This window comes from Blennius ocellaris, assembly GCF_963422515.1.
Source record: "Blennius ocellaris genome assembly, chromosome: 16".
Classification (NCBI taxonomy): Eukaryota; Metazoa; Chordata; class Actinopteri; order Blenniiformes; family Blenniidae; genus Blennius; species Blennius ocellaris.
Window position 1 is genome coordinate 21,910,759 of NC_137665.1, and position 72,089 is coordinate 21,982,847.

The following is a 72,089-nucleotide window of genomic DNA, read 5'->3' on the forward strand; positions in this document are numbered from 1 at the left end:
CTAGATAGTTCTACCAGAGACTTCTACTGGAGATAGTTCTAGATAGTTCTACCAGATACTTCTACTGGAGATAGTTCTACCAGAGACTTCTACTGGAGATAGTTCTACCAGAGAGACTTCTACTGGAGATAGTTCTACCAGAGACTTCTACTGGAGATAGTTCTAGATAGTTCTACCAGATACTTCTACTGGAGATAGTTCTACCAGATACTTCTACTGGAGATAGTTCTACCAGAGACTTCTACTGGAGATAGTCCTACCAGAGACTTCTATTGGAGATAGTTCTACCAGAGACTTCTATTGGAGATAGTTCTACCAGAGACTTCTACTGGAGATAGTTCTACCAGAGACTTCTATTGGAGATAGTTCTACCAGAGACATCTACTGGAGATAGTTCTACCAGAGACGTCTACTGGAGATAGTTCTAGATAGTTCTACCAGAGACTTCTACTGGAGATAGTTCTAGATAGTTCTACCAGAGACGTCTACTGGAGATAGTTCTACCAGAGACTTCTACTGGAGATAGTTCTACCAGAGACTTCTACTGGAGATAGTTCTACCAGAGACGTCTACTGGAGATAGTTCTACCAGAGACTTCTACTGGAGATAGTTCTACCAGAGACTTCTACTGGAGATAGTTCTAGATAGTTCTACCAGATAGTTCTACTGGAGATAGTTCTAGATAGTTCTACCAGATACTTCTACTGGAGATAGTTCTACCAGAGACTTCTACTGGAGATAGTTCTACCAGATACTTCTACTGGATATAGTTCTACCAGAGACTTCTACTGGAGATAGTTCTACCAGATACTTCTACTGGAGATAGTTCTACCATATGCTTCTACTGGAGATAGTTCTACCAGACACTTCTACTGGAGATAGTTCTACCAGATACTTCTACTGGAGATAGTTCTACCAGACACTTCTACTGGAGATAGTTCTACCAGATACTTCTACTGGAGATAGTTCTACCAGAGACTTCTACTGGAGATAGTTCTACCAGAGACTTCTACTGGAGATAGTTCTACCAGAGACTTCTATTGGAGATAGTTCTACCAGAGACCTCTACTGGAGATAGTTCTACTAGAGACGTCTACTGGAGATAGTTCTAGATAGTTCTAACAGAGACTTCTATTGGAGATAGTTCTACCAGAGACGTCTACTGGAGATAGTTCTACCAGAGACGTCTACTGGAGATAGTTCTACCAGAGACTTCTACTGGAGATAGTTCTACCAGAGACTTCTATTGGAGATAGTTCTACCAGAGACGTCTACTGGAGATAGTTCTACCAGATACTTCTACTGGAGATAGTTCTAGATAGTTCTACCAGCTACTTCTACTGGAGATAGTTCTAGATAGTTCTACCAGAGACTTCTACTGGAGATAGTTCTACCAGAGACGTCTACTGGAGATTGTTCTACCAGAGACTTCTACTGGAGGTAGTTCTAGATAGTTCTACCAGAGACGTCTACTGGAGATAGTTCTACCAGAGACTTCTACTGGAGGTAGTTCTAGATAGTTCTACCAGAGACTTCTACTGGAGATAGTTCTACCAGAGACTTCTACTGGAGATAGTTCTACCAGATACTTCTACTGGAGATAGTTCTACCAGATGCTTCTACTGGAGATAGTTCTACCAGACACTTCTACTGGAGATAGTTCTACCAGATACTTCTACTGGAGATAGTTCTACCAGACACTTCTACTGGAGATAGTTCTACCAGATACTTCTACTGGAGATAGTTCTACCAGAGACTTCTACTGGAGATAGTTCTACCAGACACTTCTACTGGAGATAGTTCTACCAGATACTTCTACTGGAGATAGTTCTACCAGAGACTTCTACTGGAGATAGTTCTACCAGAGACTTCTACTGGAGATAGTTCTACCAGAGACTTCTATTGGAGATAGTTCTACCAGAGACATCTACTGGAGATAGTTCTACTAGAGACGTCTACTGGAGATAGTTCTAGATAGTTCTAACAGAGACTTCTATTGGAGATAGTTCTACCAGAGACGTCTACTGGAGATAGTTCTACCAGAGACGTCTACTGGAGATAGTTCTACCAGAGACTTCTACTGGAGATAGTTCTACCAGAGACTTCTATTGGAGATAGTTCTACCAGAGACGTCTACTGGAGATAGTTCTACCAGATACTTCTACTGGAGATAGTTCTAGATAGTTCTACCAGCTACTTCTACTGGAGATAGTTCTAGATAGTTCTACCAGAGACTTCTACTGGAGATAGTTCTACCAGAGACGTCTACTGGAGATTGTTCTACCAGAGACTTCTACTGGAGGTAGTTCTAGATAGTTCTACCAGAGACGTCTACTGGAGATAGTTCTACCAGAGACTTCTACTGGAGGTAGTTCTAGATAGTTCTACCAGAGACTTCTACTGGAGATAGTTCTACCAGAGACTTCTACTGGAGATAGTTCTACCAGATACTTCTACTGGAGATAGTTCTACCAGAGACTTCTACTGGAGATAGTTCTACCAGATACTTCTACTGGAGATAGTTCTACCAGATACTTCTACTGGAGATAGTTCTAGATAGTTCTTCCAGAGACTTCTACTGGAGATAGTTCTACCAGATACTTCTACTCGAGGCACTTCTACCACAGACACTTGTAATATTTCACTGATCAGAGAAGGATACAGGTGTCAATATTGGCTCCGACCAGGTACCCGGTGACATCAAAGTTCAGTTTGATGAACTTTCCCTGTGAACACAGACCAGACGGCCAGCATGAGACTCATTTGTCACATTTTGCTCAAGCCCAATCAAACACGTACGAAACGAGACGAGTTGTCGTTCTTGATGGTCTTGGCGTTGCCGAAGGCCTCCAGGATGGGGTTGGCCTGCAGCAGCTGCTTCTCCAGCTCCCCCTGAGGAGAGGACAGCACCTTCAGGACCGCACCAAGCCTACGTGGCTTCAGGCACCATATTGAAAAGCACTCACGTAAGCAAGGGAGCCGCTCTGCTGCTGCTGAGGCTGCTGAGGCTGCTGAGGCTGCTGCTGCAAGAGGCCAGACACCATTAGTTTGACTGCAGCCTCCCGCCACTGGGGGGCGTCAGAGAGCTGGGAGGGAGCAGGAGGAGTTAGCTTCATGTGCTACGAGCTTCGTCTCTAGCGTCCACTTAGCGTCATGCTAAATACTCACGGCCTCTACTGATCATCCTTTTAGCACCATTTAGCTTCCTCATAGCCTCACTTAGCATTCATTTATCATTCCTTTATCATTCCTTTATCATTCCTTTATCATTCCTTTATTATTCCTTCATCATTCCTTTATTATTCCTTTATTTTTCCTTTATTATTCCTTTATTATTCCTTTATCGTTCCTTTATTATTCCTTTATTATTCCTTTATTATTCCTTCATCATTCCTTTATTATTCCTTTATTATTCCTTTATTATTCCTTTATCGTTCCTTTATTATTCCTTTATTATTCCTTTATTATTCCTTTATCGTTCCTTTATTATTCCTTTATTATTCCTTTATTATTCCTTTATCGTTCCTTTATTATTCCTTTATTATTCCTTTATTATTCCTTTATTATTCCTTTATTATTCCTTTATTATTCCTTTATCGTTCCTTTATTATTCCTTTATTATTCCTTTATTATTCCTTCATCATTCCTTTATTATTCCTTTATCGTTCCTTTATTATTCCTTTATTATTCCTTCATCATTCCTTTATTATTCCTTTATTATTCCTTTATCGTTCCTTTATTATTCCTTTATCATTCCTTTATCATTCCTTTATTGTTCCTTTATCGTTCCTTTATCATTCCTTTATCATTCCTTTATTGTTCCTTTATCGTTCCTTTATTATTCCTTTATCATTCCTTTATTGTTCCTTTATCGTTCCTTTATCATTCCTTTATCATTCCTTTATCATTCCTTTATTGTTCCTTTATTATTCCTTTATTATTCCTTTATCATTCCTTTATCATTCCTTTATCATTCCTTTATCATTCCATTATCATTCCTTTATCGTTAATTTATCGTTCCTTTTTCATTCCTTTATCATTCCTTTATCATTCCTTTATCATTCCATTATCGTTCCTTTATCATTCCATTATCATTCCTTTATCGTTCCTTTATCATTCCATTATCGTTCCTTTATCATTCCTTTATCGTTCCTTTATCATTTCTTTATCGTTCCTTTATCGTTCCTTTATCATTCCTTTATCGTTCCTTTATCATTCCATTATCGTTCCTTTATCATTCCATTATCGTTCCTTTATCATTCCATTATCATTCCTTTATCATTCCTTTATCATTCCTTAATCATTCCATTATCATTTCTTTATCATTCCTTTATCATTCCTTAATCATTCCTTTGTCATTCCTTTATCATTCCTTTATCATCCCTTTATCATTCCTTTATCATTCCTTTATCATTTCTTTATCATTTCATTATCATTCCTTTATCATTCCTTAATCATTCCATTATCATTCCTTTATCATTCCTTTATCATTCCTTAATCATTCCTTTGTCATTCCTTTATCATTCCTTTATCATTCCTTTATCATTTCTTTATCATTTCATTATCATTCCTTTATCATTCCTTAATCATTCCATTATCATTCCTTTATCATTCCTTTATCATTCCATTATCATTCCTTTATCATTTCATTATCATTCCTTTATCATTCCTTTAGCGTCCATGTCCCTCCCCAGGTAGGAGACCTGCTGTGTTGGTTCCCTCAGACCTGAGTCAGGAGGTTCTCTGAGCTGCAGTGTGTCCTCTGGTGTGTCTCACCGGGACGGCGTCCTTCTTCCCCTTGTGTGAGGATGCGACCACAGCCAGGTACTGGATCACCTTCTTGGTGTTCTCCGTCTTCCCGGCCCCAGATTCTCCCCTGAGGAACGAGAGGAAACCTTCAAATAGAACATTTTGAATCACATCCATCATCCAGATCGATGGACGTGTTCTTCAGCAAAATGAACACGTTTAATCAAAGTGTCTGCCAACCGTCTGGGATTATTTAATCTGAGGGTGAACCCACCTCTTCTACCTGACCTGCAAATACAACCTCACTGGAGTTTTACTGTTAAACCATCACAATGACTGGAAGCACACAGAAACTGCTTTTCTGCTGACATTCGTTGGGTTTCGCTTGTGAAAAACCTTTTTTTAATATAATTTCCTTTCTTTTATCTTTGATTTTAATAAAAACTTGATTATTAAATGGATTTTCTTTTATGTTTGTCTTGTTTTAGTTTTGATCAATAATCTCAAATTTCATTTTAATGTCCTGTAGACCTGAACCCTCCTGTAGACCTGAACCCCCCTGTAGACCTGAACCCTCCTGTAGACCTGAACCCCCCTGTAGACCTGAACCCTCCTGTAGACCTGAACCCCCCTGTAGACCTGAACCCTCCTGTAGACCTGAACCCCCCTGTAGACCTGAACCCTCCTGTAGACCTGAACCCCCCTGTAGACCTGAACCCTCCTGTAGACCTGAACCTTCCTGTAGACCTGAACCTTCCTGTAGACCTGAACCCCCCTGTAGACCTGAACCCTCCTGTAGACCTGAACCCCCCTGTAGACCTGAACCCTCCTGTAGACCTGAACCCCCCTGTAGACCTGAACCCTCCTGTAGACCTGAACCCTCCTGTAGACCTGAACCTTCCTGAACCCTCCTGTAGACCTGTACCTTCCTGAACCCGCCTGTAGACCTGAACCCTCCTGTAGACCTGAACCCTCCTGTAGACCTGAACCCTCCTGTAGACCTGTACCTTCCTGTAGACCTGAACCTTCCTGTAGACCTGAACCTTCCTGTAGACCTGAACCCTCCTGTAGACCTGAACCCTCCTGTAGACCTGAACCTTCCTGTAGACCTGAACCTTCCTGTAGACCTGAACCCTCCTGTAGACCTGAACCCTCCTGTAGACCTGAACCTTCCTGAACCCTCCTGTAGACCTGAACCCTCCTGTAGACCTGAACCCTCCTGTAGACCTGAACCTTCCTGTAGACCTGAACCCTCCTGTAGACCTGAACCCTCCTGTAGACCTGAACCTTCCTGAACCCTCCTGTAGACCTGAACCCTCCTGTAGACCTGAACCCTCCTGTAGACTTGAACCTTCCTGAACCCTCCTGTAGACCAGACCAGTTTTCCACAGAACCTTTTCCAGAGGATTCATTTGGTCTGAGAGAGAAACATCATGATGGAAGAAGTTCAAGGGTTGTGACTCACGTGCAGAGAATCGACTGATCTTCCCGGTCTGGAGAGAGAGAGAGAGAGAGAGAGAGAGAGAGAGAGAGAGAGAGAGAGAGAGAGAGAGAGAGAGAGAGAGAGAGAGAGAGAGAGAGAGGGGGGGGGGGGGGGGGGGGGGGTTAATGAGACCCCAAACATGAAGATGTGATTCTGAGGAGGATTAGTCTCCGTCACTCAGATTAAAGATATTATTTAGCTTTGTTAGTGATGCAGTAGCTGTTAGCATGGAGCCACATGATATCAACAAAACCATGTGGAAGTGGAAACAACACAACTGACCAGGTGAGGTGGGGATGGAAAAAAAAAGAAAATCGTTGATTTGAGGCTGAGATTTGTACAAAACACACACACACACACACACACACACACACACACACACACACACACACACACACACACACACACACACACACACACACACACACACACACACACACACACACACACACACACACACAGTTACCCTGCATCATGTTCCTGTAGGCGTTGTCAGTGATGGAGTAGATGTGTGGAGGAACCTCGTGGCGTTTCTTGCCCTTGTACATCTCAATGATCTTCTGAGAGTAGATGGGTAGCATCTTGTAGGGGTTCACCACCACGCAGAACAGCCCCGAGTACGTCTGAGGAACACAGTCACAGTACGGACATCACTGCACCTCTGGTTCTCACTGCAATACAGGGGAAAAGTAACTAATACTTTGGGTTTCGAAAGGGTTTTTCTACTTTCCCTTGAGTATTTTTAGTTTACTAGTTTCTCTTTAAAAAGCAATGGAGATAATTCATATAGAGCATCTTCCTCCTCTAACATCAGATTATAGAGCACCGTCCTCCTCTTATCCAGATTATAGAGCATCTTCCTCCTCTAACATCAGATTATAGAGCATCTTCCTCCTCTAACATCAGATTATAGAGCATCTTCCTCCTCTAACATCAGATTATAGAGAATCTTCCTCCTCTTATCCAGATTATAGAGCATCTTCCTCCTCTAACATCAGATTATAGAGCACCGTCCACCTCTTATCCAGATTATAGAGCATCTTCCTCCTCTTATCCAGATTAGAGCACATCCTACAGTTAGTTGCAGTCCTCATTGAGGGCGACAATCATAATTGTTATTGAGAATGATCTCATTATAAATGGAGGATTATGGACTCCAGGCCTGAATGAAGGGGAGTTGAACTGCCTCCTTTGGTGTGAAGCCGTCCTGCTGACCGTGTCCTTCACTGTCCAGCCAGAGGTCAGATATTAATCTGATCACTTCCTCCCACACGCTGCAGCTCTTTAAATGTATCGGTGTTGCTCCAGGTTTAATTTGGCTCCCGACGCTCTGCCTGCTCATATAAGGACCGGAGGACCGGCGGCCCTCGACCTGCTCTGATCTTCATGGCCGTCTGAGCGCAGATGCTGAGTCGGCACGTTATTTTCAACATCCAGCCCTTATTAGTCTGTGAAAACAGGACATGAGCTGGACGTCCTCACCTGGAGGACAGACGAAGCAGGTTGACAGCAGGTCACCTGATCAGTGCAGCTCTGCAGTCGTAGAGCTCTCTAACCTGTCAGTCAGTCTGTCAGTGCTCGTCTCTGTGTGTCCCTACGTCTCTGTGTGTCCCTACCGTCTCTGTGTGTCCCTACCGTCTCTGTGTGTCCCTACCGTCTCTGTGTACCTACCGTCTCTGTGTGTCCTTACCGTCTCTGTGTGTCCCTACCGTCTCTGTGTGTCCCTACCGTCTCTGTGTACCTACCGTCTCTGTGTGTCCTTACCGTCTCTCTGTGTCCCTACCGTCTCTGTGTCCCTACCGTCTCTGTGTGTCCATACCGTCTCTGTGTGTCCCTACCATCTCTGTGTGTCCCTACTGACTCTGTGTGTCCCTACCGTCTCTGTGTGTCCCTACCATCTCTGTGTGTCCCAACCGACTCTGTGTGTCCCTACCGACTCTGTGTGTCCCTACCGTCTCTGTGTGTCCCTACCATCTCTGTGTGTCCCAACCGACTCTGTGTGTCCCTACCGTCTCTGTGTGTCCCTACCATCTCTGTGTGTCCCGACCGTCTCTGTGTGTCCCTACCGTCTCTGTGTGTCCCTACCGACTCTGTGTGTCCCTACCGTCTCTGTGTGTCCCTACCGACTCTGTGTGTCCCTACCGTCTCTGTGTGTCCCTACCGTCTTCTACTGTCCCATGTGTTCATATGTCTGTATGTCAGATGACCTCTCCTGCTGCACTAATATCTACCTATGGGCATCAATATAGTTACCTTGACCTTGACCTTGACCTTGACCTTGACCTTGACCTTGACCTTGACCTTGACTCCTGAAGTCCAGAGAGTCCACAGATCAAATGTTCTGTTCAACAATCTGGTTTATTGGCCTGCAAATTGTTCAATAGGACAATTTTAATTGTTCTCTGGGTTTAATTTCACTTATTTCACATCGACCACAGAAACGTTTTGGGACTTTAGGTAGATGCTCCAAAATCTAACCTTAATCGGAGTAAATTGCTCTATAATCTGGATTAGAGGAGGAAGATGCTGTATAATCTGATGTCAGAGGAGGAAGATGCTCTATAATCTGATGTCAGAGGAGAAAGACGCTCTATAATCTGATGTTAGAGGAAGATGCTCTATAATCTGAAGTTAGAGGAAGATGCTCTATAATCTGATGTTAGAGGAAGATGCTCTATAATCTGAAGTTAGAGGAGGACGTTGCTCTATAATCTAACGTTAGAGGAGGACGACGCTCTACAATCTGATGCTAGAGGAGGAAGATGCTCTATAATCTGATGTTAGAGGAGGAGGCTGCTCTATAATCTGATGTTAGAGGAGGAAGATGTTCTATAATCTAACGGTAGGGGTAGAAGATGCTCTCTAATCTGGATTAGAGGAAGAAGTAGCTCTATAATCTGGATTAGAGGATGACGATGCTCTATAATCTGATGTTAGAGGAGGAAGATGCTGTATAATCTGATGTTAGAGGGGGAAGATGCTCTATAATCTGATGCTAGAGGAGGAATATGCTCTATAATCTGGATTAGAAGAAGAGGATGCTCTATAATCTGGATTAGAGGAGGACGATGCTCTATTATCTGATGTTAGAGGAGGAAGATGCTCTATAATCTGATGTTAGAGGAGGAAAATGCTTTATAATCTTATGTTAGAGGATGAAGATGCTGTATAATCTGATGTTAGAGGAGGGAGATGCTCTATAATCTTATGTTAGAGGAGGAAGGTGCTCTATAATCTGGATTATAGGAGGGAGATGCTCTATAATCTGGATTAGAGGAGGCAGATGCTCTATAATCTGATGTTAGAGGAGGAAGATGCTCTATAATCTGATGTTAGATGAGGAAGATGCTCTATGATCTGGATGAGAGGAGGAAGATGCTCTATAATCTGATGTTAGAGGAGGAAGATGCTCTATGATCTGGATTAGAGGAGGAAGATGCTCTATGAAGAGCTCCAGAAGGTGCTGCAGCGGTCTTACGTAGATGAGGCTGGAGAAGTATCTCTCCCGCAGGTTGTGCAGGACGGAGGCCTCGTTCAGGAAGGTGAGCGCCGCCATGTCCTCCACCTTGCTGAACTTGGGCGGGTTCATCTTCTGGATGTCGTCCTTGTTGACCGAGGCCTTCTGGCCGTTGGAGAGTTCCACCAGCACCTTCAGCGGGACACATCACATCCCTGCTGCGGCCATCCGGAGTGGTTTCAGGGTGTGTGTGGCGGCGCGGCGCCCTACCTGCTCGCCCTTCTCCTCCACCACGCTGGCCTGCTCGAAGCCCTGCCTCTCCGACGGGATCCACACCATCTTCTTGGCGGCCCAGTCGGCCTGAGCCAGCCCGCTGTTCCGGAAGTCGTTCTCCAGGAACAGGTACTTCCCGTCGTCTGGGGCCGGCTCCGCCATGTCGGGGGGGTCGGGGTCGGCGGGGGCGGGGTCAGCAGCAGGGATGCAGTGGGCGGGGGGAGGGGCTGGTCCAGAGAGGGGGCGGCGGCAGTCTTGACGGGTCCGTCCCTTAAGGTGAAGCTTCAGTCTGCGAACAGACAGACGTCACATCTACGACACGCAGACAAACAAACAAACAAACAAGCAAACAAACAAACAAACAAACAAACAAACAAACAAACAAGCAAGCAAACAAACAAACAAACAAACAAACAAACAAACAAACAAACACACCCCTTCCAGCTCGCTTCTCTTCTTTTGTCTCGTTTTCTTTGAGGAACAAAGTTGGTTTCAGCTTTTTATTTTTTTTACTTCTTTTCGGGTTCTGGACGTTTCCGTGGTTTGGGATTCTGATGTTTATCGGACATTTAAAATTAAACAAACCAAATGTTGTTTGCAATTTCTGCAGCTTGTTTTTTTTTCCAAATCAACGTTTTTTGCTACATTTTGCATTTATCTTGCATCTTTATAGGATTATTGTGTATTTCTTTCTTGCATTGATTAGTGGTGTATTTGTTGTCCCTTTAGCATTATTGTGTGGCCATATGTGATCTTCTCCATCCTTTTACATCATCATGTGCTCAGTCTTTGTCTTTCTGGGGTGATTTTGTTGCCGTGAAGTCGCATGTGGATCGTGTTCCTTTAACGTTGTTTCTCTTCTCCATGACTTCAGGGTCATTTCAGTTGATCCACGTCGCCACTTGATGTTTTTTTTGCATTTGCATTTGCATTTATCCTGCATGTTTTCTTTGTACTTGAAGCTCAGAAATCTTCATAACATCATCAGTTTTCTTCAGAAAGTCTCAGCAGGCATCAACAACAGGAAACCTGAGCTCAGTGTGTAAAAACTAACAGATCCTGAACAACAGATCCTGAACTGGGCTCTAAAGCTCTTCATGCTCCTAAACTGACACACAGAAAACCTGCAGCACCTCTCTTCTGCACGACAACACTCAACTGTGAGTTTAAATTCAGGTTTCATCTCGACAACAACTCGGGCGACAGCTGCCAGAGCAGAGACTGTCCAGGTTTACACACCGGGTGAGGATGTTCTCACACGTTACTCCTCACAGATGATGAGCAAAGTGATGAAAGTCAGTCTGGGTCTGGTCCTGCTTCTGGACGGCTTTTCTACCTCTTCTCCCTTCAGCTCCAGAACTCCACAACTCCAGAACTCCAGAACTCCAGAGCTCCAGAGCTCCAGAACTCCAGAGCTCCAGAACTCCAGAACTCCAGAGCTTCAGCGCTCCAGAACTCCAGAGCTCCAGAACTCCAGAGCTTCAGCGCTCCAGAACTCCAGAGCTCCAGAACTCCAGAACTCCAGAACTCCAGAACTCCAGAGCTCCAGAGCTCCAGAACTCCAGAACTCCAGAGCTCCAGAGCTCCAGAGCTCCAGAACTCCAGAACTCCAGAACTCCAGAGCTCCAGAACTCCAGAACTCCAGAGCTCCAGAGCTCCAGAACTCCAGAGCTCTAGAGCTCCAGAGCTCCAGAACTCCAGAACTCCAGAGCTTCAGAGCTCCAGAGCTTCAGAACTCCAGAGCTCCAGAGCTCCAGAGCTCCGGAGCTCCAGAACTCCAGAGCTCCATAGCTCCAGAACTCCAGAGCTCCAGAACTCCAGAACTCCAGAGCTCCAGAACTCCAGAACTCCAGAGCTCCAGAACTCCAGAACTCCAGAACTCCAGAGCTCCAGAGCTCCAGAACTCCAGAGCTCTAGAGCTCCAGAGCTCCAGAACTCCAGAACTCCAGAGCTTCAGAACTCCAGAGCTCCAGAGCTCCAGAGCTCCAGAGCTCCAGAGCTCCAGAACTCCAGAACTCCAGAGCTCCGGAGCTCCAGAACTCCAGAGCTCCATAGCTCCAGAACTCCAGAGCTCCAGAACTCCAGAACTCCAGAGCTCCAGAACTCCAGAACTCCAGAGCTCCAGAACTCCAGAACTCCAGAGCTCCAGAACTCCAGAACTCCAGAGCTCTAGAGCTCCAGAGCTCCAGAACTCCAGAGCTCCATAGCTCCAGAACTCCAGAGCTCCAGAACTCCAGAACTCCAGAGCTCCAGAACTCCAGAACTCCAGAGCTCCAGAACTCCAGAACTCCAGAACTCCAGAGCTCCAGAGCTCCAGAACTCCAGAGCTCTAGAGCTCCAGAGCTCCAGAACTCCAGAACTCCAGAGCTTCAGAACTCCAGAGCTCCAGAGCTCCAGAGCTCCAGAGCTCCAGAGCTCCAGAACTCCAGAACTCCAGAGCTCCGGAGCTCCAGAACTCCAGAGCTCCATAGCTCCAGAACTCCAGAGCTCCAGAACTCCAGAACTCCAGAGCTCCAGAACTCCAGAACTCCAGAGCTCCAGAACTCCAGAACTCCAGAGCTCTAGAGCTCCAGAGCTCCAGAACTCCAGAGCTCCATAGCTCCAGAACTCCAGAGCTCCAGAACTCCAGAACTCCAGAGCTCCAGAACTCCAGAACTCCAGAGCTCCAGAACTCCAGAACTCCAGAACTCCAGAGCTCCAGAGCTCCAGAGCGCCCTCCCTCCATCTGCATGGTGCCACTCACTCCTTTCTGCCGGGTTGAGCCTGGTCCTGCAGGTCAGCGCTGGACTTCCACCTGCCGCTGAGCAGGAGGCAGCAGGAGCAGAGGAGCAGCAGGCCGACGATGAGAATCAAAGCGGGGAGCTGCCATGCTGGAATGCCCATGTTTGGCCAAGCCCCCGGCGCTCCTCAGACCTCGGGAGCCCAAAGAGGGATGCTGGCGCTCAGGGGGCGGACTACCTTATAAGGCGGTGGCTCCCGCGTGTCCAGCCAAGCTTACCGTTTACACCAAAACGCCGGCAGGTCCCCGGCTACGTCCATGTGTGGCTCGGGTCACCGCCATGCTCTGCAGGGGTCACTTCACTTTGGATGAGGCAAACAGCCACATGACCCCCCCGCGGTGCGACTCCCTCCACCTCACTCACTACATCCTGAGCTTCAGGAGCAGACACGAGGACAAGGAGCTGCTCCTCCTTCACACACAGATTGAAGCAGCGGAGACTCACCGTGCAGAGCTGCAGGACTCATGGCAGGTGGACGAAGGATGATGAAGATGATGCGTCCTTCCTCCTGCGTGGTATTTAAAGCCCGCCGCTCCACCTGTGGGAGGAGCTCCAGCCAATTGGCCCCGCCCACACAGAGCCAAATATCCAATCGGAGGAGCCCCAGTGAATTAGCCCTGCCCTATCAAAGCTAGGCCGTTCCAATCAGAAGAGGCTCAGCTGGGTAGCTCCGCCCCCTCAGCGGCAGACATGGTTTTTGATGCGGGAGGCGAGAGTAATCTGAGTAACAGAGTAGATTTTTTAAATTTGTTTTAATATTTATTTGATTCAGACTTAAAGTGAAAGAATCAGAGCTGCTCACAGAAACTATTATCCACTCTGAAGCTGCAAAAGTAATCTGATTACATGATTAATGTCATGATGACAACATTTTCTGTGTGTGTGTGTGTGTGTGTGTGTGTGTGTGTGTGTGTTCAAAATGCTTTAAAAGTGCTTTTTTGTACTTGATAGCATGTCAGAACTTTGTTTTTACTTTTAATTGAGGAAAGAACTCCAGTCAGAGTCAGTCCTTTTACCAAAGTATTTTTAAATACAGTGTTTAAAAATCCTCCTGTGCAGCATTTTAAAATGGTTACATTTATTTATAGCGCAGCATTCAGACACAAGGAACGTCACAGTGATTTACAAGGAAACTAAATAAATAAAATAAGCGTTGCTGTGCAGCCTCCGTCAGAACATTAAAAATAGTTTACGCATTTAAATAAATCAGCATTTTGGCATATGGTTAAAATAGGAAATAGCATGTTTTAATAATTCGAAATATTGTGGGTATTATTTTTTTTTATGATTTTGTGTGACTGAACACAGAAAGAGTGCAAAAAAAAGGTTTGACATGTTGTTGGGAATGTGAACTGGATAAAGGGGGACATTTTTGCATAAGTGTTGTTGTTGTTTTTTTACACAGATGTCAAATTTCTCACTTTACTACATGCAGTGTCTCGTGAGCGGGACTGTGAACATATGACCCCCACCACGCTGACCGGCTTGCGTCGTTTCCATGGTGACGGAGTAAACAATCGGGCACTCCGCTGGGAGAATCTAGTTTTGTTTCCTCAAGGTAAACACTTTTTCCAGACTTTAAATGACGTCATTTGATCTTTATTAAGCTGCCTGCTCGCTGGCAGGTGTGACCCGTCCCAGAGCTGCTGATGTCGGCCCCGCAGCGTCCGGACTCCCCCCGGGCCCTCCAGCACTCCTTCACCGTGTTCCAGGGCTCGTCCCCGGAGGACGTGTCCCACGCCCGCCAGTTCTGGAGCTCCATGTCGCTGCGGCCGCCGCTCGAGTCGCGCCTGGTGTCGGCGGACATCCACCAGAGGCTGCCGGTGTCTCGGCCCGGGGTCCGCGGCCGCAGGCCGTCTCCGGCCCCGGTGGCCGCTCTGGAGCTGCAGGGGGAGCGGAGGAGGTACGAGGCCATGGCCGACCGGAGGAAGGAGATCCTGGCTCTGCTCGGGAGGCAGAGGGAGCGGAGGATCCGGAAGGAGCAGCCGAGAGAAGCCGTGAGACCGAGGAGGAGGAAGGAGGAGGAGGAGGAGGAGGAGGAGGAGGAGGAGGAGGAGGAGGAGATGGTCAGACAGCTGCAGTAAATCTGCAAATTACTATTATTAGTAAATAATGGAAACGTGAGATTACAAACAAAAACACTGTTTGAAAATACTATCTGTAAAAAAAAATACTGTTTGAAAAAATGATAGCTAGATAGATGGGAGGGAGGCTACAGGGTTAGGGTTAGGGTTAGGGTTAGGGTTAGGGTTGACCCTAACCCCCATGCTTGTGGGATAGACAGTAGATATTCTATGGGGTCAACATGTGGGACAGGACAGTGGTCTCACGCTGCAGCAGCTCGCTGAATAAAAACTCCAAATGCATGAAAACAAGCAGTTTTTCTTCCACACTCCTGCGCAGCTTGTCCGTATGGGGTTAAAGAAACCTGTCGGCTCGTAATGAGATGAGCTACGAGGAGCTCTTCCTGTCAAACCCAGTTATGTTGGACTGTTACCAAGTTTAGCAGCAGGCGGCTTCACAGCATCATGTAAGGTGAAGTGAAGCCAGATTCCAGATGTCCAGGGGAGACGGCCCGACCATAATAGGATAAGAGGAGACTGCTGACTGTTGACTTTAGCTAATTTGGTTAAAGTTTTCAAAGCGGACGAAGCACACAGAAGGCCCCTGCTCCAGAAACCCTCCTGAACCCTGATTGTGTGTGTAATTCGCCCTAAAGTGGCTTTAAACGGGATCCTCTGTCCTAAACATCTTCATGCAACACCCACTGTTCCTACGTCAGGCGTTCCTGACCTGTGGAAAACACATGATGGACAGGTGTGGGACTGTAGCAGGGAAACACATCAGGACACAAAACAACCCGGAAACACGTGAAGAATACTCACAGAGTCAAAAACAACTACGAAGACACAACAACAACTAACAAAAAAGACCACAAACTCATACAAAAACCACAAGACTACGATGGATAAACAACAACAAAAAGAACACGCACAAAAAAAGACTACAAAGTGATGTGACGCAACAACGGAGCAAACATAATGATTCAAAACAAAACACTTCCAAAAACCTCAAAACAACATAAAAAAGACCAACAACAAAGAAATTACACAACATCTACAAAGACATTCACAACAATTACAAAGAGAAACGAACTACAGTAAACAGACACAAACAACACCAATAATACAAATAAACACAAGTTAAAACAATATAGACAGAAAACAAACAAAAAGAGAATATAAACAACTACAAACACAATACAAACAACACAATGAAACGATACAAATAAAAGTAGAAATTCAAAACAACCACAGTCACAGAAAACAACAGACACACAAAGAAACAAGGGAAACTTAAACATGGAGACTCGAAGCTTCATGATCTGATTGTTGTAATGATAAAGACCTGCCACAAGAGGGCGACAAAGGCTCATTCAATTACCAGAAGGTCTCTGAGGCGTCTGCTCTGGTGAGAGTCGTTACTGAACGGAGGAAGATGCTCTATAATCTGATGTTAGAGGAGGAAGATGCTCTATAATCTGATGTTAGAGGGGGAAGATGCTCTGTAATCTGGATTCGAGCAGGAAGATGCTCTATAATCTTATGTTACAGGAGGAAGATGCTCGATAATCTGGTGTTAGAGGAGGAAGATGCTATTTGCTCTGGATTCGAGAAGGGAGATGGTCTACAATCTGCTGTTTGAGGAGGAAGATGCTCTATAATCTGATGTTAGAGGAGGAATATGCTCTATAATCTGATGTTAGAGGAGGAAGATGCTCTATAATCTGGTGTTAGAGGAGGACGATGCTCTATAATCTGATGTTAGGGGAGGAAGATGCTCTATACTCTGGATTAGAGGAGGGAGATGCTCTATAATCTGATGTTATAGGAGGAAGATGCTCTATAATCTGGTGTTACAGGAGGAAGATGCTCTATAATCTGGTGTTAGAGGAGGACGATGCTCTATAATCTGATGTTAGAGGAGGAAGATGCTCTATAATCTGATGTTACAGGAGGAAGATGCTCTATAATCTGGTGTTAGAGGAGGAAGATGCTCTATAATCTGGTGTTACAGGAGGAAGATGCTCTATAATGTGGAAGCTATTAGACCTTCCATGAGTGTGAGCTGGTCTCACCACCTCAGTGTTCCTCCAGCATCGCAGTGAAGCTCCTGCAGCTGAAGGTGTAATAACAGGGTCCTGTGGTGTTCAGTGGGTGAAGCTCCTGCAGCTGAAGGTGTAATAACAGGGTCCTGTGGTGTTCAGTGGGTGAAGCTCCTGCAGCTGAAGGTGTAATAACAGGGTCCTGTGGTGTTCAGTGGGTGAAGCTCCTGCACCTGAAGGTGTAATAACAGGGTCCTGTGGTGTTCAGTGGGTGAAGCTCCTGCAGCTGAAGGTGTAATAACGGGATCCTGTGGTGTTCAGTGGGTGAAGCTCCTGCAGCTGAAGGTGTAATAACAGGGTCCTGTGGTGTTCAGTGGGTGAAGCTCCTGCAGCTGAAGGTGTAATAACAGGGTCCTGTGGTGTTCAGTGGGTGAAGCTCCTGCAGCTGAAGGTGTAATAACAGGGTCCTGTGGTGTTCAGTGGGTGAAGCTCCTGCAGCTGAAGGTGTAGTAACAGGGTCCTGTGGTGTTCAGTGGGTGAAGCTCCTGCAGCTGAAGGTGTAGTAACAGGGTCCTGTGGTGTTCAGTGGGTGAAGCTCCTGCAGCTGAAGGTGTAATAACAGGGTCCTGTGGTGTTCAGTGGGTGAAGCTCCTGCACCTGAAGGTGTAATAACAGGGTCCTGTGGTGTTTAGTGGGTGAAGCTCCTGCAGCTGAAGGTGTAATAACAGGGTCCTGTGGTGTTCAGTGGGTGAAGCTCCTGCAGCTGAAGGTGTAATAACAGGGTCCTGTGGTGTTCAGTGGGTGAAGCTCCTGCAGCTGAAGGTGTAATAACAGGGTCCTGTGGTGTTCAGTGGGTGAAGCTCCTGCAGCTGAAGGTGTAATAACGGGATCCTGTGGTGTTCAGTGGGTGAAGCTCCTGCAGCTGAAGGTGTAATAACAGGGTCCTGTGGTGTTCAGTGGGTGAAGCTCCTGCAGCTGAAGGTGTAATAACAGGGTCCTGTGGTGTTCAGTGGGTGAAGCTCCTGCAGCTGAAGGTGTAGTAACAGGGTCCTGTGGTGTTCAGTGGGTGAAGCTCCTGCAGCTGAAGGTGTAGTAACAGGGTCCTGTGGTGTTCAGTGGGTGAAGCTCCTGCAGCTGAAGGTGTAATAACAGGGTCCTGTGGTGTTCAGTGGGTGAAGCTCCTGCAGCTGAAGGTGTAATAACAGGGTCCTGTGGTGTTCAGTGGGTGAAGCTCCTGCAGCTGAAGGTGTAATAACAGGGTCCTGTGGTGTTCAGTGGGTGAAGCTCCTGCAGCTGAAGGTGTAATAACAGGGTCCTGTGGTGTTCAGTGGGTGGAGCTCCTGCAGCTGAAGGTGTAATAACAGGGTCCTGTGGTGTTCAGTGGGTGGAGCTCCTGCAGCTGAAGGTGTAATAACAGGGTCCTGTGGTGTTCAGTGGGTGGAGCTCCTGCAGCTGAAGGTGTAATAACAGGGTCCTGTGGTGTTCAGTGGGTGAAGCTCCTGCAGCTGAAGGTGTAATAACAGGGTCCTGTGGTGTTCAGTGGGTGAAGCTCCTGCAGCTGAAGGTGTAATAACAGGGTCCTGTGGTGTTCAGTGGGTGAAGCTCCTGCAGCTGAAGGTGTAATAACAGGGTCCTGTGGTGTTCAGTGGGTGAAGCTCCTGCAGCTGAAGGTGTAGTAACAGGGTCCTGTGGTGTTCAGTGGGTGAAGCTCCTGCAGCTGAAGGTGTAGTAACAGGGTCCTGTGGTGTTCAGTGGGTGAAGCTCCTGCAGCTGAAGGTGTAGTAACAGGGTCCTGTGGTGTTCAGTGGGTGAAGCTCCTGCAGCTGAAGGTGTAATAACAGGGTCCTGTGGTGTTCAGTGGGTGAAGCTCCTGCAGCTGAAGGTGTAATAACAGGGTCCTGTGGTGTTCAGTGGGTGAAGCTCCTGCAGCTGAAGGTGTAATAACAGGGTCCTGTGGTGTTCAGTGGGTGAAGCTCCTGCAGCTGAAGGTGTAATAACAGGGTCCTGTGGTGTTCAGTGGGTGGAGCTCCTGCAGCTGAAGGTGTAATAACAGGGTCCTGTGGTGTTCAGTGGGTGGAGCTCCTGCAGCTGAAGGTGTAATAACAGGGTCCTGTGGTGTTCAGTGGGTGGAGCTCCTGCAGCTGAAGGTGTAATAACAGGGTCCTGTGGTGTTCAGTGGGTGAAGCTCCTGCAGCTGAAGGTGTAATAACAGGGTCCTGTGGTGTTCAGTGGGTGAAGCTCCTGCAGCTGAAGGTGTAATAACAGGGTCCTGTGGTGTTCAGTGGGTGAAGCTCCTGCAGCTGAAGGTGTAATAACAGGGTCCTGTGGTGTTCAGTGGGTGAAGCTCCTGCAGCTGAAGGTGTAATAACAGGGTCCTGTGGTGTTCAGTGGGTGAAGCTCCTGCAGCTGAAGGTGTAATAACAGGGTCCTGTGGTGTTCAGTGGGTGAAGCTCCTGCAGCTGAAGGTGTAGTAACAGGGTCCTGTGGTGTTCAGTGGGTGAAGCTCCTGCAGCTGAAGGTGTAGTAACGGGGTCCTGTGGTGTTCAGTGGGTGAAGCTCCTGCAGCTGAAGGTGTAATAACGGGGTCCTGTGGTGTTCAGTGGGTGACGCTCCTGCAGCTGAAGGTGTAATAACGGGGTCCTGTGGTGTTCAGTGGGTGAAGCTCCTGCAGCTGAAGGTGTAATAACGGGGTCCTGTGGTGTTCAGTGGGTGAAGCTCCTGCAGCTGAAGGTGTAATAACGGGATCCTGTGGTGTTCAGTGGGTGAAGCTCCTGCAGCTGAAGGTGTAATAACAGGGTCCTGTGGTGTTCAGTGGGTGAAGCTCCTGCAGCTGAAGGTGTAATAACAGGGTCCTGTGGTGTTCAGTGGGTGAAGCTCCTGCAGCTGAAGGTGTAGTAACAGGGTCCTGTGGTGTTCAGTGGGTGAAGCTCCTGCAGCTGAAGGTGTAGTAACAGGGTCCTGTGGTGTTCAGTGGGTGAAGCTCCTGCAGCTGAAGGTGTAATAACAGGGTCCTGTGGTGTTCAGTGGGTGAAGCTCCTGCAGCTGAAGGTGTAATAACAGGGTCCTGTGGTGTTCAGTGGGTGAAGCTCCTGCAGCTGAAGGTGTAATAACAGGGTCCTGTGGTGTTCAGTGGGTGAAGCTCCTGCAGCTGAAGGTGTAATAACAGGGTCCTGTGGTGTTCAGTGGGTGAAGCTCCTGCAGCTGAAGGTGTAATAACAGGGTCCTGTGGTGTTCAGTGGGTGAAGCTCCTGCAGCTGAAGGTGTAGTAACAGGGTCCTGTGGTGTTCAGTGGGTGAAGCTCCTGCAGCTGAAGGTGTAGTAACAGGGTCCTGTGGTGTTCAGTGGGTGAAGCTCCTGCAGCTGAAGGTGTAATAACAGGGTCCTGTGGTGTTCAGTGGGTGAAGCTCCTGCAGCTGAAGGTGTAATAACAGGGTCCTGTGGTGTTCAGTGGGTGAAGCTCCTGCAGCTGAAGGTGTAATAACGGGGTCCTGTGGTGTTCAGTGGGTGAAGCTCCTGCAGCTGAAGGTGTAATAACGGGATCCTGTGGTGTTCAGTGGGTGAAGCTCCTGCAGCTGAAGGTGTAATAACAGGGTCCTGTGGTGTTCAGTGGGTGAAGCTCCTGCAGCTGAAGGTGTAATAACAGGGTCCTGTGGTGTTCAGTGGGTGAAGCTCCTGCAGCTGAAGGTGTAATAACAGGGTCCTGTGGTGTTCAGTGGGTGAAGCTCCTGCAGCTGAAGGTGTAATAACAGGGTCCTGTGGTGTTCAGTGGGTGAAGCTCCTGCAGCTGAAGGTGTAGTAACAGGGTCCTGTGGTGTTCAGTGGGTGAAGCTCCTGCAGCTGAAGGTGTAGTAACAGGGTCCTGTGGTGTTCAGTGGGTGAAGCTCCTGCAGCTGAAGGTGTAATAACAGGGTCCTGTGGTGTTCAGTGGGTGAAGCTCCTGCAGCTGAAGGTGTAATAACAGGGTCCTGTGGTGTTCAGTGGGTGAAGCTCCTGCAGCTGAAGGTGTAATAACAGGGTCCTGTGGTGTTCAGTGGGTGAAGCTCCTGCAGCTGAAGGTGTAATAACGGGGTCCTGTGGTGTTCAGTGGGTGGAGCTCCTGCAGTCGGAGCGTCAGACAAGCTGCTCTGCAGGAACGTTTCACTCTGGTTGCATCAGGAGGAATGACTTTATTCACCTCTGGAGAACAGGACCTTTCAGAAAAACACCCAACCAGTGCAAAAGGTTTACAGTGCAGCTGAAGAAAGAAGAGGTCAGCTGAAATAGACACACACACACACACACACACACACACACACACACACACACACACACACACACACACACACACACACACACACACACACACACACACACACACACACACACACACACACACACACACAATGTGCATTCACTACACAAGCCTACTTTTACTCCACTGAGCCAAAACTAGTGTCCACTTGTTGTTATACATTTCCTGGACGCTACATCGACATCTTGTCTGGACATCGTATGGATGTCAATGAAAGGAATCTTAAAAAGTGCAACTCCACTGTAAATCAAATCCACATTCTCATGCACAAAATAACCTCTGAAATACTTGAACAGACATCAACAAACCAACAAGTGACACCAAACACACACAACCAACTAAAAGAGTTCAGTAAAGATAAACACACATTCACACATTCAGTGTTCCAGGATCAATGTCTCCGAAACGACACACTGTTTACGACATATCCACACTTTGAATTGAAACCTCTGTAACACAGACAACAAACTACAAACTGATGGAAACTTGTTGTTTTTTTCTTGTCGGCGGTGACGCTAAGGGACCGTCAACAAATTTCCCCTTTGGGAAGAATTTCTCTGTCAAAAAATGGATTTGATGTTTGATGTCAAGCAAACAACTTCACAATGGATGATGCTCCACGTCTGGCTCTACGACAACACTTGGATTCAAACATTTGACTTTTACATAATCTTGTTCAATTTTGATTGTTGGATATTTTAATATAATATCAATAACTTCTAATTTGATTTTATGATTATATCATCAATAACTTTTGATTTATTGATTGAAGTGTCACCAAAATCACATCACATATCAAGGACTACCCTATGTTTATACTACACCAATTGGATTCGGAAAATTAACTGCAATCGAATTTTAAGACATTTTTATTACAAATTCTATGATTATGTCGTCAATAACTTTTGATCTTCTTGTTGTAGTGTCGCCAGAATCACATATCAAACACACATCCACCAAATACCAGAAAAGTGAACTGTGTAAAGTGAATTCAGCCATTTTCTTCTAATCACATTCATAAAGTGTATATATGTATATATTCATCTTTCAAATTTGACCGTAACAACACAGTCCCACACATTTTTATTATTGGGAAATCCCACATTTACCAGGTTTCCCTGTTTGAAATTGAGCGGCGTTTAAAACGAGCGCTTCCACACTTCAACAGTGAGGACAGGAACTGCAGCTTCATTCAAATGAGAGAGTGAAAATTCACCCTCATGCACGAATAGAAATGAATTGAAATAGACTAATTTTACACATGAACATGACAAAAATGAAAACAACAAAAAAATTTAAGGAAACGCACAGGAAAAAAGAGCATTTTACCAATATTCTCAAGACCCCCCCCCCCCCCCCCCCCCAAAATGAAAGAAATCCTGCTTTAAGGGGGGGATCCTGTCTCTTTAAGGGAGGGGGGGGTTGATCCCCTGTAGTTCATACACACACACACACACACACACACACACACACACACACACACACCTGTCACACACGTGTGAGAACTTAAATTGCATTTTGGATTATGTTCACCACAGAATCATCATCATTACTGCTGTCGCCAATTTAATCCCAGCTGTTCACATCCACATCTCATTACATAAAACACACACACACACACACACACACACACACACACACACACACACACACACACACACACACACACACACACACACACACACACACACACACACACACACACACACACAGGGTGGAGATTAGACCACATTTGTTTAATTAGTGAAGCTGCTGTGGCTCAGTGGGTTCAGCAGGTTTTCATCCAAAGGTTGGAGGTTCGATCTCCTTCTGTCCACATGTCAGTGTCCTTGAGCACACTGATGGTGTGTGTGTGTGTGTGTGTGCGTGTGTGTGTGTGTGTGTGTGTGTGTGTGTGTGTGTGTGTGTGTGTGTGTGTGTGTGTGGGTGTGTGTGTGTGTGTTTGTGTGTGTTGCTCCAATGAGTCTTAAAATTGCTTGTTTAAAAGTCCCATATTTAGTATTCCATAGTAAAACAATTAAAAATGAACAAAGCATGATATCATGTTTCTTTATATTATAGGAAATGAAATACATATTTCATCCTAAATCTCTCAAAACTCTTTAAAGTGGTGACATTTCTCACAAAAACATGTGTTGTGACGAATTGAGGCTAGCAGGCTAAACTCTTAGCTTTTTCTTTGCATTTACAAAACGTTCTCCTTTGAAACCTTAATGTCTCATGGGGTTCATGATACTTTGTAATTTAATCATATCACCTTTACAAGTGATTTGCAATATAGCTACCTACATTAGCGAGCTGCAGCGCTTCAACAGACTTCGGCCAACTAGCAAGAAATTTGCAAATTAGGAAAACTATAAAAGTAGGATATTCCAGAAGGAATAATAGTTAAGAATTAAGAGTAAAAGTAAACAGGATGGAATTTTCACAATAAAAAAACTTAAAAAGCCACAAAATCAGATGTGGAAAGACAAAAAGACATTTTCACAAAAAAGACAAAGTCAAAAAGATGGGATTTGCTCATAAATTGTAGTTTTTATTAGTTTAAAGGTACAGTATGTCAGATTGAAGTAATGCCACACTTGTCCTGTGGTGTCAGTAGTGAGTAAGTTCCAGCTTTCCTCCTTCTCTCTCGTGTCACAATCTTTTTCTCGGATTGAATAAAGGAGGCTTTTTAGGTTGTTTTCAGCAAATGAATCACACGTTAATTGTACCTTTAAAGAAAATACTCTTACCTTTTCTATGAGTTGCCGTCTTTCTGTTAAAGCTAACGCTGCTAGCTACGAGCTAACTCAGCCAGTCATATTGGAGACTCGTTTTTTACTCGCACATACAATCAGCAGATGACATGTTCGCAAATGATTCACGCTCAACAACATAAAATATATTTAAAAAAACACTCGTCTGGATTTGTTTCACTCTTTACAGTGCAGCTGTTAGCAAACGGCTAACTGAGGCTAAAGACAACTTTACGTTAGCAAAACCAAGCGTTTGATTTTCTTTTGTGTTTCTACAGTTTGAGATATTCCAACTCACTCATTGAAGCTGTTATTGAAGAGTCAAGCTTGCTTAGTTGCTTTTTAGCATTAGCGTTTTAGCATTAGCACAAACATGTTCTTTTTCTTTACTGTATTAAAGCATCAGCAGCATCCCAGTTGTGTTCCCTGTTTGCGTGCTAAGTTTTGTTGTTCCCCTTATTTTGTAAATCATTTGACGTGACTGAACTTTTAACTGACTCAAACTAAAGTTTCACGTTAATATTTGGCAGCAGCGGCAACACTTTAGCTGTCTAACTAAGGAATTGTGAGAGTTACAGAGAGAATCAACAATTCTCTCATTTATACCATGAATAAATGCTAACATAGCTAACCGAGTGTTTAATGTGAAGAATTGATTATTTCCACTGAGCAAAACTTCTCTGACTCTTAATTATGATAGTTTTTCGTCAAGAATGAAGTTATAAAAATATATTAAAACTATTGCTCTTATGCGATTCGTTACACATTCATGATCTTGGTGTACTACCACCTTCTGCCTGTAGGAGTCACTGTGTGGCGGTAGAGTTTGAGGAGGATGAGGGTGAATCAGCTGAACACTACACGGAGCCACACAGACACTACGGAGGACCTCCATCCGTCTCTCAGCCTTGGAAGCTGGTAGCAGAACATTCCAGTCGGTTTGTTTCCCCTGTGGAGTCCGACCCTCAGACTGGACCTTGTGCTTCCATCAGACACCGAGTGGCTGGGCCGGACTTCCTGTGGCCACGCCCACATCCCCCCCCCCCCTCCTCCTCCTCCTCAGCACTGCTCCTCCCCCAGAGAGTCCGAGTTCTCTCCCAAGTGTATGGAGGCTGATGAGCCTCGCATGGGCCCACGCCCAGTTCCCGGTCCCGGTCCCGGTCCGGGCCCTCCGACCATGAGGCCGGCTCTGGTGCCGCCGGGGCCCGGGTAGACCTCCACGGTGCTGGAGATGGACTGCAGCGAGCGGTCCCTGAAGTAGTGGAAGGCCTCCTGGTCCAGGTAGCTGTGCTCCTCGCGGAGGCCCAACTCAAACAGCTTCCGCTTGTGGCGGAACTCGATGACCGTCTTGGTGTAGGAGTTGAGCGTGGTGACGGAGGCCGCCATGCAGCAGGTGAACGAGCCCCACGCCATGCTGCTCACACACACAGGAAACACTGCCTCTTACTCTGTAGCTCCCGCTTCATACATACAGACAAAACCAGAAATTAATCAATAAATAAATACAGACACAAAACATATAACATAATACATTAGAATAGAATAGAATAGAATAGAATAGAATAGAATAGAATAGAATAGAACACTCAATCAATCTCATGGGGAAATTCTTTCCATGCACAGTCTGAAAGTAGAGATGCTTCTCGTCCTTTATTCATAAATATTCTGAGCTGCTGCCACTCTGCTGCTCAGGCTGGATTATCATCCAGAACGTAGACAAGCTGAAGGTTCGGTTCAGTGAGGTGATAAATGGAGCCGCGGGGGTTTGTTTGTTTGACTTTTACACAAACTTAAGATAAATATACGCTCACTCGTCTGTCAAGTAGATTCCATCGTTTTTCCAGTCGTTTTTCCTTCAGCAGTGATGAAAGAATGAAGAGGAGGGTCTGCGTCGGCTCTGAGGGGAGAGTTCCCTCCTCCAGGACACAATGTTCCTCCCATGAGCTTTTCAATGAACTTTTGAAAGGGATTTTCAAGGACTTTTGTTCAGACAAAAGAGTCAAAATACGCCTGTGAAACTTTCAGAGTTTCAATCAGGATCAAGCAAGCGGCAACAAGATGGTCGTTGATCAGTGACGCTAAACAAACATGAGTCAAGATAGTTGATTATATGACTCGGATCAAGATCATCTTCCCGTTTTCAATTAGGTTAAAACAAGTTCAGTCACATGACCAGAAAAGGATCGACCCCTTCCATCGCAGAGGCAAAGACCAACAGTAGTCAAGTCAGACTCGTCCAATGAAAATCCTAAAGGTGCATGTTTACATCCCAGTGGTGATCGGAGCCGCTTTTCACGAAAGCTCCAATCCATCTCCATGGAAATGGGGAAAAACACAACTTTCTGGAAACACTCGGGAAATGCTGCTACAGTACCACAGCCGTCGTAACACCAGTGACACCAGTGACACCAGTGACACCATTAACACCAGTGACACCAGTGACACCAGTAACACCAGTGACACCATTAACACCAGTGACACCAGTAACACCATTAACACCAGTGACACCAGTGACACCAGTAACACCAGTGACACCATTAACACCAGTGACACCATTAACACCAGTGACACCAGTAACACCAGTGACACCAGTGACACCATTAACACCAGTGACACCAGTAAAAGCAGTAACACCAGTAACACCATTAACACCAGTGACACCATTAACACCAGTAACACCAGTAACACCAGTGACACCATTAACACCAGTGACACCATTAACACCAGTAACACCAGTAACACCATTAACACCAGTGACACCATTAACACCAGTAACACCATTAACACCAGTGACACCAGTAACACCAGTGACACCAGTAACACCATTAACACCAGTGACACCAGTAACACCAGTGACACCAGTAACACCATTAACACCAGTGACACCAGTAACACCAGTGACCCCAGTAACAACAGTAACACCAGTGACACCATTAACACCAGTGACACCAGTAACACCAGTGACACCAGTAACACCATTAACACCAGTGACACCAGTAACACCAGTGACACCAGTAACACCAGTGACACCAGTAACACCATTAACACCAGTGACACCAGTAACACCAGTGACCCCAGTAACAACAGTAACACCAGTGACACCAGTAACACCAGTAACACCATTAACACCAGTGACACCAGTAACACCAGTGACACCATTAACACCAGTGACACCAGTAACACCAGTGACCCCAGTAACAACAGTAACACCAGTGACACCAGTAACACCAGTGACACCAGTGACACCAGTAACACCATTAACACCAGTGACACCAGTAACACCAGTGACACCAGTAACACCATTAACACCAGTGACACCAGTAACACCAGTGACACCAGTGACCCCAGTCACAACAGTAAAACCAGTGACACCAGTAACACCATTAACACCAGTGACACCAGTGACACCAGTAACACCAGTGACACCAGTGACCCCAGTCACAACAGTAAAACCAGTGACACCAGTAACACCATTAACACCAGTGACACCAGTAATACTGTAACACCAGTGACACCAGTAACACTAGTGACACCAGTAACACCAGTAATACCAGTGACACCAGTAACACTAGTGACACCAGTAACACCAGTAATACCAGTGACACCAGTAACACTAGTGACACCAGTAACACCAGTAACACCAGTGACACCAGTAACACTAGTGACACCAGTAACACCAGTAATACCAGTGACACCAGTAGTACCAGTGACACCACAACATTTTGAAAATGATTTCTGTCTACACTGAAACAACAAACCTAAACTACCCAGTTGGATTGTTATTACAGTGACTGTCAAAATTAAAGCACCAAATCCCAGGAGAATAAGGACTGGGGGTCATAACACCATAGAGGAAACTTTGTTCTGAATGGCTCTACTGAGCATGTGCAGAACTATTTACTAGGGCCATACTGAGCATGTGCAGAAGTAGTTACTATGGCCATACTGAGCATGTGCAGAACTAGTTACTGTGGCCATACTGAGCATGTGCAGAACTAGTTACTATGGCCATACTGAGCATGTGCAAAACTAGTTACTATGGCCATACTGAGCATGTGCAGAACTAGTTACTATGGCTGTACTGAGCATGTGCAGAACTAGTTACTATGGCCATACTGAGCATGTGCAGAACTAGTTACTATGGCCCTACTGAGCATGTGCAGAACTAGTTACTATGGCTGTACTGAGCATGTGCAGAACTAGTTACTATGGCCATACTGAGCATGTGCAGAACTAGTTACTATGGCCATACTGAGCATCTGCAGAACTAGTTACTGCGGCTGTACTGAGCATGTGCAGAACGAGTTACTATGGCCATACTGAGCATGTGCAGAACTAGTTACTATGGCTGTACTGAGCATGTGCAGAACTAGCTACGATGGCCGTATTGAGCATGTGCAGAACTAGTTACTATGGCTGTACTGAACATGTGCAGAACTAGTTACCATGGCTGTACTGAGCATGTGCAGAACTAGTTACTATGGCCATACTGAGCATGTGCAGAACTAGTTACTATGGCCATACTGAGCATGTGCAGAACTAGTTACTATGGCCATACTGAGCATGTGCAGAACGAGTTACTATGGCCATACTGAGCATGTGCAGAACTAGTTACTATGGCCATACTGAGCATGTGCAGAACGAGTTACTATGGCCATACTGAGCATGTGCAGAACTAGTTACTATGGCCATACTGAGCATGTAACAGTGTTTCCCAGACAGTTTGTTTTTTCCGTCAGATGGATGGATGAGTGATCTACCAGTTTCATGAAAGAGGATGTAAATGTAACACGCTTCATGCTCATCAACAACCTTTAAAGACGACGAGGATAGTGAAGATAAAAAAGGACATGATACATTGATGAGATGAAGTGATGAAGCTGAGTGTGAGCAGTGGACTGACCAGAAGGACCAGCCGTAGTCCCAGCTGTGAGGTCTCCAGTCCTCTGGTCCCAGACTGACGGTGATCTGGAAGACCTGCGTGTACATCATGTGGGCCACCATGCCCAGAAGACCTGCGCGCGCACACACACACACACACACACACACACACACACACACACACACACACACACACACACACACACACACACACACACACACACACACACACACACACACACACACAGTAAATGAATAGGTAATAAATGTGTTGTTAATAAAGTGACTTGAGGTTCAGTTTTCCTCTTCACATTGTTCAGATGCTTGTTTGACCTTCAGGAAAATCAACAACAGATTATCAGATGTGATCATTTACGGAGAATCTCCTCATCACTCCATCACCTTATCACTCCTTCGCTTCATCACCTCATCACTCCTTCGCCTCATCACTCCATCACCTCATCATTCCATCACTACGCATCCAATTATCCAATTATCATTAGTAGTCATCAGGCACAATCAGGTGATCTCATGATGTGTGTGTGTGTGTGTGTGTGTGTGTGTGTGTGTGTGTGTGTGTGTGTGTGTGTGTGTGTGTGTGTGTGTGTGTGTGTGTGTGTGTGTGTGTGTGTGTGTGTGTGTGTGTGTGTGTGTGTGTGTTTCTAATTAGACTCTCTGTGTTGAGCTCCAACTGTGAAATAAACTGTATTGCTGCTGCGTCGACATGAGCTGCATGTAATGAAACGAGACTAGAACTTCAACAAAGTTTTTCCAAACCGCCCAAAACTGGCCTCAAAGTTGGAAACTAAACAAATAAATGAAACATTCACTTAAAACCACATTAAAGACAGCCTGAACCATGAATGAAGCCCTGCTTACACCAAGTGAAAATGCATGGTTTTTGTTTCAGGAAAGCTTTGCTTTTACACAGCAACATTTTCAAAAGGACGTCTGTTCACATAGAAACGACATGAACATTTAAAAGAATGATGTCGTGAGCATGTCAGGCCAGTAGGCAGTGCTGTTGTATGTTTGTGTAATGAAACACACACACAGCAGAGAATAATACCCTATAAACAATAACAATGGGGGAAAACCAAGGAGGCAACGAGAAGGAAACAAGGAGGCAACAATGAGTAGGCAACAACGAGGAAATGAGGAGGAAGTGAGGAGGAAATGTGGAGGATTGGAAAAGTAAATGAGGAGGAATTGAGGAGGAAACAAGGTAGAAATGAGGAGGAAACAAGGAGGAAATGAGGAGGATTGGAAAAGGAAACGAGGAGGCAATGAGGAGGAAATGAAGAGGCAACAACGAGGAAATGAGGAGGAAACGAGGAGGAAATGAGGAGTAAAATATGGAGGCAACAATGAGGAAATGAGGAGGAAACGAGAAGGAAATGAGGAGTAAAATATGGAGGCAACAACGAGGAAATGAGGAGGAAAGGAGGAGGAAATGAGGAAATATGGAGGATTGGAAAAGGAAATGAGGGCGAAACGAGGAGGAAATGAGGAGGAAACAAGGAAAAAACAAGGAGGAAACAAGGAGGAAATGAAGAGGATTGGAAAAGGAAACTAGGAGGAAATGAGGAAGAAACAAGGTAGAAAAGAGGAGGAAATGTAGAGAAAATGTAGAGGATTGGAAAAGGAAATGAGGAGGAATTGAGGAGGAAACAAGGAGGAAACTAGGAGGAAATGAGGAGGATTGGAAAAGGAAACAAGGAGGAAACAAGGAGGAAAGGAGCAGGTGAGCAGTAGAGGCAGCGTGCAGAGCTGCAGAATCAGCTTCTTGTGTAAGAGGTTTAAGAGGAGTTGGAGAAAAGTCAGTGGCAGGGATTCAGCCAAAGCTTCCAGGGGATAACCTCTGACTCTCAACCACCTCATAAATCTGCACCAGACTCTCCTCAACTCTCAAATCTCTCCTGTAACGTTCTCAAGTGAACAAAAACAAACCCTTCTGGCTCCTCCGCACACCCAACAGCTGATTGTTAACATTGACACTGCAGTGACTGAACTGGCAGGACCAACTGATGACCCCCAAACTGAAACCAGTCCAATGTCAGTCTGGAACCATTCGTAGACTGCTTCAGATCTGAAACTTTCTTAAAATACAACTTAAAACTATCCTCATACATAGACTTACAGCTCCAGATCTGTAATAGAACCATGTGGTGGACTGACTGAAACCTAAACACAAAACCAATCTGCCTGGAAGATTCAACAACAGGCCTGTACCGAATGAAAGTCCCTTGCAGACCTTTTGAAGCCATAAGAACAAGAAGAAAAAGCTTTTTCTACAAGACTGTTCCTACTTTTATAAGAAGCTGCCAAGCTCACAGGCCACGCCCCTTCACAGCAGGCCACGCCCCTCACAACTTCATTTCTCTGAACTGTTTCAGTAATAACAGAGAGTTTCTGCCATGTTGGTCCGGTTTTAACTGTAGGAGCAGCTTTGAGTGATGCGTTCAGGTGCATCACCTCACTCCGCCCTCCGACATTTAAAGGAGCTGAGTCGATGTTACAAGCTAAATATGATTAAAATATGACTGATAGTGATTAGAGAGCTGGGACGTGCATGCGCAGCACACGGCAGAGCAGAAGTTCCAGCAGTGCCGCTCCTACACTTTTCAGCAGCACGGTTGGAAATGTCCAACTGAATCTCTTATTCCAGGAGCTGGACGAAGGAAGTGACATCATCTTGTTCAGCAGGACTCCACACGGTCCAACTTCCTTCTGGCTCTTAAGGAGTATGAATCGGCCTTAACACGAGTCAGAAGCGAGCCTGGAATCCTTCCACAGCGAGCCTAGAATGGATTCCAGGTCCGGGTCTTACCGGAGAGCACGGTGAAGACGGCGGCGAAGGCGTTGAGTTTGAGACCGTCGATGACGTTGCTGGAGTGGAAGAGCTCCAGACACATGAGGCTGAATCCTACAACCAGCAGCAGGATGTAGAGAACCTCCGAGACCACTGACAGCCACAGCACGCCTGCACACACACACACACACACACACACACACACACACACACACACACACACACACACACACACACACACACACACACACACACACAATGAACACAGTGTAGTTTTCATGTAGGTCCACTAGTCAGGTGGCGGTTTTTTCTCCTTCTTATGGAACGAGGACGTTTCCTCCTGTTTGTTGGTTTTGGATTGAAAGCAGAACGTGTGGAGACGTAGATGAATGGATGAATTGATGAATGGATGAATGGATGAATGGATGAATGGACACGTGGTGGAGGTGACAGAGGAGCAGCTGTGTCTGAAACCCACAGTGAGTGTGTGAGGGACGCGAGGAGCAGATTAACATTTGGTACCCTTGCAGGAGGAGTAAGGTCAGCGCTCTGCTTCCAGATGGCGTTAACACCGCCAGCCTTCACAGACAGGCCACGCCCACTCAGTGCTACATCTCCCCCTTTAATCACAATAATACTGCCGGGACACTGAGTGTCGAAGGTTTGCTCATTACTCATAAAGACTTTGTAATCAGAGAGAAACTGTCAGTGTGAAGCAGCTTGTTACTCCATTACTTTCATCATTACTTTGTTCTAAAGAGTCTCTAAAGAGCATCTTCCTCCCACCGACTGCAGCACTGTCTACAGAAGTGATCTATATGAAACACTTTACCAGATGACGAGTTACTTTAGGAACAGATGAGGGGCTCGTCACTGAATGTTTGATGGGTTTGGAGGAAGCTGAGACAGTTTTGTCAAATTTGCTGGATTCGGTGTGTAAATGAGGACGTGAACGTCGGGCAGACTGCTGACCTCCATTCAGCTCCGATAACTTCCATCAATCAAAAGTGACGACTTCCAGGAAAAGACTGCGCTGGGTTCCAATCAATTAACAGCTGTCACATTAACTTTACCGCCTCTTCTATCAGTTTAACGGGATCCTGGAAACGGGGGAAGTGAATCCGCCTCTCGAACATCTGCAGGTGTGAAGAAGTAGAGATGCATCGACAGCGCTTTTTAAAAGGATGAGTACAAGTATGAGTACTAACCTATAGCCACTTGCAGATAAAGTACTTTTTAAATGCCATTCGGCCTAATTTATAGTGGAGTTCCAGCCGACAGTACGCACAGTGCAGAGCATGGACCCGTCAACACACAGTAGACTGAAGCTGGAGGGATAGAGCCTGCTGATAAAGATTATATCAGTCAGAACGTTTACACGTACACAGGTTTTTACAAAAATGGATATTCTCCCCCTACATTTACAAATAAATCTCTGTGCATTATCGGACCTGATACCCACTACTGGGATCGGTGCATCCCAGTCAAAAGTTACAATTATTGTTGTCTCTTTCTTGTGGAGGCTGAGCTTCTCACACTGAAAACAAGCTAGTTGCTCCTGATTAGCAAACAACTAGCTGACGAGTCTGTCGGCTGGTCGGTGGTGAGACGTTGAGGAAACAGCAGCTGATTGGGTTTAAAGGACCGGTATTGTACTAAATGGACTTTTCTGGTCTTTAAACATGATAAAAGTGCTATTTGGGGTTCATCTACATCCCCAAAGTGTTTTTTCATTGATTCCCTCCAGCTTGAGTTCACAGTGATCTTTCTCTGTTCTACCTGGTGGGGGAGCTCAACACCTTGATTCTATTTGATGACGTCTAGGGCTAGAGAAGCCCCGCCTCCAGGAAGATTGACATGAGGAGAAACCAAAACAAGACACGCCCACCAATGTGCCAAGGAGCCTCTTCTCTGCTCTCTCAGTCTCTGCTGCTTCACATTGAACTGCTGTTTTTGTTGTTCCACATCTGTTTTCACCTTCATGTCCACTGGACAAAATGTGTTTTCACCTTCATGTCCACTGGACAAAATGTGTTTTCACCTTCATGTCCACTGGAGAAAATGTGTTTTCACCATCATGTCCACTGGAGAAAATGTGTTTTCACCTTCATGTCCACTGGAGAAAATGTGTTTTCACCTTCATGTCCACTGGAGAAAATGTGTTTTCACCTTCATGTCCACTGGAGAAAATGTGTTTTCACCTTCATGTCCACTGGAGAAAATGTGTTTTCACCTTCATGTCCACTGGAGAAAATGTGTTTTCACCTTCATGTCCACTGGAGAAAATGTGTTTTCACCATCATGTCCACTGGAGAAAATGTGTTTTCACCTTCATGTCCACTGGAGAAAATGTGTTTTCACCATCATGTCCACTGGAGAAAATGTGTTTTCACCATCATGTCCACTGGAGAAAATGTGTTTTCACCTTCATGTCCACTGGAGAAAATGTGTTTTCACATCATGTCCACTGGAGAAAATGTGTTTTCACATCATGTCCACTGGAGAAAATGTGTTTTCACCATCATGTCCACTGGAGAAAATGTGTTTTCACCATCATGTCCACTGGAGAAAATGTGTTTTCACCATCATGTCCACTGGAGAAAATGTGTTTTCACCATCATGTCCACTGGAGAAAATGTGTTTTCACCATCATGTCCACTGGAGAAAATGTGTTTTCACCATCATGTCCACTGGAGAAAATGTGTTTTCACCTTCATGTCCACTGGAGAAAATGTGTTTTCACCTTCATGTCCACTGGAGAAAATGTGTTTTCACCTTCATGTCCACTGGAGAAAATGTGTTTTCACCATCATGTCCACTGGAGAAAATGTGTTTTCACCTTCATGTCCACTGGAGAAAATGTGTTTTCACCATCATGTCCACTGGAGAAAATGTGTTTTCACCATCATGTCCACTGGAGAAAATGTGTTTTCACCTTCATGTCCACTGGAGAAAATGTGTTTTCACATCATGTCCACTGGAGAAAATGTGTTTTCACATCATGTCCACTGGAGAAAATGTGTTTTCACCATCATGTCCACTGGAGAAAATGTGTTTTCACCATCATGTCCACTGGAGAAAATGTGTTTTCACCATCATGTCCACTGGAGAAAATGTGTTTTCACCATCATGTCCACTGGAGAAAATGTGTTTTCACCATCATGTCCACTGGAGAAAATGTGTTTTCACCTTCATGTCCACTGGAGAAAATGTGTTTTCACCTTCATGTCCACTGGAGAAAATGTGTTTTCACCTTCATGTCCACTGGAGAAAATGTGTTTTCACCATCATGTCCACTGGAGAAAATGTGTTTTCACCTTCATGTCCACTGGAGAAAATGTGTTTTCACCTTCATGTCCACTGGAGAAAATGTGTTTTCACCTTCATGTCCACTGGAGAAAATGTGTTTTCACCTTCATGTCCACTGGAGAAAATGTGTTTTCACCTTCATGTCCACTGGAGAAAATGTGTTTTCACCTTCATGTCCACTGGAGAAAATGTGTTTTCACCTTCATGTCCACTGGAGAAAATGTGTTTTCACCTTCATGTCCACTGGAGAAAATGTGTTTTCACCTTCATGTCCACTGGAGAAAATGTGTTTTCACCTTCATGTCCACTGGAGAAAATGTGTTTTCACCTTCATGTCCACTGGAGAAAATGTGTTTTCACCTTCATGTCCACTGGAGAAAATGTGTTTTCAGGTACCAGTATGGTTCCACACTATTTGTCTTCTGGAAGAAGAAGCACAGCGGAGAATGTGGCTGGACTTTTTCTTATTTTCCACAAACAATGTTTGTTTGTGAGCGACTCTTCACCAAAGAAGCTTCCAGAACTACGGTACTTTGAAACTGGACTTCCTCAGAAGCTCATTTTGAAACCTGCTGCTATTCCCATTAACATTACTACAACTACCAGGTGAGCTGCTGGCTACGTCACCCAGGGGGTGGAGGAGGCGGCTGTGGGCTGGGCTGCAGTCTCCGTGAGGGTGGAGGAGGTGGAGGAGCTGAGAACCAGCCGGTTCATGAGAGGTGACGTCAGCTCAATACAAGAAATACTAGAATTTTACTAGTTGTGAGTGTTTATACTGTGGCCCAATCCCAATTCTATTTATACCCCTACACCTACCCCTTAGCCCTCCACCTCCAACATGATGCTCTGGACTTATGAGCATCACCCTATGCTCATGTGATCCCACATGAGCATAGGGTGGACTGTGAAACGTGAAATATAGACATATATGGGTTCTCTAATAAGAGCTGCACACAGAGTGGTGGAGAAAACTGCTCCATAATGACTGGACATCCATCAGCCATCCATCATCTATCCCATCATCCATCCATCCATCCATCCATCCATCCATCCATCCATCCATCCGTCAATAAACTGTGAACAATGTATGGTTTTCTATCATCCCAATCGTTATACAGAAAAGGCGAATTTGAAAATCAATTAGAGGTCCAGACCCAAAAAGGAAATCATGGTAAAACCCACTGCATGGAGTCAATGTGTGGGAATTTCTTACCTCATAAGATCACCAGGTACCATTTAGTTGGTGCGGTTCCCTCCTCACGCGGAGAACCATTTATGTTTTGGTTGGCTCTCGATAATGATTAATAATTATCAAAGATAGTTATTAATAATGTTATTGAAATTTAATCTGATGTGTATCAGAACCTCGGAGCTCCACCTGTCTTAACAGGAAATGATAGCCAATTCAGTTCTATCAGTCTCATAAGATATACTAAACAGTTCATCAAGAATTTGAATTAATAGTTAAATTAATTAGAATTACCAGAATTAACAGTACGCATGATTCCAAAAATTATATTTATTTACAATGAAAACAAATAAACACAGATTCTAACTACCTATATACAGCTTGGTGTGTGTGTGTGTGTGTGTGTGTGTGTGTGTGTGTGTGTGTGTGTGTGTGTGTGTGTGTGTGTGTGTGTGTGTGTGTGTGTGTGTGTGTGTGTGTGTGTGTGTGTGTGTGTGTGTGTGTGTGTTTGTGTGTGTGTGTGTGTGTGTGTGTGTGTGGAGAGAGAGAGAGAGAGAGAGAGGTGGAGGGAGTGTGTGAGAGACGTGTGATGGAACTACAAAACAAGATGGCGGATCACAAGAAACTACATTCAAATGGAGGTTATCAGAGAACAGGAAGTCTGTCCTGGATCTCCACCATGTGCTGGAGAACAATGGAACATGGAAGCTAGTCTTTAGCGTCTGCTTCCTGTATGTCTCTGCTAAAGGACCATTTCTAGAATGAGTTGATGTGAATGAGACTTGTTTTGGCCCCTGGTTGCAGGCCTCTGGTGTAGCTGTATGCTAACACTGGGTGAGCTGCCTCCAACAACCCTTCTCCATTGAAGAACAGGAGCAAAAGCCTTTTGTGAGAGGAACTGCTCGGACGCAGCTCCTTCCTGGTGTTCACGGGGCAAGACTCGCTTGACGAGTCTCTTCCACAGGCTTTTGGTGAAGGTTGAGGATTTGAAGTTGTGAAATCCTGAGAGCTTCAACCAATCAGTGACTGGCTGAGTGCATGGGGGAAGAGTCTTTTCAGCAGAAAGTGGAGGAGGATTTGCACGGGCCTGCAGTGGCAAAAGGTTCCCCCCCACTGGGTGTGATGGTCAGTCACATTCCTGGGTCTGAATTCATATGTCATGACTGTGTATCATGACAAATGAAAATTCTGTTTCCCCAGAAATGAACAAACTTTCTGTAGTCTTATGAGATCCCTACAAGTGACACTGGAAACCATTGTCTGTGACACTGACCACTCCAATAAATCGATATATCATCTATGAACCTGGAATGTGATTACAGTGAATTCACCTCGTTTTGTTAACAGTGTTTGTAAGACGGTGAATCAACAGGAGAATTTCATTTTAAACCTCAGCTGTCCTCGAGCCAGAATTAAAAGTAATCCCATTACTTCTTCGTCTGAGGTCAAACAGTGGGAGAGAGCAGGAACAGAGACGTCTCCCTCTCTATGATTTCTTATTTTCTCCACAGTTCTCCCTCAACCCAGTGAACAGGTGGAGAGCGGCGGGGAGCATCTAATGACGGCCATTACTCACCTCTCTCCGAGGCTGGGGCCAGATCAATGAAGCTCCGACACTTCTCACCTGAGAGGAGTGGGGGAGGAGGAGGAGGAGGAGGAAGAGGGGGAGGGGGAGGAGGAGGAGGAGGAGGAGGTGAGAATGAATTCAGAAAAAGAGAGATAAAGGACAAAATGATCATTAGAGTGATTTGATCTCAGAGTTACGACCTGTTTGTCTTTATATTCACCGACTCTGAACCACTGAACCGCTTAGTTTGGTTTAATACACTCAGTGGAAAACATCGTCTGTCAACACACCTGCAACCATCGTCTGTCAACACTCCTGGAACCATCGTCTGTCAACACACCTGGAACCATCGTCTGTCAACACTCCTGGAACCATCGTCTGTCAACACTCCTGGAACCATCGTCTGTCAACACTCCTGCAACCATCGTCTGTCAACACTCCTGGAACCATCGTCTGTCAACACTCCTGGAACCATCGTCTGTCAACACTCCTGGAACCATCGTCTGTCAACACTCCTGCAACCATCGTCTGTCAACACACCTGGAACCATCGTCTGTCAACACTCCTGCAACCATCGTCTGTCAACACTCCTGCAACCATCGTCTGTCAACACTCCTGGAACCATCGTCTGTCAACACTCCTGCAACCATCGTCTGTCAACACTCCTGGAACCATCGTCTGTCAACACTCCTGCAACCATCGTCTGTCAACACTCCTGGAACCATCGTCTGTCAACACTCCTGGAACCATCGTCTGTCAACACACCTGGAACCATCGTCTGTCAACACTCCTGGAACCATCGTCTGTCAACACACCTGGAACCATCGTCTGTCAACACACCTGGAACCATCGTATGTCAACACACCTGGAACCATCGTCTGTCAACACTCCTGCAACCATCGTCTGTCAACACACCTGCAACCATCGTCTGTCAACACACCTGGAATCATCGTCTGTCAACACACCTGGAACCATCGTCTGTCAACACTCCTGCAACCATCGTCTGTCAACACTCCTGGAACCATCGTCTGTCAACACACCTGGAACCATCGTCTGTCAACACTCCTGGAACCATCGTCTGTCAACACTCCTGGAACCATCGTCTGTCAACACTCCTGGAACCATCGTCTGTCAACACTCCTGGAACCATCGTCTGTCAACACACCTGGAACCATCGTCTGTCAACACACCTGGAACCATCGTCTGTCAACACTCCTGGAACCATCGTCTGTCAACACACCTGGAACCATCGTCTGTCAACACTCCTGGAACCATCGTCTGTCAACACTCCTGCAACCATCGTCTGTCAACACACCTGGAACCATCGTCTGTCAACACTCCTGCAACCATCGTCTGTCAACACACCTGCAACCATCGTCTGTCAACACTCCTGCAACCATCGTCTGTCAACACTCCTGGAACCATCGTCTGTCAACACTCCTGGAACCATCGTCTGTCAACACTCCTGGAACCATCGTCTGTCAACACACCTGGAACCATCGTCTGTCAACACTCCTGGAACCATCGTCTGTCAACACACCTGGAACCATCGTCTGTCAACACTCCTGGAACCATCGTCTGTCAACACTCCTGGAACCATCGTCTGTCAACACTCCTGGAACCATCGTCTGTCAACACTCCTGGAACCATCGTCTGTCAACACTCCTGCAACCATCGTCTGTCAACACACCTGCAACCATCGTCTGTCAACACTCCTGGAACCATCGTCTGTCAACACACCTGGAACCATCGTCTGTCAACACACCTGCAACCATCGTCTGTCAACACTCCTGGAACCATCGTCTGTCAACACACCTGGAACCATCGTCTGTCAACACTCCTGCAACCATCGTCTGTCAACACTCCTGGAACCATCGTCTGTCAACACACCTGGAACCATCGTCTGTCAACACTCCTGCAACCATCGTCTGTCAACACTCCTGGAACCATCGTCTGTCAACACTCCTGGAACCATCGTCTGTCAACACACCTGCAACCATCGTCTGTCAACACTCCTGGAACCATCGTCTGTCAACACACCTGGAACCATCGTCTGTCAACACTCCTGCAACCATCGTCTGTCAACACTCCTGGAACCATCGTCTGTCAACACTCCTGCAACCATCGTCTGTCAACACACCTGCAACCATCGTCTGTCAACACTCCTGGAACCATCGTCTGTCAACACACCTGGAACCATCGTCTGTCAACACTCCTGCAACCATCGTCTGTCAACACTCCTGCAACCATCGTCTGTCAACACTCCTGCAACCATCGTCTGTCAACACTCCTGCAACCATCATCTGTCAACACTCCTGGAACCATCGTCTGTCAACACACCTGGAACCATCGTCTGTCAACACTCCTGCAACCATCGTCTGTCAACACTCCTGCAACCATCGTCTGTCAACACTCCTGCAACCATCGTCTGTCAACACTCCTGCAACCATCATCTGTCAACACTCCTGCAACCATCGTCTGCAGATGCTTGTACAACCAACCCTGCAAAGAGTTTCCACACGTTCACACTGACTGGATGTTGTTAAGCGCCTGTTAATTCTAGTTTAATTCTAGTTTAATTGTAGTTTAATTCTAGTTTAATTCTAGTTTAATTCTAGTTTAATTCTAAATTAATTCTAGTTTAAGTCTAGTTTAATTCTACTTTAATTCAAATTTCATTCTAGTTTAATTATAGTTTAGAAATATCTTTACACTACTTTGAAGGGATTCCGTTTTTGAAGGATTTGGGTTGGACTAGTTGTAAAAAGGTTCCTGAGAAGTTTTCGAGTGGTCATTAAGTCTTCAACTGGTTTTGACCACCAAGTTTTGGACTATTTCTGAAAAAAAAACATTTGAGTTTGGGGAGTTTTCCTTTAGATGCTTCTTCTATGAATAAATTACAGATGAGAAAGTGTTCTACTCTCTTCTCTCAATATTTAGAATTCAAGAAACCACACAGCCATTATTTCTTGGTCACACTGAAAGAGGAGAAAGACATTCTTCAACAGAGGGCTCCTATTCACCTTCATTTATCGGAGGCCACACAGATGATTTATATGATTTATAATAATGGAGGTTTACTTCTTGCATTAGTCACAGTTTATCCACAGTCACACCTGCAGACTACAGATGGTTATTTTTCCTGGTGTGCAGCCAGAGGATGCTGGAGTGGCTGAAGGTTTGTTTGATTTCTCTTCCCTCGGAGCTCAGCAGCAGCAATAAGTCACAAACTATCGAGTGACAGGAGGCTCCGCCCACAACCAGTACGTCAGAGCAGCACTGAGCACTAGGCCACTACTACACTGTCACTACACCGTCACTACACCGTCACTACACCATCACTACACCGTCGCTACACCACCACTACACCATCACTACACTGTCCCTACACTGTCCCTACACCATCACAAGACGATCACTACATCATCAATACATCATCACTACACCATCACTACACCGTCACTACCTGTCACTACACCGTCGCTACACCACCACTACACCATCACTACACTGTCCCTACACTGTCACTACACCATCACAAGACGATCACTACATCATCACTACACCATCACTACACCGTCACTACCTGTCACTACACCGTCGCTACACCATCACTACACTGTCCCTACACTGTCACTACACCGTCACTATACCGTCACTACACCGTCACTACATCATCATTACACCATCACTACACCATCACTACATCATCACTACACCGTCACTACACCGTCACTACACCGTCACTACACCATCACTACACCGTCACTACCTGTCACTATACCGTCACTACACCGTCACTACACCGTCGTTACACCGTCACTACATCATCATTACACCATCACTACACCATCACTACATCATCACTACACTGTCTCTACACCATCACTACACCATTACTACATCATCACTACACTGTCTCTACACCATCACTACACCATCACTACACCATCACTACATCATCACTACATCATCACTACACCATCACTACATCATCACTACACTGTCTCTACACCATCACTACACCATCACTACACCATCACTACATCATCACTACATCATCACTACACCATCACTACATCATCACTGCACTGTCTCTACATCATCACTACACCCTCACTACATCATCACTACACTGTCTCTACACCATCACTACACCATAACAACACCATCACTACATCATAACAACACCATCACTGCATCATCACTACATCATCACTACATCATCACTACATCATCATTACACTGTCTCTACACCATCACTACACCATCAGATCCACATGCTGCACAAGGTGTCTTTATTTTAGACTGACAAAATGTCTTTCTGCCACTGAATATTATGTTTTTGTCCATATTTCGATGAGAGACTGACGACATGTCAGCAAGGGGACGACCACCGTTTGGTTTTTTTCCACTTAAAGCACTGCTCAGTCTGATGTTTCTCCATGTGGACATTTATGAATGTCATTATCGGGGATCATGAGAAACTTCAGTCCAGATTCCTGGAGGAATTGATTTGGTTTTCGTCTGGACAACAACGCTTCATCGTTTACCTGAAAGTGCAGAAAGCTGCAGGTGGAGGCGGCTGAGTCACAACTGATTGGTTGTTTGGACGAAATGTTTCCTGACGGCGGCTGATTAACATGAATGCGAAATGTAATTAAAGAACGAGCCACACACACACACACACACACACACACACACACACACACACACACACACACACACACACACACACACACACACACACACACACACACACACACACACACACAGTTCCTGGAGTGTCAGCCACTAATAAAACAGATTTATTGTAAAGAGACTTCAGGTGGATTGAAACATCTTTTCTCCTATTTGTAGGATGTGATTCTAACATTGCTGAGCTGCGACTTAATAAAAGCAGCCGAGAACCAAGTTTCCCTTGAAACAGCCTGAAACTGGACTCAATCTCAAAAAATTAACTTAAATGAGTCATATGATGCAAAATTGACTTTTTAAAGGTTTTCCTCTTCCCAAGATGGGCATGTGTGGGCGGAGCCAGTCCAGCTCACACAGACACAGCAGATTTTGAATGCAGCTCCTAGGATCCAATATTCTAATGGAGGAGAATCAAGGAGGAGCTGGAAACTTTGAATACGAGGTTTCTGGACTGACCAGAGCAGGAGGAGGAGGTGAAGAAGGAGGAGAGGAGAACTTTAACACTGGAAGAACACAGAGATTCTAGTGGACAGACCACCAAGTTGGATTGTTATTACAGTGACTGTCAAAATAAAACCACCAAGTTGAATTGTTACCGAGCCCCCGAAAGGACATGGAGAAAAAAAAAGGAAGAGGGAAAAAAAAAAAAACTATCTCAGGATCTCGCAAAACTATATTATTATATATGCTCATTGTGTATGTGATCCCCTAAGTTTGTCCTTTCAGAGACACCGTACCCCCCACTGTTGTTGGGAGAAGCTAAAGCTAATGGAGGACGCCCACCCATACGAGAGTTTTATTGAGTTTTATTTTGAAATCGTCCTAAAACATAAAGACATTCAAGCAGTGCTTAGCGAAAGGACATGCTTTTGTGAGATCTCGCAAAAGTTATTGTGAGATCCCGAGATATATTTATTTCCTCTTCCTTTTTTCTTTCCTCCATGTCCCTTCGGGGGGCTCCAGAGATTGTTATTACGGTGACTGTCAAAATAAAACCACCAAGTTGGATTGTTATTACAGTGACTGTCAAAATAAATCCACCAAGTTGGATTATTATTACAGTGACTGCCAAAATAAAACCACCAAGATTCATTCATTCATTACGGAGTAAACTGGGCCTCAGTTGATGGGAAGTGTGGTTGAATTAAAGTGAAACACAAAATGAATTCTGCAGATAAACCCTCAGTTTCACGTGTCGTCTACTCGTCGCCGTCTAAACCTTAAAAAAGGCAAATAAATGTGGATGAAAAGTGTGCAAACAGTGTGAGAAAAAACGGAAGTTAAACTGCTGCGGAGCTTCAGTTCTCATTAGGCTGAGCTCCTTAGCCGCCTCCCTGCCAGCTTGCTGTGATGTAACGAGGGCAGTAAAGCCTCCAGCCCGTCCTGACACCACTTCTCCTTAGAGGAACCTTTTCCCTCCGCTGTGTCTGCAGGCTCTGCACCCAAAACTGTTCCTCTTCAAACTAATGAGGGACAATAAAATCCTGCTCTCATTCAGTGCAACGCTTTTCTCACATTTCATTGGATTTCATTAACTTTACGAGGCGGCGGAACACTTCCTGTCAACTCGGCCTGCTTTGAGGTCTTCCTGCTCAAGTGAAGGAAAGAAATTAATTAAGGAAGAAATAGTTTTGCTGTTCATCTTGTTATCGTCTCATAATAACCAAAGAGTATCTCCTATTTGCAGTTGATTTATGGATTTAACTTAGAAATATTCATATAAAACTTTTCACAGAAAATAGCCTTTATAGTGAAGATGACATTGCATTGTATATAATAATAATCTATAAAAGAGACTAAAGCCCATTTAGAGAAGTTTCAAACTAAGAATTGTGAAAAATGTGTTGGCTGCAAGAGTCATCATGTTTCAGGTGTGTCAGTCATCAGGTGTGTCAGTCGTCAGGTGTATCAGTCATCAGGTGTGTCAGTCGTCAGGTGTGTCAGTCGTCAGGTGTATCAGTCATCAGGTGTGTCAGTCATCAGGTGTGTCAGTCATCAGGTGTATCAGTCATCAGGTGTGTCAGTCGTCAGGTGTGTCAGTCGTCAGGTGTGTCAGTCATCAGGTGTATCAGTCGTCAGGTGTGTCAGTCATCAGATGTGTCAGTCATCAGGTGTGTCAGTCATCAGGTGTATCAGTCGTCAGGTGTGTCAGTCATCAGGTGTGTCAGTCGTCAGGTGTGTCAGTCATCAGGTGTATCAGTCGTCAGGTGTGTCAGTCATCAGGTGTGTCAGTCTTCAGGTGTGTCAGTCATCAGGTGTATCAGTCATCAGGTGTATCAGTCGTCAGGTGTGTCAGTCGTCAGATGTGTCGGTCGTCAGGTGTATCAGTCGTCAGGTTTCAGGTGTATCAGTCATCAGGTGTATCAGTCATCAGGTGTATCAGTCGTCAGGTGTGTCAGTCATCAGGTGTATCAGTCATCAGGTGTATCAGTCGTCAGGTGTGTCAGTCGTCAGGTGTGTCGGTCGTCAGGTGTGTCAGTCGTCAGGTGTAGGTCGTCAGGTGTATCAGTCGTCAGGTGTGTCAGTCATCAGGTGTATCAGTCGTCAGGTGTGTCAGTCATCAGGTGTGTCAATCATCAGGTGTGTCAGTCGTCAGGTGTCAGTCATCAGGTGTATCAGTCGTCAGGTGTGTCAGTCATCAGGTGTGTCAGTCGTCAGGTGTGTCAGTCATCAGGTGTGTCAGTCGTCAGGTGTATCAGTCATCAGGTGTGTCAGTCATCAGGTGTATCAGTCATCAGGTGTATCAGTCGTCAGGTGTATCAGTCGTCAGGTGTGTCAGTCATCAGGTGTATCAGTCGTCAGGTGTGTCAGTCATCAGGTGTGTCAGTCGTCAGGTGTGTCAGTCGTCAGGTGTATCAGTCGTCAGGTGTGTCAGTCATCAGGTGTGTCAGTCGTCAGGTGTGTCAGTCATCAGGTGTGTCAGTCATCAGGTGTATCAGTCGTCAGGTGTGTCAGTCATCAGGTGTGTCAGTCGTCAGGTGTGTCAGTCATCAGGTGTATCAGTCATCAGGTGTGTCAGTCGTCAGGTGTGTCAGTCGTCAGGTGTGTCAGTCATCAGGTGTATCAGTCGTCAGGTGTGTCAGTCGTCAGGTGTGTCAGTCATCAGGTGTATCAGTCGTCAGGTTTCAGGTGTATCAGTCATCAGGTGTATCAGTCGTCAGGTTTCAGGTGTATCAGTCATCAGGTGTATCAGTCGTCAGGTTTCAGGTGTATCAGTCGTCAGGTGTATCGGTCGTCAGGTGTGTCGGTCGTCAGGTGTGTCGGTCGTCAGGTGTGCCGGTCGTCAGGTGTAGGTCGTCAGGTGTGTCGGTCGTCAGGTGTGTCGGTCGTCAGGTGTGCCGGTCGTCAGGTGTGCCGGTCGTCAGGTGTAGGTCGTCAGGTGTGTCGGTCGTCAGGTGTGTCGGTCGTCAGGTGTGCCGGTCGTCAGGTGTGCCGGTCGTCAGGTGTGCCAGGTGAGCGTTGTGGCCGTCTAGCGCACTCACCTGCCTCGTGGATGTTCTCCTCGCAGGAGTACCAGATGCCGGTTGTGGAAGCGGCGGAACAGGAAGCGGTCATCGCCGGTCTCCCAGCTGTAGTGCACCTTGCTCTGGTCCGTCTCGTTGACGCCGTAGTCAATGCAGTTGTGGTGCCGCTGCTTGCTGCAGGTGGGTTTAGGGACCCGCTGCGTCCCTTCACACCAGTAGGTGGTGATGAAGGCCGTGGTGGAGAAGAACAGCGCCACCAGGTTCAGAGCCACCGACAGCAGGGCTCGACACTTCCTCGTGGTCTTCATCATTCCAGAGAACGTTCATCCAGGAGGAGGAGGAGGAGGAGGAGGAGGAGGAGGTGAAAAGGAAGAGGAGGAGGAAGAGGAGGAGATGAAGAGGAGGAGGAAGAGGAGATGAAGAGGAGGAGGAGATGAAGAGGAGGTGAAGAGGAGGAGGAGGAGGAAGAGGAGGGGGAAGGGGAAGAGGAGGAGGAGGAGATGAAGAGGAGGAGGAGGAGGAGGAAGAGGAGGTGAAGAGGAGGAGGAGGAGGAAGAGGAAGAGGAGGAGATGAAGAGGAGGAGGAAGAGGAGATGAAGAGGGGGAGGAGGAGGAGGAGGTGAAGGGGAGGAGGAAGAGTAGGAGGAGATGAAGAGGTGGAGCAGAAAGAGGAGGAGGAGGAGGAAGAGGAGGAGGAGATGAAGAGGTGGAGCAGGAAGAGGAGGAGGAAGAGGAGGGGTGAAGAAGCTGGAGAGGAAAGGGGTGAAGAAGGTTGAAGGAGGATAGGAAGACGAGGAGATGAAGAGGAATGAAGGAGGAGGAGTAGATGAAGAGGGGTGAAGGATGAGAGGAAAAAGAGATGAAGAGTGAAGGAGAAGAGGAAGTGTGAAGGAGAAGAGGAAGAGTAGTGACAGAGATGAGAAGGAAATGAGGAAAAGAAGGGGCGATGAAGAGGCGGAAGAAGAGAAGAGGTGGGGGGAAACTGAGGAAGAAGAGGTGATGGCCAGAGGAAGAGGAGGAGCAGGTGGTTAGAGATGTATGAGGAGGAGGAGGAGGAGAAGAGGAGGCATGGCACTCCGGGTATTAAACTCCTCTCTTCTCCGGTTCGTCCCCGCGGAGCCGCGAGGCGACGTCCGGTCCGACCGAGAGCCGCGAGGCGTCCGGAGCGTGAGCGTCCATCAAGTCGCTCCGACAGCCAGAGACTGGAGCCGCTGCTCCGCTGGAGAGGAGGAGGAGGTCTCCCTCTCTCTCTCTCTCTCTCTCTCTCTCTCTCTCTCTCTCTCTCTCTCTCTCTCTCTCTCTCTCTCTCTCTCTCTCTCTCTCTCTCTCTCTCTCTCTCTCTCTCTCTCTGACCCGCCACTAAACTGGAAATTAAAAGAAGCGTCTCCCTTCAAAGGTTTTCATCATGAAGCAGATCAACTGTAATGAAACGACCGAGATTCAAAGTTCTTTTTCAATTGATCATTAATAATAATTAATTGATTATCAATCAAGTTCAAAACCCCATGAAAAGATCTGAAATCAGTACTAAGTACTAAACCTGAAGGCATTTAAATTCAGCAGAACTGTGGAGGAACAGCTGAGATTCACTGAAGATGTTTGTTTTATCAAAAGGAATCGATTCAATTCATTCTATTGGTCAAATAAGTTTACAGACCAGCAATTCATCATGAGCAAGTGGGATGTCCTGCAGAACCAGAGGGGCAAGAACCTGCAGAACCAGAGGGACAAGAACCTGCAGAACCAGACTCAGAGGAGGAGGAACCAATAGAACAAGACTCAGAGGAGGAGGAACCTGTAGAACCAGACTCAGAGGAGGAGGAACCTATAGAACCAGACTCATAGGAGGAAGAACCTGTAGAACCAGACTCATAGGAGGAGGAACCTGCAGAACCTGTAGAACCAGAGGAGGAGGAGGAGGAACCTGTAGAACCAGACTCAGAGGAGGAGGAACCTGCAGAACCTGTAGAACCAGACTCAGAGGAGGAGGAACCTGCAGAACCAGACTCAGAGGAGGAAGAACCTGTAGAACCAGACTCAGAGGAGGAGGAACCTGTAGAACCAGACTCAGAGGAGGAGGAACCTGCAGAACCAGACTCAGAGGAGGAACCTGCAGAATAAGACTCATAGGAGGAAGAACCTGTAGAACCAGACTCAGAGGAGGAGGAACCTGCAGAACCAGACTCAGAGGAGGAAGAACCTGTAGAACCAGACTCAGAGGAGGAGGAACCTGTAGAACCAGACTCAGAGGAGGAGGAACCTGCAGAACCAGACTCAGAGGAGGAAGAACCTGTAGAACCAGACTCAGAGGAGGAGGAACCTGTAGAACCAGACTCAGAGGAGGAGGAACCTGTAGAACCAGACTCAGAGGAGGAACCTGCTGTTCTGGTTGAAGGTCAGAGGATAGACGGAGAAAATAGAACAGGACAGTTTCTGGGGAAGAATTGATTTGATTCTCATTTAATTTTTTTTATTTCTGACACATGGGAACAACAACAAAACAAATAAATAAACAAACAAACAAATAAATAAATATTGGCCCAACATAAAAGCAGTAGGAAGAAGCAGAGCCTATTGCAGGGGTGCCCAAACTGGGTCCTGGAGGGCTGGTGTCCCGCATGTTTCAGTCCCTCCCTGCTTCAGGATGGGGGGGGGGGGGGGGGGGGGGGGGGGGGTCAGGCATTCCTTTGTATTATTTATTTGTATGCAGTAGAAAAAGAATCTGCTGCAGACGTGACGCCTCCATGAATATGAAGGAAGTGACTGAACCTCAGAATCGATCTGCAGCCCCGAGCTCTGGTCTGCAGGCTTGAAAATCAGCTATGACACCAAGGCCAAGCCCCCCCCCAACACACACACACACACACACACACACACACACACACACACACACACACACACACACACACACACACACACACACACACACCACTCATCCATCAATACACACTTTACAGCCCCCACCTCTGGATCGATACACCAGAGAGAGAGAGTGTGTGTGTGTGTGTGTGTGTGTGTGTGTGTGTGTGTGTGTGTGTGTGTGTGTGTTCGTGTGTGTGTGTGTGTGTGTGTGTGTGTGTGTGTGTGTGTGTGTGTGTGTGTGTGTGTGTGTGTGTGTGTGTGTGTGTGTGTGTGTGTGTGTGTGTGTGTGTGTGTGTGTGTGTGATGTATGGACACTCCGTTGTGATTCAAAGTGACACCACGGCTCAGCAGAGTCAATGAAAGCAGCAGAAAGCGGCGCCCTGAAAAATGTCTGCCACGACTGTAGAATTTACTCCCATTGAAGCTGTGAACAGCTGAACTCTTCAGAAAACAATCCTGAAAGATACAAAACCAGCAGACGTATTACCCAAACTACCACAAACAACACATAGCATAGGATCAACTATGGGACACAGAGAAAGCATTGATACGTTTCTACGACAAGTAAAAACATATAGTATTGTGTGGTTGGTTCATCCTGCTGGATCACCAGGATAGAAGCTGAGAGGATGAGCTGAAGATGAGATGATGATCTGGAGATGAGATGATGGGCTGCAGATGAGATGATGATCTGGAGATGAGATGATGAGCTGAAGATGAGATGATGATCTGGAGGTGAGATGATGAGCTGAAGATGAGATGATGATCTGGAGGTGAGATGATGAGCTGAATATGAGATGATGATCTGGAGGTGAGATGATGAGCTGGAGATGAGATGATGATCTGGAGGTGAGATGATGAGCTGAAGATGAGATGATGATCTGGAGGTGAGATGATGAGCTGAAGATGAGATGATGATCTGGAGGTGAGATGATGATCTGGAGGTGAGATGATGAGCTGAAGATGAGATGATGAGCTGGAGGTGTGATGATGATCTGGAGGTGAGATGATGATCTGGAGGTGAGATGATGAGCTGGAGATGAGATGATGAGCTGAAAATGAGATGATGATCTGGAGATGAGATGATGAGCTGGAGATGAGATGATGAGCTGAAAATGAGATGATGATCTGGAGATGAGATGATGAGCTGGAGATGAGATGATGAGCTGGAGGTGAGATGATGAGCTGAAGATGAGATGATGAGCTGGAGATGAGATGATGAGCTGGAGATGAGATGATGAGCTGGAGGTGAGATGATGATCTGGAGGTGAGATGATGATCTGGAGGTGAGATGATGAGCTGAAGATGAGATGATGATCTGGAGGTGAGATGATGAGCTGAAGATGAGATGATGATCTGGAGGTGAGATGATGATCTGGAGGTGAGATGATGAGCTGGAGATGAGATGATGAGCTGAAGATGAGATGATGATCTGGAGGTGAGATGATGATCTGGAGGTGAGATGATGAGCTGGAGATGAGATGATGATCTGGAGGTGAGATGATGATCTGGAGGTGAGATGATGAGCTGAAGATGAGATGATGATCTGGAGGTGAGATGATGAGCTGAAGATGAGATGATGATCTGGAGGTGAGATGATGATCTGGAGGTGAGATGATCTGGAAGTGATCAGGTGGAGATGAGATGATGAGCTGAATGGGGGGGGGTGGGGGGGTTTATGCTAATCCCCTGTGGTGGATCACTGGCTGCAGTTGGTAAGAGAATAGAAAAGTGGTTGATGTTAACGAGTTGGTGAACCTGCTGAAATGATTTCAAATTAAATGTCATCTGGTTCCACCTGAAGCTGTTGATCTCTGCTGAGAGTGCAGTGTGCAGAAGACCACCAGGGGGCGACAATATCAAGCAATTGCGACATAAACACAAAATAAGAATATACGTGAGGCAATGCCGGTCACAGCCACACAAACAGAAGACGTCCCATGTCCTCATGCTGCCGATGTCTCAATCGTTATGGGAACATGATAATCCTCACGTCACCATGGAAACGCGACACTCAAAATCTCATCGTCTCACGTGAACACGAAAAAGTTTTTTGTGGTCACGCTCACTTCTGTCAGCCAAAATGCAACAGCTGGCAGAGTGTGATGTTACCATGACAACAGATCATGACGACATGTTGAGCATCACGTAGGAGATACTCAATAATCTAGATGAGGAAGAAGATGCTCTATAATCTGATGTTAGAGGAGGAAGATGCTCTATAATCTGATGTTAGAGGAGGAAGATGCTCTATAATCTGATGTTAGAAGGAGGAAGATGCTCTATAATTAGATGCTAGAGGGGGAAGATGCTCTATAATCTGGATGTTAGAGGAGGAAGATGCTCTATAATCTGGATGTTAGAGGAGGCAGATGCTCTATAATCTGATGTTAGAGGAGGCAGATGCTCTATAATCTGATGTTAGAGGAGGCAGATGCTCTATAATCTGATGTTAGAGGAGGAAGATGCTCTATACTCTGATATTAGAGGAGGAAGATGCTCTATAATCTGATGTCAGAGGAGGAAGATGTTCTATAATCTGGTGTTAGAGGAGGACGATGCTCTATAATCTGATATTAGAGAAGGAAGGTGGTCTATAATCTGATGTTAGAGGAGGAAGATGCTCTATAATCTGATGTTAGAGGAGGAAGATGCTCTATAATCTGATGCTGGGGGAGGAAGATGCTCTATAATCTGATGTTAGAGGAGGACGATGCTCTATAATCTGATATTAGAGAAGGAAGGTGGTCTATAATCTGATGTTAGAGGAGGAAGATGCTCTATAATCTGATGTTAGAGGAGGAAGATGCTCTATAATCTGATGCTGGGGGAGGAAGATGCTCTATAATCTGATGTTAGAGGAGGAAGATGGTCTATAATCTGGATGTTAGAGGAGGAAGATGCTCTATAATCTGATGTTAGAGGATGAAGATGCTCTATAATCTGGATGTTAGAGGAGGAAGATGCTCTATAATCTGATGTTAGAGGAGGAAGATGCTCTATAATCTGATGTTAGAGGAAGACGATGCTCTGTAGTTTGGATGTTAGAGGAGGAAGATGCTCTATAATCTGATGTTAGAGGAGGAAGATGCTCTATAATCTGGATGTTAGAGGAGGAAGATGCTCTATAATCTTATGTTAGAGGATGATGCTCTATAATCTGATGTTAGAGGAAGATGCTCTATAATCTGGTGTTGTCTGAAGTAACATTAGTTCGTCTTCATCATGCTGAGGCCTCTGCTCTACTCTAAAAATCCTGATACATGTTGCAGACATTTCACCAGCATCTTCTACTTCTGCCCCCTGGTGGCCAGGAAGAAACTGTGAGCAGCTTTAAGGTTGTAAAGGTTAAGTCCTACCAATGACCGGCTACAGACTCCTTTAAGCTGCAGAGGAGCTGAATGCATGAATCCATCTGTCAGTCTGACAGTGTGCCTCTGATTTCCCTGCGGTCCAGAGCTGACCTGCAGCTCGTTCTTCTCTCGTCTGAACCTTCATCCTAATCTGAACCAGTCCGTCTGCAGCTGCATCAGTCAACCACCGTCTGACCAACTGCTGCACAAAGTGCCTGCAGAAGCTTTTAAACTGGCGAGGATCAGAGGAACCAGACTCTGGGTTCTGCCGTTATTTCTACACACTTTGGTCATTTTCCTTCTACAAACCAAAAGCAGTACTAAACATATTAATGCTACTTAAACACTAGTGTTAACCGCAAATGATTGTTTGATTGGCCGTTGGATTGATCAGTCACTTGACTGATTATTTGGTTTCTTGTGTGCTTGGACGGCCCTTTTGGTTTTCTTTATTGGGGGTAATTGATAACATGATAATTGCTTGGTGTGTTGGTTGTTCAACTGGTTGATAAATAGACAGTTTGGTACAACCCATAAGACAGTTTGGTACGGCCCACTAGACAGTTTGGTACGGCCCACTAGACAGTTTGGTACGGCCCACTAGACAGTTCGGTAAAGCCCACTAGACAGTTTGGTACGGCCCACTAGACAGTTTGGTACGGCCCACTAGACAGTTCGGTACGGCCCACTAGACAGTTTGGTACGGCCCACTAGACAGTTTGGTACAACCCACTAGACAGTTTGGTACGGCCCACTAGACAGTTTGGTAAAGCCCACTAGACAGTTTGGTACGGCCCACTAGACAGTTCGGTACGGCCCACTAGACAGTTTGGTACGGCCCACTAGACAGTTTGGTACAACCCACTAGACAGTTTGGTACAACCCACTAGACAGTTTGGTACGACCCACTAGACAGTTTGGTACGGCCCACTAGACAGTTTGGTACAACCCACTAGACAGTTTGGTACAACCCACTAGACAGTTTGGTACGGCCCACTAGACAGTTTGGTACAACCCACTAGACAGTTTGGTACGGCCCACTAGACAGTTTGGTAAAGCCCACTAGACAGTTTGGTACGGCCCACTAGACAGTTTGGTAAAGCCCACTAGACAGTTTGGTACGGCCCACTAGACAGTTTGGTATTTGGTTTGCATTTCTTCATACTTTTGAGCTATGAAAGTAAGAGGCCAAAGGGTGGTAAAAGGGGGCGGGGTTAACCTTTGACCTAGACCTGTCAAATTATTTTGATGAAAGAGGTCTTCACTTTGTCTCCAGCACCTTCAGCTGTGAGTTTCAGAAGCGTCCCTCAGAGAGCGAGGACAGGCCCACGCTTGTATTTTAAACCAGCACAGTCATCATTTAATTTCACACCTGCTGCTGGATTTCTTCCACCGCTGCCAATAAGCCGTTGATCAGATGAAGTGTGGCCCTGCTACCCCGTCTGGTCTGGACTCGCTCTGACATGGCTCATCTATTCTCTGAACATCCCTGGAGGTGTGATCTGATCTGATGTGAGTCTGTAGAGCTTCATGTCAGAGGAGACGCCCCGCCTCCTCCCCGACAAACACTTTGACACAAAAACAGATCACACTCATTTTGTGTCCCACCTGTTTTGAGAGTTTTTATCAACAAATAAAAATAGATCACAAACTGCTATGAAACTCATTTATAGAATAAATCAACACCAATGTGTTAAACTACATTAGCTATTGATATTATCATGACTTTTAAATAAAACCTCACTCCTTTTAAAACCACTTGAAATCTAGTTTCAGTCGAGAGAAGAACTTGGTTCAGTGTGTCTGATTGGTTCGTTATTCAACTGGTTGACTGATTGATTGATAGATAGATAGATAGATAGATGGATTACAGTTTTCAAGTAACCTTCCCAAGTAACGGTCCCGACACATCTCATCCAGGAGTTCTGAACACACATCAGACAGTCAGAGGGGAGGAGCCATTTATTGTCACACATTTTCCTTCTGAACAACTCTTTATTTCCTCACCAGCCGGACTGCAGCAGGAGGCTACAGCCGGTCTGCAGCAGCAGATGGTAGAGGTACACCTCTACCATCTGCTGCTGCGCACAGTCAGACGCTACAGTCCAGGTCAGTCTGATTGATGGTCACTGGGAGAACAACACCGTGATGGACGGCCTGCAGAGGTACATAACCACACCACCACACCACCACATCACCACACAACCACACCACCACACCACCACACCACCACACCACCACACCACCACACCACCACACCACCACATCACCACACCACCACACCACCACACCACCACATCACCACATCACCACACAACCACACCACCACACCACCACACAACCACACCACCACACCACCACACCACCACACCACCACACCACCACACCACCACACCACCACACAACCACACAACCACACCACCACACAACCACACAACCACACAACCACACCACCACACCACCACACCACCACATAACCACATCACCACATCACCACACCACCACACCACCACACCACCACACCACCACACCACCACACAAACACACAACCACACCACCACACAACCACACCACCACACCACCACACAAACACACAACCACACAACCACACCACCACACCACCACACCACCACATAACCACACCACCACATAACCACACCACCACACCACCACATCACCACACAACCACACCACCACACAACCACCACACCACCACCACACAACCACACCACCACACCACCACACCACCACACAAACACACCACCACACCACCACACCACCACACAACCACCACACCACCACACAACCACACCACCACACAACCACACCACCACACCACCACACCACCACACAACCACACCACCACACCACCACACCACCACACAACCACACAACCACACCACCACACAACCACACCACCACACAACCACACCACCACACCACCACACAACCACACAACCACACCACCACACCACCACACAACCACACAACCACACCACCACACCACCACACCACCACACAACCACACCACCACACAACCACACAACCACACCACCACACCACCACACCACCACACAACCACACAACCACACCACCACACAACCACACAACCACACAACCACACAACCACACCACCACACAACCACACAACCACACCACCACACAACCACACAACCACACCACCACACCACCACACCGCCACACCACCACACCACCACACAACCACACCACCACACAACCACACAACCACACCACCACACCACCACACAACCACACAACCACACCACCACACCACCACACAACCACACAACCACACCACCACACAACCACACAACCACACCACCACACCACCACACAACCACACCACCACACCACCACACAACCACACCACCACACAACCACACCACCACACAACCACACAACCACACAACCACACAACCACACCACCACACAACCACACAACCACACAACCACACAACCACACCACCACACAACCACACAACCACACCACCACAGACATCAGAGGCGTCCTATCAGAGGCCACGATCTGACGGGAAGCTGTGATTGAAATTGACCAATCAGCTGTCAGACGGTGTCGTCATGGAGACGAGCCAGTATTTACCTGCTAATAAGTGATTTCAGGGTGATTTCAGTGTCTCTGTGATAAACAGGATTATCAAAGTGTCTCATTGAGGTCCAACACTCAGGGTCAGAATATTTATTTAAACAGATAAACTCCTGTTGGTCCTCGACTCCCCAGCAGCTCCATGTCATATGAAATCCAAGATCATTATCATTAACCATCAATATTCATCTTGTTTAACTGCAAATATTGTGTATTAATGCTGCAAGACCAGTTTAAAACCAGTTGTAAAGCTACATTCAAACAACTATTACACAAGAAGCAGATTAAAGTGGTCCAGAACCACGTTGAAACCAGACCTCAGTCGCAGCAGGAGGCCTGAGTGTGACGCTCACAGTGAAACTCTTCCTGATTCACAACCACTTCATGGCTTCATTCTTCCTCTGCAGTTTCAAAGTTCCTGCTCTCCTCCTCAGTGAAGATTAGTTTGGTTTCCTCATTTAGTATTAGTCATATTGCTAAGTGCAGGTTAGATTTTTATATTATCACTTCATGCATTTTCTAGATTTCTAAGTTAGATGAATTCTTATTGTAAGTATTTTGAGGTATAATCTAGGTTTTGTTCCCTTCGACAAAGAAAATTGGGTGATCAACGAAGTTGGCAGAGGGGGTTATGTTTTTGTCTGTGTGTGTGTGTGTGTGTGTGTGTGTGTGTGTGTGTGTGTGTGTGTGTGTGTGTGTGTGTGTGTGTGTGTCTGAGTGTGTGTGTGTGTGTGTGTGTGTGTGTGTGTGTCTGAGTGTGTGTGTGTGTGTGTGTGTGTGTGTGTGTGTGTGTGTGTGTGTGTGTGTGTGTGTGTGTGTGTGTGTGTGTGTTTGTTTGTTTGTTTGTTTGTTTATTTATTTATTTATTTATTTATTTATTTATTTATTTATTTATTTATTTATTTATTTATTTATTTATTTTGTTTATTTTGTTTATTTTGTTTATTTATGGTTTGTGTTCATTAACAACTTTTCTCAAAAACTACTCACCCAAATTTCATGAAATCTTCAGGGATGACTTGTCATCATTGTTAACGGCTAATTCACTAGTGGAACAAATCAGAGCGGAGGCATGGCACATGACCCAGCCCTTTAAACACACATATTAAAGCTCATCATAGCGCCATTTTACAACATACACATGCCCACAACAGTGGGGCTTACAAGCTTCAGCACCACGAAGAGCAACTATGCAATTTTGAAGTCCATCAAACGGACATGAAATATAGCAAACCAAGAGAACAACAAAAACATGAGGTTACATGGCCCGTAATAATAAAACAACACAATCCACCGCAGTTCAGAACAAACAGCCAAATACCTCCAGCGAGTGAGGCAAGTCCTAAGAAGCCAGCTCAATGGCAAGAACAAGTCCAGGGCAATAAACAGCTACGCCCTGCCAGTGATCAGGTACCCTGCGGGTATAATAAGGTGGCCAAAGGAAGAGATACAGACCACAGATGTTAAGACACGAAAGCTCCTCACCATGCATGGTGGGTTCCATCCCAAATCCAGCACCTTGAGACCGTATGCTAGCCGTAAGGAAGGAGGCCGAGGACTAGTGAGCGTGAGAGCCACTATCCAGGATGAAACATCCAAGCTCCATACGTACATCAAGGACAGGGCTCCAACGGATGACATACTCAATGAAAGTCTCAGACAATGGCGAGATGAGGAGGTGCTGGAAGAGGGACCATCATGGGAGGACAAGCCCCTACATGGGATGTACCACCGGAACTTAACTGAAGTGGCTGATCTCAAGAAGTCCTCCCAATGGCTAGAGAGGGCTGGCCTACAGGACAGCACAGAGGCCCTCATCCTGGCTGCACAGGAGCAGGCTCTGAGCACCAGAGCCATAGAAGCCCAGATCTACCACACCAGACAAGACCCAAGGTGTAGACTGTGCAAAGAGGCACCTGAGACAATCCAGCACATAACTGCAGGGTGCAAGATGCTGGCTGGGAAAGCATACATGGAACGTCATTACCAAGTGGCGGGCATAGTGTACTGAAACATCTGTGCGGAGTATGGTCTGGAAACCCCAAGGTCACAGTGGGAGACCCCCCCAAAGGTGGTGGAGAATGACCGAGCCAAGGTCCTGTGAGACTTCCAGATCCAGACAGACAGGATGGTAATGATTAGTAATGAACCAACCAGACATCGTGGTGGTTGATAAAGGGCAGAGGAAAGCCGTGGTGGTGGATGTAGCAATACCAAGTGATGGTAACATCAGAAAGAAGGAACATGAGAACCTTGAGAAATACCAAGGGCTCAGAGAGGAGCTGGAGAGGCCTGGAAGGTGAAGGTGACAGTAGTGCCCTCGGGGCAGTAACCCCCAAACTGGAGGAGTGGCTCCAGCAGATCCCTGGAACAACCTCGGACATCTCAGTCCAGAAAAGTGCAGTACTTGGAACAGCAAAGATACTGCGCAGGACCCTCAAGCTCCCAGGCCTCTGGTAGAGGACCAGGACCCTCAAGCTCCCAGGCCTCTGGTAGAGGACCAGGACCCTCAAGCTCCCAGGCCTCTGGTAGAGGACCAGGACCCTCAAGCTCCCAGGCCTCTGGTAGAGGACCAGGACCCTCAAGCTCCCAGGCCTCTGGTAGAGGACCCGAGCGTGGAACAGAAAAACAGGTGACCGCCCGCGGAGGGCGAGAGGGAATTTTTATATATATATATATATATCGACATTGGGAAGGCTGCCTATCATCACTGAGGGATTGTGCCGAGCTTTGGACACTCAGGCTTGTGATAAACAAACTTAACTGTGAGTGTCTGTGCTCAACTGTGCTGTCTCGAGAATGTGTTGTAATCTGTCTGTGTTGATGCTAAATGTGTCTGAGGTGGATTTTTTTTCCCCAGTTCCGTCTTTTTTTCCCTCCTCTCCTCACCTCTTGTCCTTCTTTCCCCCAACTTTTTATGCAATTTCGTTGTACTTGTTACAATGACAATAAAGACGATCCTGATTCTGATTCTGATCATACAAACTGAAATAGAGGCGAGCTGAAGAAAACCTCAGGAGAAACAGTCATTCTCTGTGTGTCTGAGCTGGCTGCAGACACGTGTGTTGGGAGGGGCGGCTCTGTGTGTGACTGGCCAATCACAGAGCGTGAAGCCAGTCAGTTACCAAATGAGGATTTTCCTTCAGCATGAGCACAGATATTGACGAGTTTTACTCGTATTATGCTCGTACTTGTCAAAAATGGATTAGCCGTACCGGATACTCGTCTGAAATGAGTATCTGGCTCATTCTTAATAGACAACATGGCAAGTCCACTCAGTCTCTCCTGTTCCACTGAGCTCCTAAAGGGGTTTTTAATGAGTTTTAACTTGGAGAATGAGCTCAGAGGTTGCTACGGTGACGGAAAAAATAAAAAGAGGGCAGTGCAAACCTCACTGAATGTAATAGTTACTGCTGGGTGGTTGACAATGAGCATTTTTGCCAGATCCGCAAAAAACTTTTCCTTTAGTATCTGAGACACAGCAGACCGATAAAGTTCAATTTTTTCTGTTTATTCAATGTATGAATTAAATATTTGAACAAGGACTGTGAAAAGGTTCAGTGGACTTTGTGTTTTATCCTGTCACTAGAGTGTTGGAGGCGGAGGGCGAGCCATAAAGTAGAAATATACTAAACTATATCACGTATCACGTACTGCATGTATAATAATAAAATAAGCAATATAAAATCTATCATTTCTTTATTTCACATGTAACCCATGGTAAATTATGTTAACTGCAGTTTGTTTTTTGCATGAGACTTTCCCAGAGACTCACTTGTACATACAGTTCAGTATATTTGTACCTTATAGCTGTAAATCCTAATAAAAGCAGCTGGAATAGAACCGACGTCCTCAGAGACTGGAGACAGACAGTCAGTGGGAATCAGTTTTGGGCTCCACACGGCTGTCACCGCGCTATCTATGTGTTTACTCTGAAATTAGCCTGATTGTTACACACTTTGTCACAATTGATAATCAATCAGTTGTATCCCCGCTCTGTACTATTAGAAGATGAAACTATGACATATGAACATGGTTCTGCTGATTCAGCAGTAAAGTTCCACTAAAGAAACATTTACCACTGCAGCTTGGCTGTTTATGATTATGTGGATCTGTAAGTCTGATATTTGAAGATATTAAATGTCCTTCAGAACTATGGCTTCAGTTCTCCACCTTACCACCAGCACCACCAGGTCTGTATGTGCTGCACAAGGGTCAAAGTTGTCGTACCGGTACGGACATTCTCCCACAATGTTCAGATATTTTTAAATCACAAACTTTGCGTGGGAAGTGACGTACACTTCTCTCAGGACCGGTTCTGTGCGTCAGCAGCTTTATAAATGAGGCCCCAGCTCTCTTGATGGTGATCATTAAAAAAAAAAAAAACTGTTTCCATGAGCTGAGCTCGTCCGGGCCCAGGCCATGGGAGAGGCCTGCCCTCCCCAGCCCGGAGCCGTGGGGGGGGCCCGGCTCCCCTGGCTCCCCTGGCTCCCCTGGTTCCCCCGGCTCCCCCTGGTTCCCGCTCCGAACCGGGCCCATTCTGGAGCCCGGGCCGGGGTGTGCCATCCCAAAGGGGATGAGAGAAGCACCTCATGGAGGAGATCAAAGAAGATCAGCGTCTTGTGTCATTGTAGGGATTTCTTACCTCATAAGGATCACTATTTATGTTTTGGTTGGCTATCGATACTGATTAATAATTATCAAAGATAGTTATTAATTATGTTGAAATTTAATCTGATCTGTATCAGAACCTCAGAGCTCCACCTGTCTAAACAGGAAATGATAGCCAATTCAGTTCTATCAGTCTCATAAGATATACTAAACAGTTAATCAGGAATTTGAATTAATAGTTAAATTAATTACAATTACCAGAATTAACAGTAAAGATTGAAGGATTTTGGAGTTCTTGACACAGAAGAGGTCCACATCTCTTTCCCCCTTGTGCACAAACTACAAAACAAGATGGCGGATCACAAGAAACTACATTCAAAAGGAGGTTATCAGAGAGCAGGAAGTCTGTCCTGGGTCTCCACCATGTGCTAGAGAACAATGGAACATGGAAGCTAGTCTTTAGCGTCTGCTTCCTGTGTGTCTCTGCTAAAGGACCATTTCTAGAATGACTTGATGTGAATGAGACTTGTTTTGTAAAACGTCAGGAGTCGTCAGATGGTGTTCAGTTACGGTGTGATGTTGTCTTTGATGTGATATGTGTAGGATTGTGAGTTAACTAGTTAGTAAAGCAAAGATTAGCATGCAGACCCTGCGTCTGTGGCAGAGCTAACATTGGTTTACAGGTTGATAACTGCTCCTAATATCATTATCTATAGAACTCAATCACTGTAATAGAACCAACACATCTTCATGAAGTTAAACAGTTCTATCATAGCATCAGGTTTACTAATTGTTACCACTTCCTTGGTGTCCTTGAAGATGGCATAGCAGACTGACAGACGTTCAGACTCCTGCTGCTGCACTCTTCTTCTTTTCCCCACTTCTTCCATTACAAAGTAAAGTACAAGAGGAAGCAGAACTTCCTGTCTCCTGCAGATCAGCTGGTTGGATAACGAGGCCTCGCTCCACCTGAACCTGCCTGACAGGTGATGGACTTTGGAGGGGAGGAGAGGGGAGGTAAACAGACAATCCCCCGGAAAGTAATGGTGTCTGTGAAATTCAATGGAGGCTTAAAGGATCAGAAATGAGGGGAGACTTCAGACTTCAGCAGGAATTCAGATGGAAACTGCTTCCTGTTTCTGAACTGAGGGCAATCGTTCTCTGTTACCAGCCTCAGGGGGTAATTCCTCCCTCCGGGGGGACCTGCCAAACAGAAGAGAAAAACAAGTACTCACACACATTCACAGACAAGCATTAGCATTAGCTTCTCAAGAGCCATTAGATCCAATCTGGATTCAACTGTTTAAAGACATTTTCCTCTAATTAGTGCATCAGATTAGATTTAGAGGCTCTGAATCACAGAGGTTTCTGCTACTAACCCTCTTCTTCAACAAATTATGGGTTAATATCCAACCTTCCCTTTGTTTCTAAACTGCTGGAAAAAGTTTCCGCAAGTCAGTTTCTAGTTCCAGTCAGGGTGGCTAACGCAGTCCGTACTTTTAAACGTAGAGCTACACCTTCTAGAGCTTCTTCGAGTCACCGGGAGGATTTTCTACTGGAGCTGCTGAAGGTTTGGCTGCTGGGATCCTCCATCATCTGTTTGCTGCTCATCGCTCTCTGTGCTCTCATGCTCTCTCTGTCGTTTCTCCAGCTGGCACATGAACACATGAACACATGAACACAGGAACACATGAATACCTGAACACGTGAATACCTGAACATGAACACCTGAACACAGGAACACCTTCTGCTCTCGGCTGCTTCTCCTTTGTCACATTTTTATTTCACGTCTCTGAGTTAAACAATGATTCATATCCTGAGTGCCTCGCAGAGCTCAAACACACACACACACACACACACACACACACACACACACACACACACACACACACACACACACACACACACACACACAGCAGATGGAGTCAGCAATGTCACAGGTGGTGGAGTGTGACCTCGACACCTGGACCTCCGTTAGCCTCCTTTTTATAAATGATCATTTTGTGTGTGTGTGTGTGTGTGTGTGTGTGTGTGCGTGTGCGTGTGCGTGTGCGTGTGTGTGTGTGTGTGCGTGTGCGTGTGCGTGTGCGTGTGCGTGTGTGTGTGTGTGTGTGTGTGTGTGTGTGTGTGTGTGTGTGTGTGTGTGTGTGTGTGTGTGTGTGTGTGTGTGTGTGTGTGTGTGTCCCTGTGGAGATTTTTTATTAAAACACCTGTTGTGTTTTGTCTGTTCAAACCTGTTTGTCTGCCACATCATGAAGCTCCTGAGGAGGAGGAGGAGGAGGAGGAGGAGGAGGAGGAGGAGGTCCCATCCTCAGCTCTCTCTGTGTTTCCATTGATCTCTCAGTGCTCACCGATAATTTCTGTTCTTTATCATCTTTTCTCCTCTGAAGGTGAATAAACCATCAGAACCAATCAGAGGGTCTGGACCCTCTGGACTCCACTGGGTTTCACTCATGAAGGTAGGATGTTGGTTTACATGTAAATTAGACTTCTTTGTTTCCATGCGGCCCGGAGAGCAGGGTGGGGAACCCGGGTCCTGGAGGGCCGCCGCCCTGCATGTTTTCAATGTTTCCCTGCTCAGACACACCTGAGTTCTCATGATGAGTTCTCATGATGAGTTCTCATGACGAGACTCTGCAGAAGCTGGATACTGAGACACTGACTGCTGTCAGCTGGGTTGATGTGAGGACACATTGAAAACGTGCAGGGCTGCGGCTCTCCAGGACCAGGGTTCCTTACCCTGGTCTAGATAGAGCTGCTCAGGTTGGTTCAATGTCACAACAGTTGGAAAATAGTACATGTAAATAGTATATGTAGCATTAACAAGGGTATTGTATGTTGTCCCCTCTCTCTCTCTCTCTCTCTCTCTCCTCAATCTTCTCTCTTCTCTGTCTCCTTGAGCGTTCACCCCAGTTGTAAAAAACTGAAAAAAAAGCAAAAAGCAAAAAAGAATCCTATTGTAAGGGAACGATCCAGTGATGTGTGATTCCATTGATGAGTGATATTTGTTTTTAACCTAAAGTTTCCATGAACCTGTAAACCTCCTTCTGTATCAGAGCGAGAAGAAAAACCTGAACACATAATGAGACAATTTCAATGAATAACTTTGTCACAAATGGAGATGAGCTAGTGAATGAGTGCCGAGGCTCCTCCCTCGGCCTCGGCGGCGCTACCGGAGGAAACACGAGTGTCTCCTGATTCACTGATTCACTCTCGCCTTTACAGCTGAAGGTGAGACTGGAATTGACCTGCCAGCGACTCGCTGCCGGTGATTTAACACCCACAACGTTTTCACCCCGGGAGGAGAGGGTGAACGCTGCTGCGGCAGCAAACCCCCAGGAAGCATCTGCAGACACGCCAGACAAACAACAAGGTGTTGTAGAGTTTTGAGGCCAATGTGATGACGTGGAGTCGGAAGTGATCAAACATTTCTACAGAAACACTGAAAAGACAAGATGAAACACTATTTGTTTTGGTTTTTTTTGCTGATTTGCTGTGACAACAAGTTAATTACTCAAAATCTCCAAATATTTTTCTCACTATCTTGAGAAAACAAACTGTTTTCCACAGAAATCCACAGATTTCTTCCGATTTTAAATTGAAATTGTAATCCCTGAAAGGATTCCTCGAGGAATTCAGGCGATTCTATTACTAAAATACATCTAATCGGTGCTTTGTAATCGCGTGCATCTATTTTCCTCAAGTTCTTCCTCACTGGAAGTCGGTGCTCTGAAAATAAAATACTGCAGTTGATTTGTGCTTCATTCATGAAAACCACATTTAGTTTCTCCAGATAATGAGACCATTTAATCTATGATGTTGAGAAAACAACCTTCATTTTCTCAAAATAACAAGAAAAATAACCTTGACCAAAAAAATCCCACGACAATTCATTTGATTTGACGGAAGAAAAAAAAAAAGAGAAAGTAAAAAGGTTTTCTATCCTGTCCTCTCAGGGCTTCTGTACATCTCTGATTGTCACAAAGTCAAAGCTGCAGGAAAAAATGAAAGTAAGAAAAAACTCAGAAGGTACAAAAAAAAAAAAAAGAAAATTTGAATAAAGTCCATAAATAAAACGTGTAGAATGTGACAGTAAAACAGTAGCATCTTGCTGAAACACATTAAAAACACTTTAAAAAACACAGAAACATTAACATTGTAGAAGAATCTGCTGGAAGTCTGTAACAAACCTGCTCTTTAATATTCATGAATTCATGCTGAGCATCAATCACACTGGATCCTCAGAGCCTCTTGTTATCCAGTCAGCTTCCATGTGTCCTGTGGGAGACCTTCAAAATAAAGCTCTCATTCAGAGCCCACAGGCCGTTCCGCGGTGTAATGGGGTTCCACAGGGAGCCAAACAAAGCCCACTGTGGAACCAGTGCAGCCACACACTAATAAGACAGGTGAACTAATTGGTGAAAATAGATTCCGTGGCGGTTTATTTGAATAAAACAATATAATATAAGGTGTAGAAAATGAAGGCAGAATGTAGTGCTGCTCCTTAACCGTGCTCAGGCTAACATCACCAGTCTGATAAGATAACACATCATCACCACATACATCTTCTCTCACAATTAGTCCTCCACACATCATCTACAAACTCACAACTCTCTTATATGGTGGAAGTGCAGAACACTACGAACTTCAGAAAACACAACCAAATTCAAAAAACACTTACAAATAGAGAAGTCACGACCAAATACAATCTAATTGGTAGTGATTTTTTGTTATTTGTAGGTATTTTCTCTATTTGTAAGTGTTTTTAGTATTTGGTAGTGTTTTCTGAAGTCTGTAGTGTTTCGCAATTTCGTAATTAGAAGTGGGCGTGGCCAAAGTTGAAACATCCTGGATTCTATCCTGAACTCTGCAGCACAGTGAGGTCACTCCAGGGTCTTATAGCACGGTGGTGAGCTTTCTATAGAAGTCTGTTGCCATGGTAACTACCTCCTAAACCCTAACCCTTTCAGGACAGCTACTGAGGAGATGTTTTTTTAAAAAAAGACCCTCTGACCACCAGCTGGCTGGAAAATACACTGAGGTATCTGATGCAAATATGGAACTTTGGAAAATATGGAAAATTTTACCTGGAGCATTTCTTCCAGAAACAAAATAATTCAATATGGACTAATGTCAAGAAAGTGTAGTTTAATGTTATAAAACACATGGGGTGTATAATCTACGGTCCAGTGTTGTCTTGAACTTTGTTTCTCACTTGTATACAAGCTGAAGTTGACAGTTGCTGGGTGGCAGACTCTCCAATGAAAAACCAACTTCAAGGGGACAAAAAAACCTATTTTTTGCAAATTTAAATGCAAATATTTTTCTGTACATCATTTATTAATTCCCCCCCCAAAAAAATTTGAACTGAAATTATACTTCATCTCCCACGGCCCACCTTCAGGCTGCTCAGAGCTCAGCAGGGGGCCAAACTTTGGGAACCAAGAAGTCTGTTTGTATTTAAACTTTTCTCAGCTTGGTTTTCTGCTGCCAAACACAACAGATGTAAACTACCTGCATCTCACTCCCTCTCTCTCTGTCACACACACACACACACACACACACACACACACACACACACACACACACACACACACACACACACAGGACCACATGTCTGACATTAGTAAGCACCTCACGCAGGCTGAGCAGACGGTAGAGGGTGTGTGTGTGTGTGTGTGTGTGTGTGTGTGTGTGTGTGTGTGTGTGTGTGTGTGTGTGTGTGTGTGTGTGTGTGTGTGTGTGTGTGTGTGTGTGTGTGTGTGTGTGGGCCCAAGGAAGCAGGACGTTGTCTGGAACAGACTCTTTGCTCGGTTTGTTCCAGATGAAATCAAAGAACAAACATTATTGTGACAGTTTCTGCAAATTACATCTCAGTAATTAGTTACTTCCTGTACTGATGAAGACAAAACATCACCAAGTCCAGGTGACCTGATACACTGATCTAGAATCTGCTCCAAACATTAGTGCCACACTGGGAGAACGTTCTAGTGGACAGACCATCAAGTTGGGTTGTTAATACAGTGACTGTCAAAATAAAACTACCAAGTTGGTTTGTTATTATGGTGACTGTCAAAATAAAACGACCAAGTTGGATTGTTATGGTGACTGTCAAAATAAAGCTACCAAGTTGGATTGTTATGGTGACTGTCAAAATAAAACTACCAAGTTGGATTGTTATTATGGTGACTGCCAAAATAAAACTACCAAGTTGGATTATTATTACAGTGACTGTCAAAATAAAACTACCAAGTTGGATTGATATGGTGACTGTCAAAATAAAACTACCAAGTTGGATTGTTATTATGGTGACTGTCAAAATAAAACTACCAAGTTGGATTGCTATTATGGTGAGTGTCAAAATAAAACCAAGTTGGATTGTTATTACAGTGACTGTCAAAATAAAACCACCAAGTTGGATTGTTATTATGGTGACTGTCAAAATAAAACTACCAAGTTGGATTGTTATTACGGTGACTGTCAAAATAAAACTACCAAGTTGGATTGTTATTATGGTGACTGTCAAAATAAAACTACCAAGTTGGATTGTTATTATGGTGACTGTCAAAATAAAACCACCAAGTTGGATTGTTATTATGGTGACTGTCAAAATAAATCCACCAAGTTGGATTGTTATTATGGTGACTGTCAAAATAAAACTACCAAGTTGAATTGTTACTATGGTGACTGTCAAAATAAAGCTACCAAGTTGGATTGTTATGGTGACTGTCAAAATAAAACTACCAAGTTGGATTGTTATTATGGTGACTGCCAAAATAAAACTACCAAGTTGGATTATTATTACAGTGACTGTCAAAATAAAACTACCAAGTTGGATTGATATGGTGACTGTCAAAATAAAACTACCAAGTTGGATTGTTATTATGGTGACTGTCAAAATAAAACTACCAAGTTGGATTGCTATTATGGTGAGTGTCAAAATAAAACCAAGTTGGATTGTTATTACAGTGACTGTCAAAATAAAACCACCAAGTTGGATTGTTATTATGGTGACTGTCAAAATAAAACTACCAAGTTGGATTGTTATTACGGTGACTGTCAAAATAAAACTACCAAGTTGGATTGTTATTATGGTGACTGTCAAAATAAAACTACCAAGTTGGATTGTTATTATGGTGACTGTCAAAATAAAACCACCAAGTTGGATTGTTATTATGGTGACTGTCAAAATAAATCCACCAAGTTGGATTGTTATTATGGTGACTGTCAAAATAAAACTACCAAGTTGAATTGTTACTATGGTGACTGTCAAAATAAAACCACCAAGTTGGATTGTTATTATGGTGACTGTCAAAATAAATCCACCAAGTTGGATTGTTATTATGGTGACTGTCAAAATAAAACCACCAAGTTGGATTGTTATTATGGTGACTGTCAAAATAAATCCACCAAGTTGGATTGTTATTATGGTGACTGTCAAAATAAAACTACCAAGTTGAATTGTTACTATGGTGACTGTCAAAATAAAACCACCAAGTTGGATTGTTATTACAGCACAAACAAACAGCACCAACTCGTGGCCCAACATGAAAACTAAATTGTTTCCACCATTTCTGCCGTTGCCGTGGAAACAGACAATTCTAAAGCATTACTGTGTAAACACTAAACCTTCTAAAAATAAACACAAAACCGATGTTGTGTAAATGAGTCTCAGTGAAGTTAGACGTCATGAATCGATTTAAAATGACCCATTTGGAAAAAAAGAAAACAATTTAAAGAAAAACATAAGTCATCAAGTCTGCAACACTTTTATAAACACTTTTTGTTGTGAAACGCAGCTAAAAGCAGGTTTTTATCAATTCAATATTTCTGAAGTTTCACCTTTGATGTGATGCAAACTGCCTGCAACGTGCTCAAGGTTTATTTCATCATGTGGCGGCGGCGCGTTAACATCGCTGCTGGGGGTTCATACTTTCACAAGTTTCAGTAACTTAGGTCAAGATCTGAGGACGACCCAGAAGCAGACTCCAACAACAAATTGATGTTTGCAGGTTTTATTGAACGGTCAGGGCAAACTGGTTAACATCAGATCAGAGAGGTGGTGCCGGCACACGGTTGAATCCAGAACACGAGGAATGGGCCGGGGTCATGAAGTACAAACAACAATGGCCATCGAGCGCAGAGACATGAAGGAGCAGGTTTGAATACATGAGGAGAGGGACGTCACAGGTCAGACAACTCAAGTAGATTGTCCAGCACACAGAGGAGGAGGACACAGGAAGGGCAAGTGACAGGCGGAGGACTGCACAACAAAACGGGAAGTGAACACAAGTCGACGTAGACACGTTGACTTGACACACACACACACACACACTGCACAGACAGACCCTTACACTTTGTGATTAATAAACGTTGGCCTGACCCCAGTGCTGCCCACCGAAGCCCTCTGGCGCCCCCCAGGGCATTCACACAACATGAAAATTACAGGAAAGCAAATGTTTTCATTTCATTTTCACACGATAAACAATAATATTGTCAAACAACATCGTTATTGTTTGTCTGCTACTCAAACTGATGCTGTTCTTGTTTGCAGCTTCACTTTGGCTTTTTCGTCTTTTGTCATTTCTAATAAAACTGTTACATTCTTCTACTTCTTCCTCCTCGCTCATGTAAACAAACACAGGAAGAGGAGAGCAATCGAGGCGCAGTAATCCCTCCTCCATCTCCCTGTCACGGCTCCTAATCCAAGTCCCAGATGCCCCGACGCCTCAGCCAACATCTGTGTGTGTGTGTGTGTGTGTGTGTGTGTGTGCGTGCGTGCGTGCGTGCGTGCGTGCGTGTACTTTCATTACTAAAACCAACAACAGCAACAACTGGTGGCCTGACATGAGAATCACATCATTTTCTGTTGTTGCCATGGCAACATATATTGTTTTCAAATCTGTAAAAGTGAAACTTTTCTGAAACAAAAAGCAAAATGATGCATTTTCAAATCGCTCTGTAAACGCGGCTTGATTTCTAAATGAATGTCAGTAAGTTACAGGATGGCATATTTCCGCCCTTCATGTCCACGGTGTGTAATCAGACTCTTATTTTGGAATCACGCTGGATCTTCTGGTCTGAAGCGGAGCTTTTGGCAGCACTTTGACGGTGAACGTCAAACTGCTGTAAAACCTGTCTTCAGTCTCTGCTGCGGCGTGATTGCTTCATTCGTCCTGGGTGACGCGTCGTCCCGCCGTCTCGCTTCACTGTCGGATTTAAGAAGAGAAACTTCCAGCCGATAAAGTAAAGTGACTTTTATGAGCCGCGGCTGGACGCTGGGAATCTGCTCCAAAGGTTTGACTCAACGGGATGAGGAAAGAAAAAAGAAGCGAGACGAGAGTGAAGCTCTATAAACTCTGCTGAGGAAAACCTTCCTCTGCAGGTCCATTCCTCAGCCACGTGTGACAGGACGCAACATAACCTGGCTGCTGGGGGGGGGGGGGAGTTTTAAAACATCTAAGACAGATAAATCCACGTTCATTTGCTGTCGTACTGCGATGTGTTTGAAAGCTTCCTCCACCAGCTCAGAACTAAACACACTCATTTAAATACTCTGGTTTGAACGTGAGGTCGCCCACAGTGACAGTTTTACTAAATCAACTCAAACTACGTGAATGTTTGCAGGTTTTTAAAAAAAAATGCCTGGATCCTGAAATCAAAAACAGACCGACGCCCCGTTTACACCACAACGGCACTCAGTCACTGAAAACACAACTTTTTGTAAATGCTCCCAATCCGTCTCCACTGAAACGGGAGAAATGGAATGCGGATAGTGCGACTGCGCACCGTGGCCACAGTGAGGTGTGAGTCGTGGAAGACGGTGGCATCGCCAGCCGCAACCCTGAACGCACCATGCCTACAATTTTTGTGGAGGTGTGGGGAAAAAGAAAATGTGTGCGGACGAGGAAAGTGAATCCCGGCGGCGCCACTGGTGGACGATAACAACAATGGGACTCGGTAGTTTTGTATATAACAGTCATCCGTAACTGTAGGCGAAGCTTTTTATTTGTGGCCGTCGATGTACAAATAACATGACTGGACTACCGTGACATAAAACCCTATAACTGTGACGACAGTAGAACCTCTGCCGAGGAGACAGCCTGTACTGACGGGATGAATCGGCTGGTTTTTAACCGTGAACACACTGAAATACCACACAACCTGCCAAACACAGACGACCGGCAAATTTCAAGCTGAGTGACACTAAAAATGGGCAAAATACCAGAAGTTTCCATGTCGCTCTTCCTGATGTCGGCCATCTTGGATTTCTCTGCCTCCCGGACAAGAGCAGGGAGGGACGGAGGGGATTTTTTTTTAATTGCTCACACAAAAAACAAAAGCAGATGGAGACATTGTTGTTCACAATCTTCATTTCAAACAAACAACAGCACCAACTAGTGGCCTGGCATGAAAACTACAGGTCACTTACACACTAATGCTGACAGTCTGTCCCGCAGACCCTGCTGCCAGTCATGTCCTTGTAATGTGCAGGACCCTTCCTCACAGCCGAGAACCGCAAATCACCCAGCTGTTCAGTGTGAAATGGACTCCGACACCAGCTCCCTGTTGCTGAGTCCAGTGGGGGTGGAGACAAGCCCAGTAACTCCAGCTGTGAGTCCGGTGGGGGTGGAGACAAGCCCAGTAACTCCAGCTGTGAGTCCGGTGGGGGTGGAGACAAGCCCAGTAACTCCAGCTGTGAGTCCGGTGGGGGTGGAGACAAGCCCAGTAACTCCAGCTGTGAGTCCGGTGGGGGTGGAGACAAGCCCAGTAACTCCAGCTGAGAGTCCGGTGGGGGTGGAGACAAGCCCAGTAACTCCAGCTGTGAGTCCGGTGGGGGTGGAGACAAGCCCAGTAACTCCAGCTGTGAGTCCGGTGGGGGTGGAGACAAGCCCAGTAACTCCAGCTGTGAGTCCGGTGGGGGTGGAGACAAGCCCAGTAACTCCAGCTGTGAGTCCGGTGGGGGTGGAGACAAGCCCAGTAACTACAGCTGGGAGTCCGGTGGGGGTGGAGACAAGCCCAGTAACTCCAGCTGGGAGTCCGGTGGGGGTGGAGACAAGCCCAGTAACTCCAGCTGGGAGTCCGGTGGAGGTAAACACAGAAAACTACAACACCTTCAAACTAACAGAGACTGTCTATGTGGCTAACGCAAACGAGACCACACTGTTTCCTGGCTGGACTGTGGAGGAGCTCCGTCAGGCTCAAGCTGCTGACACAGACATTGCATCAGTAAGAGCTTGTTGGAGGCCAGCAGTGAGCGCCCCCACTGGAACACAGTGTCCCCATGCAGCCCAGCCACCAAAACATACTGGAGTCAAGTATGTTGGAGTCAAGAGTCAAGTATTTCAAAGATGGAGTTCTGGTCCGTCGCTTTTACTGCCTGGACGACACACAGTTCTCTCCACAAATCATCCTGCCAACGCAAAATGCAACCTGATGTGATGCACCAGATGCACGACGGGACGGTAGGTGGACATTTTGGTATTGAACGGACCGTGACCAGACACCAAACCAGATATTGCTGGTACCACATGAGGGAAGATGTGGCCCTCTGGTGCCAGACTTGTACTGACTGTACATGCAGAGCCAGACCCCAAAGACTCCACAAGCACCCACGGGGACTGTCAGGGTCAGGGCACCCATGTATTGCACTGGACATTATGGGCCCACCCAATGAGGCCGACCGTCAAAACTGCTATGTGCTCGCAATAAAGGAGTATTTTACAAAATGGCCTGAAGAATTCCCATCCCCAGACGAGAAGGCCGTGACAGAGGCACACGTCACTGCAACAGAATGGATGTGTCGTTTCGGAATGCCTCACTCTCTGCACAGTGACCAAGG

At 45.7% G+C, this 72,089-nt stretch overlaps 2 protein-coding genes across 2 annotated transcripts; one reads left to right on the top strand and one right to left on the bottom strand.

The window, feature by feature from the left end:
* Positions 1 to 14,391: 14,391 nt before the first annotated feature.
* hoatz (HOATZ cilia and flagella associated protein) lies at positions 14,392 to 14,826 on the top strand (the record flags this gene model as incomplete). Its single annotated transcript, XM_080511075.1, has 1 exon — positions 14,392 to 14,826. One exon carries the CDS (start codon positions 14,392 to 14,394, stop codon positions 14,824 to 14,826), a length of 435 nt encoding a protein of 144 aa, XP_080367201.1.
* Positions 14,827 to 24,935: 10,109 nt separating this feature from the next.
* On the bottom strand, positions 24,936 to 46,104 carry gsg1l (gsg1-like; the record flags this gene model as incomplete). Its single annotated transcript, XM_080510978.1, is given in 6 exon segments — positions 24,936 to 25,290; positions 28,780 to 28,891; positions 31,588 to 31,740; positions 37,644 to 37,691; positions 45,815 to 45,857; positions 45,859 to 46,104. Coding segments are annotated over 6 exon segments (957 nt in total).
* Between the last annotated feature and the right edge of the window lie 25,985 nt (positions 46,105 to 72,089).